The 68,766-nt window shown below is 37.2% G+C and overlaps 1 protein-coding gene across 2 annotated transcripts; it reads right to left on the reverse strand.

The window, feature by feature from the left end:
- Positions 1-27,208: 27,208 nt before the first annotated feature.
- On the reverse strand, positions 27,209-60,210 carry BTLA (B and T lymphocyte associated). 2 transcript variants are annotated; one of them, XM_012787472.3, is made up of 6 exons: positions 59,791-60,210; positions 43,183-43,506; positions 36,978-37,013; positions 35,433-35,591; positions 33,974-34,020; positions 27,209-29,817 (listed from the first exon to the last, which is right to left on the reverse strand). In XM_012787472.3, the coding sequence occupies exons 1-6, from the start codon at positions 59,876-59,878 to the stop codon at positions 29,536-29,538; spliced, it is 936 nt and encodes a 311-aa protein (XP_012642926.1). In that variant the 5' UTR covers positions 59,879-60,210; the 3' UTR covers positions 27,209-29,535. The 2 variants fall into 2 exon arrangements, with proteins under 2 accessions (XP_012642926.1, XP_012642927.1); XM_012787473.3 differs by having other exon boundaries at positions 35,433-35,573; positions 59,791-60,207.
- Between the last annotated feature and the right edge of the window lie 8,556 nt (positions 60,211-68,766).

Raw genomic sequence — 68,766 nt, forward strand, 5'->3', positions numbered from 1 at the left:
TCACAGTTAATGAGTTTGTTTAATAGAAGACTAGAAATAGCTTAGCCTAGATCAATAGCTTTGTTAAGAAGAATGTGTAACTGTAAAATATAAATCTGTATTGTATTCTCTTAAGAGCACATGCCTGACATGTATTCTTCTTTATGGTTTAATGATTTCTTGCTTTTGATTGCTATTAGAATGAAAATTTACACCACCAGCTTTTGTATAAGAAAAATGTCCTAACGTTAAATGTTAACTTGATTGATGAGATTGTTTTGTTAAAAGAAATAAATACAAGTGAGGAACTCAACTCGGGGGTCATAGTCTGGAGAAGACTTGAGTTCCCTGACCTCACTCTTTTAATTACTGTCTGTATTCCTTTATTCCTCCGCGATGCCCTGTCTCCAACCCTGGTTGTCGGGGCTCGAAGTCCGAAAAAAATCAACATTGTTAAAATGCCTATACTACCCAAAGTGATCTATAGATTCAATGCAATCCCTATTAAAATACCAACATCATTTTTGCAGATCTAGAAAAAATAATTCTATAATTCATATGGAATCAGAGAAGACCCCATATAGCAAAAGCCATCTTGAGTAAAGATAAAAAAAAATTGGGAAGCATCAATTTACCAGACTTCAAGCTATATTGCAAGCCTATAGTAACTAAACATCATGGTATTGGCACAGGAACAGAGACATACACCAATGGAACAGGACTGAGAATGCAGATGTAAAACCATCCTCATATAGCCGTTTAATCTTTGTCAAAGCAGACAAAAACATATACTGGAGGAAAGAATCCCTATAAAATAAATGGTGCTGGGAAAACAGGATAGCCACACGTAGAAGACTGAAACAGGATCCACACCTCTCACCTCTCACAAAAATCAACTCACAGTGGATAGCATACTTAAAGCTAAGCCATGAAACTATAAGAATTCTAGAAGAAAATGTTGGAAAAACCCTGACACACATTAGCCTAGGCAAAGAATTTATGAAAAAGACTCCAAAGGCAATCACAGCAACAGCAAAAGTAAATAAATGGGACCTGATCAAATTAAAAAGCTTCTGCATAGCCAAGGAAACTATCATCAGAGCAAACAGGCAACCTACAGAATGGGAGAAAATATTGGTACACATCCGATAAAGGGCTGATAACTAGAATCTATATAGAACTCAGGAAAATCAGCAAGAAAAAATCAAACAACCCTATCAAAAAGTGGGCAAAGGACATGAACAGAAACTTTTCAAAAGAAGATAGACTAATGGCCAACAATCATATGAGAAAATGCTCAACATCTCTAATCATCAGAGAAATGCAAATCAAAACCACAATGAGATATCACTTAAATCGAGTGAGAATGTCCTTTATCAAAAAGTCCCAAAACAATAAATTTTGGCATGGTTGCAGAGAGATACGAACACTCATACACTGCTGGTGGGACTGCAAATTAGTACAATCTTTGTAGAAGGTAATATGGAGATGCCTCAAAGAGATACAAGTAGAACCACCATTTGATCCAGCAATTCCATTAGTGGGCATCTACCCAAAAGAACAAAAGACATTCTATAAAAAAGTAATCTGAACCTGATGTCTTTTTATAGCAGCATAATTCACAATTGCAAAGATGTGGAAACAACACAAGTGCCCACCAATGCAAGTGTGGGTAATAAAATGTGGTATATATATATATATATACACATATATATATACACACACACACACACATACACACATACTTGGAGTTCTACTCAGCCACAAAAACAGTGGTGATATTGCACCTCTTATATTATCCTGCATAGAACTGGAACCCATTCTACTAAGTGAAGTATCCCAAGAATGGATAAATAAGCACCACAGGTACTTGCCATCAAATTGGTATTAAGTGATCAACATTTAAAAGCACATATAGTAATAACATTCATCGGGTGTTAGAAAGATGGGAGGGGGAGGTGGAGATGGGTATATATACATGTATTGGGTGTGGTGTGCACTGTCTGGGGGATGAACATGCTTGAAGCTCTAACTGGGGTAGGGCAAGGGCAATAAACATAATGTAAACATTTGTACCTCCATGATATGCTGAAATAAAAAAAAGTAGATTGAATTATTATTAATTTGTAAGTTTTCATCTTGCTTTTTTACTTTTTAAATAAATTTTCATCTTAATCTAGCCAGATATATCAATGCCTCCTTTATGGCTAGCACTTTGTGTGTCTTTATTTAGAAAGTTTTGTTTATTCCAAAGTCATAGAGATGTTTTCTTATAATTGCCTCTAAAAGCTTTATTGGTTTATCCCTATCCTTTATATTTCACAGTTCTGAAATTTACTTTTGGGAGGAGAGTGTTGATACACACTTTTTTGAGTTGAATATCCAATGGACCCATTCCTCACTGTACTAAAATGTCACATTTTTCATAAATCGGGTGAGTCTGTTTCTGGGCACTCTAATCTGCACCAGTGGTCATTTTATCTACGTTTGAGCCAAGACCACACTGTCTTAACTACATAATACATTATATAAGAATATAATTAATTATAGTTTTTAACAGATCTTGATATGTGGTACTATAAGTCCCCTAGCTTTTTTCTTCTTCTTCCTCAGAATTGCCTTTGCCATTCCTAAACCTTCGCATTTCCATATAAATTTTAGATTCAGCTTGTCAATTACTGAAAAAATAAAAACAGACAAAAACCCCTGCCATTGCCTTACTGAGATTGATATAATAGTTTAAACATATGACAAAATATTTTGTAATTATTAAAAATGTGTATTGTAATAAAAATGTATATTAAAAATGTGTAATTATTAAAAATGTGTAAAAAGTATATTAAATGTAAAAAGTGTATTAAAAATGTGTTATTAAAAATGTGTATTAAATTACACAAAGAATTTATAAAAACTCAAGAAAAACTCTTTTAATATTAATAATGGCAACTAATATTGTCCAAAGCATCATACATGAACATTTCATTGAATTGTCATGATAACTAATTACCCTTGCCATTTGATAGTTGAAGAAATGAGAGCTCAAAAATATGATTTAAATTATGTAAGGTTACACAGTGAATAGCAGAGCTGGAAAACAAATCCTAGTCCGTACTTTAATGAAAAATGAAAATTTTGTCATCTACACTAAAAATAAACCAACACATTTTGAATGAAAATCTCTCTAAAATAAATCACAGACTTCTTTTGCCTTCTTTTCAACCTGAAGAACACAATCATACATTTTCCTTTCAATTTATGGTCATTAATATGAATATTAGTAATTGCTTAAATCAAAATCCAGTGTTGTCTTAGTGCTCTTTTATGGTACCTAGGGTTATTTTCTGTTACATTAAATAGTCTGACAATAACCCACTTATTCTATTTGCAATTTCTCTTTTGGACTTTTCTACCTTGAGTATGTTAACTTACCTTAACTCTTTCTCATTGCTTCTTGCTGTGTGTTTTCAAGAAGCATTTTAATCTGATCTTTGAACCTTTATGATATTTCATGATATTTCATGTCTGGGATAGCTTCTTTAAAAGTATACTTAGAGACAGCCATTATATGAAGTGCAAAGAACATGAAAAAAGAGAAAAAGAGGAGGAGAAAAGAAAATAAAACCAGATTATCTAGCAATGATCAAGAATCAGAAGGCATTAAATTTCTTGTAGATTCTCAGTATTCTTGAAACACTTCAAAGTCAGAGTAGACATGAAGTTCAGAAAATTACAGGTGAGGAAAACAAGAAAAAAGCTAACTGATTAACTACAGAAATAAGTCTTAGAAGATTTCTGTGGAGTCAATGACAGCAATTCCTAAATTTATTTATCTTAACTCAAAATACAGATAATATGTTTATTTTAAATTCTTTAAAAAACATTTTCAGTGATTCCAAGTTGGTACCTTATATTCCCTGACAGAATGTCTAGCTTAGAAGAAGAGTTAAGGCTACTCCTATGGTTTGAATGTGTCCCTCAAAGTTCAGGTGTTGAAAACTTAATCCCTAATACAACAGTGTTGATAGGTGGGACCTTTTACAGGTGACAGATTAATGCCATTGCTGCTATTGTGGGAATTGGTTAGTTATCATGCGAGTGGGTTCCTGATAAAAGGATGAGTTCTGCCCCTCTTCCACTCTTTCTTGAACACTCTCTTGTTCTTTCACCTTTTGCCATGAAATGATGCAGCAAGAAGGGCCTCACCAGATTTCAGCCCCTCAGTTTTGGACTTTCCAGCCTGTAGACCGTGAGAAATACATTTATGCTTATTATAAACCACTCAGTCTTGGGTATCCTGATACAGCAGCACAAAACAGACTGAGAAGTGGGGCTATTGCTACAACAAATATCTGAAAATGTAGAAGTAGCTTTGGAACTTGGTAGTGTTCAGAGGCTGAAAGAATTTGGAGAAATAGGCTAGAAACAGTTTAGATTGCTGTGAATGTAGTGATAAGGACAACTGGTGAGAATACAGAAGACAAGCATAGTAGGGAGACTCTAAATCTTCTTAGGGATTACTTAAGTGATCATAATCAGAATGTTGGTAGAAATATGGAAAATAAAGCTCATTCTTATAAGGTCTCAGATGAAAATGAAGAACAAAGTATTAGAAAGTAAAGACAACCCTTATTATACAGTTGCAAAAAGAACTTGGCAGAATTGTGTTTGTGTTAGCACTTTGTGTAAGGTAGAATTTAAGAGCAATGAACTAGGATATCTGACAGAAGGAGTATCTAAGCAGCAAAGCATTCAAAATGCCATATGACTTCTTTTGACTGCTTACAGTAAAATGAAAGAAGCAAGCAATAATTTAAAGACATAATTTTTAATTAAAAGAGAAGCAAAATAAAAAGATTTGGAAAACTCTCAGCATGGCCATGTAAAGAATAAAAAAGAAAGAATCCTAAGAGTGTGGCCAAGTAGCCATTAGCTAGAGAGACTAAAATGGATAGAAGGAAGCCAGATTCTATTCACCAAGGCAATAGGAGAGTAACCTAAAAGGCATTTCAGAGATCTAGGCAAGCTAGGATCTGGAAGGCAAAGTTTCCAGAGAGGCACCAATAGGAGCTCAGTATTCACCACCCAGAGCCACTTCATAATTTTTCTCCCCACATTCCAGCACAACACTCCTCAGTCTCCGTAGCTGTGGCTCAAGTGGGCTCAAGGGAAGCTTAACCTTGTCACTCTGGATGATGCAAGCTGTGGGCCTTGGCAGCATCCATGTAGTGCTAATTCTGCAAGCTTGCAGAGTGCATGAGCTGCAGGGCCATAGTTTTCTCCACCTAGATTTCAAAGAATATTGTGGACAAGCTGTAAACCCAGGCAGAAACTTGCCATAGGGGCAAAGCTATTAATACGACCAAAACCCCACACTAGTGTAATGTCTAGCGGAGCCATGGGTGGGGGACCATTACCAAGCCCCTAGAACTGTAGATCTACCAGTGTGCAATTCCAGCCTGGTAGAGCTGCAGATATGAGACTCCAACCCATGAGAGCTGCTACATGGGCTGAGCCCAGACTCCAGAACAAAGCCATGGGGGCTAGGCTTTCTGAGGCTTTGGGGGCCCAACATCCACCCTACTGTGTCCTGGAGTCTTAAGATTTAATATCTGCCCTGGTGGGTTTTGGACTTGTTTGGGAACTATTACTCTTTTCTTCTTGCCTATTTCTACCTTTTGGAATAGAAATATCTATCCTGTGCCTGTCCCACCATTGTATCTTGGAAGCATGTACCTTGTTTTGATTTCACTGGCTCACAGATGGAGAGGAATTTTCCTCAGTTTGAATTGTGCCTTGAGTCTTACCTACATCTGGTTCAGATGAGACTCTGGACTTTAGACTTTTGAGTTGGTACTTGAGTAAGCCAAGACTTTGCATCAATTGGGTTGGAGTGAATATATTTTGCATATGAGAAGGACACAAATCTTGGGGGATCGTGGCAGAATGCTGATTTGAATGTGTCCCCTGAAGTTCATGTGTTGGAAACTTAATTCCCAATGCAACAGTGTTGAGAGATGGGACCTTTAGATGTATTAATGCTGTTATCTCAAGAGTGGGTTGGTTATTGTGGAGGTAAGTTCTCAATAAAAGAATGAATTCAGCCCCCTTTCCACTCTCTCTCATTTGTTCTTTTTGCCCTTCCACCTACTGTCATGGGATGGCACAACAAGATGTCCCCCATGAGAAGCCAGCCCCTTGATCTTGGATTTCCCAGATTCCAGAACTATGAAAAATAAAGTTCTGTTCATTATAAATTACCCAGTCTGTGGTTTTCTGTTATAGCAAAACAAGTAGACTAAAATAGTTACCTTTTCAACAAACTGTTATAATTTTAAGTGTCTAAAAACAGAGACAAGAGATATGGGTAGGAGAAGTTATTACACAATTTTTCTCTATTTAAGCTTCATTAATTTGGAAACAAAATGGATCTGTTTTTCTAGTGTCTAGTCCACTCTTTCTTCAACTGTGCAAAAGCCTTTCATAGTCTCTTCATGATTCTCCCCCACATTTATGAATTGTCTGCCGGGGGGATGAGGGGGAAGGTGACATAAAATGTGGTATAGAATAACCTGCTTCTGCAGTGGTCACTGTGTGTCTTAACCTTAGCTGGCTTTAACTGTCCTGTATGCATCATGAGAGGCACGGACTAGATGAGCCAAGTTAGTGCTCCAGTTTCAACATTCCTTCTCTGGACATGATGTCTAAAAGTTCAAAGCCCAGGTCTTCTGTCACAGCAATTTTCACCCTCTGGAAAACATTTATCTTTTCCTATATTCTTAGAATAGTAAGATGTGTTTTTTCTCCATAGTTGCCATGTAGAAACACATTAAAGGGACATTTTTAACAGTATTCATCCTCAAAAATGACTTTCCATGTGGTTGTGGACTGGATTGAATATTCATGCAAAACAGTCAATTTCAGTATGGTTGAAGAATTTCCCCACATATTTATATTGTAAGTGCATCATTTTAATTTAAGAAGCTGTTCTCCTGCCGGGATATTTTACAGATCACTGGCCTTGTCAAATTGCAGAAAAGAGTCATGTTCTCTCCTAGCATATATGAAAACTAAAAAGAAACCCCCTAATTATCAGGGAGCTACATATTGCTACCATTCTCTGGAATTAGTCATGTTGGAGCACCAACTGTTGTGTATGATAACTACCTTTTTCCTTGTCTCTCTTCTAGGGTTGCCAGATAAAATAAAGAACTCTGAGTTCAACTCAAATTTTGGATGAAGAACAGAAAAAAAATTAATTTGTTCCAAATACTACATGGACATCCTTATACTAAAAATTTATTTATTTATCATATCTTTTTATTCTTTAAATTATTTCTGCATATTATGGGGGTACAAATGTTTAGGTTATGTATGTTGCCCTTGCCCACCCCCCCCCGGTCAGAGCTTCAAGCGTGTCCATCCCCCAGATGGTGCACATCACACTCATTATTTATGTATATACCCCTCCCCTCTTCCCCCCTCTCATGTGCCCAACGCCCAATAAATGTTATTGCTATATGTGTACTTAAGTGTTGATCGGTGAAACCAATTTGCTGATGAGTACATGTGGTGCTTATTTTTCCATTCTTGAAATACTTCACTTAGTAGAATGGGTTCCAGCTCTATCCAGGAAAATATAAGAGGTGCTATATCACCATTGTTTCTTATAGCTGAATAGTACTCCATGGTATACATATACCACATTTTATTAATCCACTCATGTATTGATGGGCACTTGGGCTGTTTCCAAATCTTTGCAATTGTGAATTATGCTGCTATAAACATTTGAGTGCTGATGGCTTTTTTATAGAATGTGTTTTGTTCTTTTGGGTAGATGCCCAGTAATGGGATTGCTGGATCAAATGGTAGATCTACTTGTATCCCTTTGAGGTATCTCTACATTGCTTTCCACAGAGGTTTACTAGTGTACTAGTTTGTACTTGTACTAGTACTAGTGTACTAGGTGTACTAGTTTGCAGTCCCACCAGCAGTGTATGAGAGTTCCTATCTCACTGCATCCATGCCAACATTTATTGTTTTGGGGACTTTTTAATAAAGGCCATTCTCACTGGAGATAACTGATATCTCATTGTGGTTTTAATTTGAATTTCCCTGATGATATCATAAATTTAAATTTAACTGGGCATGCTGATTTTTATTTGTTAAATCTGAAAGCCCTATTCTCTTGCCACAAACACAAAATCCTTAAGGAAGGTCCTCTATCTTGTTATTTCTGTTTTCCCAATGCAAGCCCAGTATCTTTACATACTACTCAATTTTTGCTAAAATAATTAATAAAAATACAGACTAAACAAATATAAGATGGGTAGACTTTGCAAAAATTATTTGTAATTTAGTAATTCATGGCAAGAAAGTGAGCAATTCAACTGAGCTAAACTAGTGTAATTAAAGTGGACTTCAGCATAGGGTGATTACACACAAATTTTTATTTTTAATCATATGTGAGAGGAATTATTCTGATGTCTGGTTCAAATTATTTGAGTTCCTTAACTTCTGATCAAGAGTTATGATTAAGAATGGCTCCAATATACTATGTATACCATTTCCAAAAGAGGAAAAATACTGAGTAATGTAAGTAGGAGGGTTATGGAAATTCAATTGAACTGAGAAGAATTTTTATTCCCTCCCGTAATATTTTCCCTTGACATGAGAGACTGGTAGTCAAATATATAATTGGGTTAAAACACCAATAAAATCAAAGCATTTTCCACAGGAAATTTAAAATTAAAAAAATTCCATTAAGTAACAATAACAAAAAATTTTGTAGAGATTTGACCATGAAGTACATACAAGTGGATATGTATATAAAAAACACCAGCAAAAAAATCTAAAATTGCCTCCATGTATCATACTTGATTTTATCCATTTACATTCTCTGAATTCTTTCTCTTTTCTCTGACTCTTATTCTAAAATTCATAAAATTTGGCTCAATTTTTAATAGACTTATTGCTATCTGCCATAGACCAGTGTTTTAAGGACTAAGAAAGCATATATTTACCCTTTTGGAGAAGGTGGTACACTTGTCACCAAAGATCTGTGTCCATCTGTTGCTTTCCAAAATATGCTTATATCAGTCCCCTCTAAGCCTCAGTTGACTCAACTGCAAGATGTGGCCCAGGATTCTTGCTTTTCATTGTTGTTATAAGGACAAAATGAGAATATGTGTGTATCAAAATACAACTATTATGTATGGTTATATTTGTTTCCATATATTATCAATATGGTTCTTGTGTTGGGAAGACAAATGATAAGCATAAGAACAGTAAAGAGTAAATTACTGGGATTCAACTTGGAAGCTACCACTAACACATTTATCTTGCAATTGCCTGATTTCTTATAATAAAAAATGACTGGCCCACTTTATTACCTTTAATTATAAATCTACAACCACCTTTTGAGGATCTACTATGGAAGGAACTAAAAATGCTGAGATAAAAGTGTTGTGGTTCCTTCCCCAAAGCAGGAACCATATGTATATCACCAAGTATGTAAAACTATACTTACATTGAAACATGTTCTTTCTCTCCCCACTTGACCAGAACCAGGAAAAATCCTTAAAAGACAAAAGTCATGGGGATTGAATGGTAAAAAAAAAAAAGCTACAATCCAAAATCTGTGTATGATTAAACCACTAAAAGTATGTGATATGGTACAAAGAAACTCTATACCTGGAGAATGATGGGCAAAGGAGGCAATAACCATGTGATTAGTAGGATCAGCTGAGCTGATCAATCCCTGCCCTATTGACTAGTCACATAATGGCAAGGGTTGCTTACAATAAGGAGTGAGTAAGAGAGAGCAGATCAGAGAGAATGAAGAATGAATAATGTGCCTGTGACTGTGATGGTAAAGAAAAATGAGGAGCATCCACACTCAGAAAGAATATATACTGAGGTGCTATCCTCTCAGCAAGTTATGCTTCCCCTACGCTTTCAGTGAAATAATACCCTGGCAGGCTGCATACGTAAGGCAGACAATCAAAAATAATTTCTCCAATACAAAAAAATAAAAATAAAAAAAGGACAGTCAGGAATAATGAGATGTTACATGGAAGCCAACACATAAAGAATAGTGCAGTGAATCCAAGAACCTACAATGGGAGAAATAGAGTTAATAGAGCAACCCAGAGACTTTTTTTCCTTTTAAAAGCATAATTACTAAGTTGAATAGAAGCAGTGATAGAGGGCAACCTTTTCTGGTTCCAGCTCTAAGCAGGAATGCTTTCAATTTTTCCCCATTCAGTATGATATTGACTGTGGGTTTGTCATATATTGCTTTTATCATATTTAGGTAAGTCTGATCTATACCTATTTTGTTAAGGTTCTTATAATATAAGGGTGATGAATTTTGTTGAATGCTTTTTCTGCATCTATTGAGAGGATCATACAGTCTTTGTTTTTGCTTCTATTTATGAGGTGAATTACATTTAAAGATTTGCATGTGTTGAACCATCCCTGCATCTCTAGGATGAAGCCCACTTGGTCATGATGGATTATTTTTTTTGATAAGCATCTGAATTTGGCTTACTAGAATTTTGGTGAGAATTTTTGGATCTATATTAATAAGGGATCTTGGTCTGCAGTTTGTTTTTTGTTGTTGTTGTTGCATCCTTTCCTGGCTTTGGTATCAGGGTGATGTTGGCTTCATAATACGTGTTGAGGATGATTCCTTCATTCTCGGTGTTGTGGAATAATTTCTGCAATATAGGCACCAATTCTTCTTTATAGCTCTGGTAAAATTCAGGTGTGAAGCCATCTGGTCCGGGACAGCAATCACACAAGAGAAGGAAATGAAGGGCATCCAAATGGGGGCACAAGAGGTCAAACTATTGCTCTTGCTGGCCATATGATCTTCTATCTAGAAAACCCCAAAGATTCTGCCATGAGACTACTGGAATTGATAAACAAATTCAGCAAAGTCTCAGATTACAAAATCAATGTACAAAAATCAGTAGCATTACTATACTCCAACAACAGTCAAACTGAGAACCAAATCAAAGACTCAATACCCTTCACAATAGCAACAAGGAAAATAAAATACATAGGAATATATTTAACTAAGTAAATAAAAGACCTCTACAGGGAGAACTACAAAACACTGAGAAAGGAAACAACAGAGAATGTAAACAGATGGAAAACCATACCATGCTCATGGGTTGGCAGAATGAACATTGTTAAAATGTCTATACTACCCAAAGTGATCTACAGATTCAATGCAATCCTATTAAAATACCAACATCATTTTTTTGCAGATCTAGAAAAAATAATTCAATGCTTCATATGGAACCAGAGAAGACCTCATATAGCAAAAGCATTCTTAAGCTAAATGAATAAATTGGGAGGCTTCAAGTTATACTCCAAGGCTATAGTAACCAAAATAGCAAGGTATTGGCACAAGAACAGAGACATACACCAATGGAACAGAACTGAGAACCCAATATAAAACCATCTTCATATAGCAATCTAATCTTTGGTAAAGCAGACAAAAACATACACTGGGGAAAGGAATCCTTATTCAATAAATGGTGCTGGGGAAATTAGCCTCATGTAGAAGACTGAAACAGGATCCACACCTCTGACCTCTCACAAAAATCAACTCACAGTGGATAACAGACTTAAACCTAAGGCATGAAACTATAAGAATTCTAGAAGAAAATGTTGGAAAATCTCTTATAGACATTGACCTAGGCAAAGAATTTATGAAGAAGACTTCAAAGGCAATCACAGCAACAACAAAAATAAATAAATGGGATCTGATCAAATTTAAAAGCCTCTACATAGCCAAGGAAACTATCGCAGGAGAAAACAGACAACCTACAGAATGAGAGAAAATATCTGCACGCTATACATCCAATAAAGGGCTGATGACTAAAATTTATATATAACTCAGGAAAATCAACAAGAAAAAAAATCAAACAACCCTATCAAAAAGTGGGCAAAGGACATGAATGGAAGGTTTTCAAAAGAAGGTAGACTAATGGCCAACAATCATATGAGACAATGCTCAACATCTTTAATCATCAGAGAAATACAAATAAAATCCACAATGAGATATTACTTAAATTCAGTGAGAAAGGCCTTTATCAAAAAGTCCCTAACCAATAAATGTCATACATGTGGAGAGATAGGAAAACTCATACAACTGCTGGTGGGACTGCAAACTAGTACAACCTCTGTAGAAGGTACTATGGAGATACCCCAAAGAGATATAAGTAGAACTACCATTTGATCCAGCAATCCCATTACTGGGCATCTACCCAAAGGAAAAAAAAAACTACATTCTATAAAAAAGACATCTGTACTCGAATCTTTATAGCAGCATGATTCACAATTGCAAAGATGTGGAAACAACCCAAGTGTCCATTAATGCATGAGTGGATTAATAAAATGTGATATATGTATACCATGGAGTTCTACTCAGCCACAAAAAGAATGGTGATCTAGCACCTCTTGCATTATCCTTGATAGAGCTGGGTCCCATTCTATTGAGTGAAGTATCACAAGAATGGAAAAACAAGCACCACATGTACTCACCATCAAATTGGTATTAGCTGATCAACACTTATGTGCACATATGGAAGTAACATTCAATGTGTGTCAGGCAAGTGGGAGGGGGCAGGAGAGGATGGGTATGTTCACATCTAATGGGTACAGTGTGCACCATCTAGGGGATAGACACACTTGAAGCTCTGACTTGGGTGGGGCAAAGGCAATATACATAAGTTAAACATTTGTACCCCTGTAATATGCTGAAATAAATAAAACTAAAAATATGAAAAAGATAATTAGTACCCTCAGAAGTTAAAAAATTAACAAATTGTAGATCATGAAAATTAAAAATTTGGTTGTTGAAATGAAAAACTTAAGAGATGGTCTGAAAAATGGAGCACACACAGCTGAAGATTGATGTAGGAAGCTAGAAGAGTGAGACAAAGAATCGCCCAGAACTCATACAAAAAAATAAAGAAGGGAAATGTATGAAAGAAAGCTTAAAAGACTTTGCAGAATAGATCCAGAATTTCAATGGCTATTTCAGAAGAGTTCCCAGAAGTAAGAATAGAATAAATGGAGAAGAGATTATATTTAAAGAAATGATAGAAGAGAATTACCCTAAATAGAGAAAGACATAAATTCTGAGATTAAAAGGTCCTACTAAAAGCTAAACAAGAAAAAAAAAATTAAACACACTATCTTAGTATTATTTTAGAACATACAAAATTATGGGAGAAAATTTTAAGAGCTTATATAGAACAAAAAATTACCTTACAATTGAATAAGAATCTTATTAGAAGACTACTATCTTCCGGAGGCTACTCTGGAGGCAATAAGATAATGAAAAAATATCTTCAAAGTTTCAAGATAAAGTTATTTTGACCCTAGAATTCCAATAATAGCCAAATTATGAGTTGAAATAAAAATATTTTATATGTGCAAGGACTCAGAATATTTATCATCTAAACCCTTCTGTAACAATTTGGAGATAGCTCAAACAGCTAGATATAGAAATACCATTTGACCCAGCAATAGCATTGTTGGGCATCTACCCCAAAGAGCATAAGTCATTCTACTATAAAGACATCTGCACCCGAATGTTTATGGCAGCACAATTCACTATTGCAAGATCATGGAAACAACCCAAGTGTCCATCAATTCATGAGTGGATAATTAAAATTTGGTATATGCTCACAATGGAATACTACTCAATTCTAAGAAATGACAGTGAGCTAGTACCGTTTATGCTATCCTGGATTAAGCTTAAGCCTGCTCTCCAAAGTGAGGCGACACAAGATCAGGAAAGTGGGCTCCACATGTACTCACCATCAAATTGGTATTGACCGATTAAAACTAGGGTGCTCAAATGGTGATAGTGCTCACCAGGGTTTGGGGGAGGGGGAGATACACATCTTAGGGTTGTGGCGAGCATTGTGGGGGGGGGAGGGAATACCTCTAACCCTTTGTAGGGAAAGGCAAAAATATACAATGTAACCCAAAGGTAAAAAACAAAACAAAACAAAACTTTTATTGGGTGGTGGGCAGATGGGAGGGGAGAGAAGGAGAAGGATATATACTTACAAAATAGATGCAGTGCACACCACCTGGGGTTGGGACACGCTTGATATTTTGGTAAGGTAGGGGCCGGAGGGAGGAATGGCAGGGGCAATATATGTAACCCTAACAATATTTGTACCCCCATAATATGATAAAATAAATAAATAAATAAATAAAAATCCATATATATATATATATATATATGGAATTTCCTGAAGATTTATAGCAGAAAGAAAAATTTCTAGAAGAAGATGTGGGATTTTAGAAGCAAAGAAAATGATAACCAAAGAAATTACTGAAACTTACTGTGAAATCTGCAAATGTATTCATTAACTAGATTGAAACTTTCATATGATAATATTAAAGGATACATAGAGAGGCTTAAAGGGAAAGAGCAGAGAGATTTTTTAAATGCATCAACTTCCTTGTCTAATTGGAGGATATATTAAATAGCTAGTAATTAAACTTAGACATTGTTAGAAAAAATATTTAATTGTATAGGACAAAAAATTAACCTTTATGGAATATAATGAGAATATAAAACATTTACATAAGTTGAAAGGAAAAGAAAAAAAGCAGAAAATGGAAACAACAAAGCATGCCCAATATGAAATATGAGGTAAAGAATAATTTTCATGAAATAAATGCATCAAAAGTGAATGAGTTAAATAACTTTATTAAGATAGAAACTTATTTTTTCAAAACGTAGATATGTACTAGTTAACATCTCTGGTAGAAAAAATCAAAACAATAAGTTTTTCTGGGGGTGTAGAATATTGGCTGGGAGAGGACATAGGGAACTTTCCAGGATGATAGTAATGATCCACACTTCCATAGAAGATTGGGTTACACAGGTATATGCATTTTTCAACTCACCAAATGTACATTTTATTGCATGCAAATCTTACATAAAAAGCAAAAGCTCTAGACAAATATTGAAATCAAGTTAATGATATACAAATTAAAGTATTTAACTAGAAGAATATTTTTTCGGCATATTATGGGGGTACAGATTTTAAGGTTTCAATAAATGCCCTTTGCCCCCCTCCCCCCGCAAGTCTGAGTTTCCAGCATGACCATCCCCCAGATGATGCACATCTCACTCATTATGTATGTATATACCCGCCCCTCTCCCCCCTGCCTAATACCCTATTACTATAGTACCTATGTGTCCACTTAGGTGCTGCTCAGTTAATACAAGTTTGCTGGTGAGTTTATGTGGTGCTTGTTTTTCCATTCTTGGGAAACTTCACTTAGTAGTATGAGTTCCAGCTCTAACCAGGAAAATATAAGATGTGCTATGTCACCGTTGTTTCTTAGAGCTGAATAGTACTCCATGGTATACATATACCACATTTTATTAATCCATTCTTGGATTGATGGGCACTTGGGCTGTTTCCACAGCCTTGCAATTATGAATTGTGCTGCTATAAACATTCGAGTGCAGGTGTCTTTTTTGTAGAGTGTCATTGGATCTTTTGAGTAGATGCCCAGTAATGGGATTGCTGGATCAAATGGTAGATTCACTTGTATCGCTTTAAGATATCTCCATATTGCTTTCCACAGAGGTTGAACTAGTTTGCAGTCCCACCAGCAGTGTAGGAGTGTTCCTCTCTCTCCGCATCCACACTAGCATTTATTGTTTGGAGACTTTTTGATAAAGGCCATTCTCACTGGAGTTAAGTGATATCTCATTGTGGTTTTGATTTGCATTTCCCTGATGATTAGAGATGTTGAGCATTTTTTCATATGTTTGTTGGCCATTCTTCTGTCTTCTTTAGAAAAGTTTCTGTTCAAGTCCTTTGTCTACTTTTTAATAGGGTTATTTGACTTTTTCTTGCTGAATTTCATGAGTTCTAACGAGATTGTAGTTATCAGCCCCTTATCTATGTGTAGGATGCAAAAATTTTCTCCCATTCTGTAGGTTGTTTACTTTCATGACTGTTTCTTTGGCTGTACAGAAGCTTTTTAGTTTGATCATGTCCCATTTATTTATTTTTGTTGCTGCTGTGATTGCCTTTGGGGACTTCTTCATAAACTCTTTGCCTAGGCCGATGTCTAGGAGAGTGTTTCCAACATTTTCCTCTAGAATTCTAATAGTTTCATACCTTAGGTTTAAGTCTGTTATCCAGTGTGAGTTGATTTTTGTGAGAGATGAAAGAATATTTTTGATGGATAAATTGATATCTACAAATATTGGATGGATAGTTATATGATAATGCAAGTATAGTGCAAAATTAATTGCAATATATGTCAATAAAAGCATTATTATTATAGCCTAAAACAACTCCATTGTTCATCTATTAATGAATGGATAAACAAAATATGATATACCCATACTATGAAATATTATTCATACATAAAAAGGAATGAATATTGGTACATGATACAATGTAAATAAATCTTGAAAGCATTATGCTTAATGAAAGAAGCCAGACGTAAAAGGCCACATATTACATGATTCCATTTATATGAAATGTCCAGAATAGGCTAATCTCTAAAGGCAAAAATAGATTGTACTTGAAGCAAATTTTTGGCTGAGGTTTTTAGAATTTCCATGTAGATGTTTTTAATGGATAGTGTTGGGATCTGAGGTTGCCCTTTTCTTTTCCCTTTGGAATTTCCCTTTTTAAGTTCCCTTTTACTTTACTATAGAATTAAACTGAGACCATCCTCTTTCTCTCTTTCTCTCTTTCTCTCCCCCTCTCCCTCTCTCTCTCTCTCTCTCTCTCTCTCTCTCTCTCTCTCTCTCTCTCTCTCTCTCTCTCTCTCTCTCTCACACACACACACACACACACACACGCCAGTCCTGTTCCACCACCACCAGGAGAACAGACCCGAGCAAGCCTGTCTGCAGCCAGGCAAATCCAGTGAGAGCCAACCTAGAAGTGAGAGTGAGACAAAAAGTGAGAGCAAACCCAGAAGATCAGTTCTGTTTCACAAATTTGCCAGGCAGTGTTACCACTTCTCTTCCCCTTTTGTGAGGAAGGGGTGGAGAATTAGAATCTTTCTCACATAGTATTTGCTGTTGAATGGAAGGGAGTAAAAATTCATTTCCATTTTCAGAAGCGTAAGATCAGAGATTAAGTGCTTTTCCCATAGATATCTATCTGTACAAAATTCTTTCTTATAATCGTGTATATGTGCACAGCATTTTACGGTTTGTAAAGAGTTTTCTCAATATTATCTCATGTGGCCCTCAAAGGGTCCTTGCGCGATGTACCAAGTTGGGGAGCTCAAAACAGGAATTTTGCAATTAACTGTGAACCTTGAAATTCTGAAATCTACATAGTGATTCCCATGGCCCTGCTGTTATAGGATTTTGGATTAAAAGACATGTTTCATTTGTCACAACATCTCAACCCATTTTACTTTATGTCATGACAATATGATAAATAAACAGAGACATTAAAAAGCTGAGAATAAAAAATTAGTGGAATCAGATAGGCATAAATAACCACAAGAATCATCCCTATCCTCAACATTCTCCTCTTCCATTAGCATCAACACTTACCTTGGTCAGAACCTTGGACGTCACTCTCCATTTCTCCCTCTTTCTAATCCCACATATCTAGTGACCAAGTTTTGACAAGTACACTCCTTGATATACTGTGTTTTCCCGAAAATAAGACCTACCCATAAAATAACCCCTAGCAGGATTTCTAAGCATTTGCTCAATATAAGCCCTACCCTGAAAATAAGACCTAGTGATGGGCGTGGGTACGCAGCATATCTGCACAACCCACGCATTTCACATTTCGCATTTTGTCATGGAGAGGTAAAGAGGACAAGCAGCCCTTCTCATCTGTCCCATCATGACAGCTACTGTCCCAGAGGTGACTGGAAAGATGCGGCAGCCCCACCAACAAGGTCGGCTCCCCCTGTCAGGTCCCGGCCTTCCTGTGAGTGCTGCAAGCTGAGGCTTTGAGAGAAAAATAACATATGCCCTGAAAATAAGCCCTGGGGTGTCTTCTTGAGGAAAAATAAATATAAGACCCTGTCTTATTTTCGGGGAAACATGGTATTACCTCCTTTGGATATCTAACAATGCCTCCCTCTCCTCTCACAGGTCTGTTAACTGCTTTCCCTAGCTCCACTTCTGCCTTTTCACTGTCCATCTTCTACTATACGGATAAATGATCTTTCAAAACTATAAATCTCGATACCACTCTTTCCCACCCTTGGTGGAAGATGCTGCTGATGGCTTAAAACTACAGCTATTTTCAACTTCCTTTTTCTTTAACACTCCCAACTAAAGAATGTAGTTGTGTTCCCTCAACTCCCTTGTACCGAGTAATGGCCATGGTGCTAATTTTGGGCCATGAGCTAATAAGGAATTCTGTTGGGTGGCTTCCAAGAAACTTTTACTTTTTAAAAAAACCGATTTGTGCATTAAACTCCCCCAACACTAGGCAGTGTATTATTCTCTGGCTCTGAAATGCTCTTATGGAAATAGCATGATGGCACTTCCCCCTCAGGTAGGGATTGTGACTCATTTGCAAGAGCTCTTTCCTTCTGCTACAATCTCTCACTGTTTCCAATAATTATCTTTTTTTTTTTTTTTGTCTGGGGACAGGGTCTCTCTCTGTCCCCCAGGCTAGAGTGCATTGGTGCGGTCATAGATCACTGTAACCTTGAATTCCTGGGCTTAATCAATCCCCCTGCCTCAGCCTCCTGAGTAGCTGGGACTATTCAGGCACATGCTACTGCACCTGGCTATTTTTTATTTTTTGTAGAAATGAGGGAAGGGGTATCGCTGTGTTGCCCAGACTGGTTTCAAATTCTTGAGCACAGGCAATCCTCCAGCCTCAGCTTCCCAAAGCCCTGGAATTATAGGTGTGAGCCATGACACTCAACCTCAATTATTACCTTTTTAACACACACACTTACCCCACAGTTAATTTTTTTGGCTCAGCAGATGTAACCATTTACCCACAAAGCTGCTAGTAACAGCAGCTCTGCCAAGGTTTGGCTCACTTTCAGGAAAACTTCATAGTATTTGAAAGGTAAACAAACAGGATTATCCCTGCCTCTTGGAAATGAAATCGCATTTGCGGTTACTCCACATTTACGCTACATGGGATAAAGTTATGACTCACCCAAAAGTACCTTCAGGAATACACACTGTCAAATTTAATATTTTGCCTTGTTCATTAATAGCACCTTTCTTGGACACATGTAAATTTTAACGCAGCCCTGATATCACTAGATCAGATAAAATGGAAAAACTTTGCAAAGCGATAAATGTATAAAGTTGTATGATTGTATTCTTTCCTACCCTTCGTTCTCATTTCCAGATCTTAAACATAGTTCCAGTGACATTATCACGTTACTTTCCCTCATATTCAATCATTTGAATAAATAATTGAACCCTTAAAAATCTTTTTTTCTCAACACCTGATGAGGAAAAAAAGTTTTTAAATCCCATTACAGTTTTTCAATGAAACCACTGCTCTGAGAATTAAAAGGAATGTGGTACAACTTGTTATATTATTGTTTGTTCATTTCTATACATTGGTAGAAAACATACCATAATCAAAAGACATATAACCAAGTGGGCCAAATTGATGGACAGTTTGCTCTTCAAGACCTTTCATTCACTAAGGTTGCTGCTCTTAGATGATAAGCAAAACCCACTGTAGTATTGTGTCAATTTCAGTTAAATCCAATTTTTGGTCCCCTGGGACTACAGGTAGAATGCGATCCACCTGTCAGCTATGCACCAGCCCTTGCCTACAAGCAATCCTACCAAAGCCATTTTAAGAAATTTCTTTTCTGTAGAGAAAGGTGCAGTTTCTTATCACATTAGTCATCATGTACAAGGGGAATATGTCATGTCTGAATCCATCAATGCATGGGGTGAGTTCATTTATGCCTATTCATTTTAGGAAACCAGTAGCTGCTAGCTAGAGATATGAGTTAAGGCAACTGCCTTAGTCTTCCATACTCCTTCAGAGCTTGCAACTGCAGTTTTTCATGGTATCTACATGATCTACTTGAATTTTTTCTCTAAATTTCTGGAGGACATTATGAAATTGAGTGCTTCATAAAAGGATAGTTTTTAAGTCCATTCATCTCATTTGTCTAGCCATATAGCAAGGCTACTAGCTATAGCCTAACATTTATAAGTATCCAAACAACTGCCTGAGGATAAGAGTCTTACTCCACTTCCTATATTAGACAACCCTTAGCTGTGCCCATTACACAGATTTGTGTTGACTTCTTTCCTTAAGGCTTCCCCTCTTCAATGTGCTGCACATTTCTGCACAGCAATGTGGTCCTCGATCCAGGAACTCTGATCAGTGAACAACTGAACAAGGTCTTGCCTCAGCTGGGAGAAAAAGTATAAGGTTCAGACAGTGATGGGGTCAGGGAGGCCCTCAGAGGCCTATAACTTTATCCCTATAGGCAATAAAGCAACCTGCTCCTGTGTGGGATAGACAGCCCTCTGGACTTTCCCCTGGACTGTGCTCTTGGGTATACTGCTCTTGCTTTATGAGTGAATCTGCTGGGCTTCTTCCTCCTTCCCTATTCAACTGTCTCTCTGGCATCACCCAAGACACAATTGATATTACGAGCTTCAAATTACTTGATGGATTTTAAAGGTAAGGCTAGTTTTAATCAAGGCTAAGTGATAATCTATCTATCCATTGTTTCATAAATGGGAAGCTTTTTAGTCCCAAACTGGAGAAGTATCATCGGGTAATGTATTTGATTTCTTCCAAAAGCTCCAATCTACTATATATATTGTAACTGTAGATATTTTTAATATTATCTGAGGAGTTGGTTCATAACAACTGAGACTACCCATATCACTGCCTTTTTAAAGTTTTTAAACATTTGTTTATGCTCAAAGATCCATTATAATTCAAATTTATTTCTCATGATTTGTGAGCCAGGTTCAACAAAATGTAAAGATGAGAAATATGATCTTTGCCAAAATTAAGTAGCCAATCCTGCTTGCTGTTGAGATTCTTGATTATTGGCAAGGCCTCTGGGAGATAATTTATATCTCAAAGTTTGAGAAGTGTTGCTTGTAGCTGCAGTTATCAGCTACCATCTACTTATCATGAAGGTGATCATTGCTCTTAGGGCCCCCGTGGCATCCTCTAAGGCTGCTGTCCCCAACCCCCCGGTCGCAGGCTGGTACTGGTCCATGGCTTGTTAGGAAGCAGGCCACACAGCAGGAGGTGAGCAGCAGGCCAGTGAGTGAAGCCTCACCTGTACTTACAGCTACTCCCCATTGCTCGCATCACCACCTGAGCTCCGCCTCCTATCAGATCAGCAGCGGCATTAGATTCTGATAGGAGCACAAACACTACTGTAAACTACACATGTGAAGGATCTAGGTTGCACACTCCTTATGAGAATCTAATGCCTGATGATCTGAGGTGGAGCTTAGGCAGTGATGCCAGCGCTAGGGAGTGGCTGCAAATACAGATCTCTGCAAATAGCAGAGAGATTTGACTGCACAATAAATGTAATGAAATTGAATCATCCTGAAAACATTCTCACCTCCCAGTCTGTGGAAAAATTGTCTTCCATGAAACTGGCCCCTGGTGCCGAAAGGTTGAGGACTGTTGCTATAAGGAGGCAGGAGTACAGTGCACTACTTTGTCCTTAATGGTTATCAAGTCTAATCTCATCTCATTAGCTTTTGATAATATCTGAGAAACAGGGAGAGCTGGTGCAGGCGTGGCAGTGGCAACCAGTGACATGGAAACTGAAGGGCTGATGCTCCCTGGAGAGGACATTGCACAATGGGTGGAGAAGCAGTATGTTGCCTGACAGCTCATCTTGGGTCTGTGGTGAAGGTGAGCAACCCCAAGGCGGCTGGCGCGCAGTGCTTTGTTTTGAAGAAGCTCCCAATTCACTGGCTGCAGCAGCTTTGGGGCTCATGAGGGCAGAGAAGCTTTCCAGCAGCACAGGAGCCTGCTGACTACCAGAGGTATGCGGGGAGGAAAAACAAACACTCCCGCCTACCCTTTCCACAGGACTCCAAGACTCGCAGGGGTTGACCTCAGCTGAAATCTTGCTCCTTCTTGTTCTGCTGTACAACTTTTTCCTGTGGAATCTTTGGTAGGTTCTGGCACTTTTCCCTCAGAATTATGCCCGAGTTATATTTATTTTTCATTGAAAACTTCTCCTTTTTTACTGAGACAATCTGGTGACCAATGTCTCTAGTCAACCATCTTGCCTCCCTCCTTGACTATGTTTTTAGAACCAGTGTTTTAATCCTCTGTAGTCTACTGTTAACCTCCAGGAACTATCTGCCCTGTGAACTGGAGCCAGACAGGATTGTCAAGTGAGCTATTAAGAACCAAAAATTCCCTCGTCCATTATTTTCTCTATCAAAGTAGTTACATGTTAATGCCTTCTCGGAATTCCACATTGCTTAATGTTTACTAGGAGGGCTAAAATAATGTCAAAGGTTTTTATGCAGCATAGCCAACTAAAACTAGGCAAAGGGTGAGAGCGCCACACCTCATTTATATATAATTGTATACCAATTATACACTCAGTTTAAGGTGATAACCACCAAGGCACCTCTCTAGTCACTCTGGTGGAGGATGTTTGTAATGAAGGGGGCTATCTGGGAGTAGGTAGTGAGTGGGTATATGGGAAATCTCTACACCTTCTGCTCAATTTTTCTGTGAACCTAAAACTGTTCTATCACAAACTTCCACCTGGCCATGTGAAACTTCAATTATGATTTAAGTGAAAGTAGATCAATTAATTCAATAAAAATATAATATTTATACTAATTTTAGATGACCTAATGAAAAGGAAATATATTCATAAGAATTATATTTAAATCATCAAAACAAGCATGCCTTGGATATATTGTGGGTTCAGTTCCAGACCACCACCATAAAGCAAGCCACATGAACGGTTTGGCTTCCCAGTGCATATAAAAGTTATATTTACACTATACTGTAGCTGATTAAGTATGAAATAGCATTGTGTTTAAAAAATGCACATTCCTTAATTAAAAAAATATTTTGTTGCTCAAAATGCTGGTGATCATTGGAGCCTTCAATGGTAACAATCTTTTTGACAGTGAAGGGTCTTACCTCAATGTTGATGGTTGCTGACTGGTCAGGATGGTGGTTGCTGGAGGTTGGAGTGGTAATTTCTTAAAACAGACAACAATGAAGTTTGCCGCATTGGTTGACTCTTCCTTTCATGAAAGATTTCTCTGTAGTATGCAGTGCTGTTTGATAGCATTTTATTCACAGTAGAACTTTTTTCAAAATTGGACTCAATCCTCTCGAACCCTGCTGCTGTTTTATCAACTAAGTTATGTAATATTCTAAGTCCTTTGTTATTTCAACAATGCTCACAGCATCTTCACCAGGAGTAGATTCCATATCAAGAAACCACTTTCTTTGCTCATCCATAAGAAGCAACTATGCATGTGTTATCATAAAATTACATCAATTCAGTCACATGTTCAGGCTCACCTTCTAATTCTAGTAGTTTTGTTACTTCTACTACATCTGCAGTTATTTTCTCCATGGAAGTCTTCAACCTCTCAAAGTCACTCATGAAGGTCGGAATCAACTTCTTCTAAACACTTGATAATGTTGATGTTTTGACCTTGTCCCATGAATCACAAATGTTCTTAACCCCATCTAGTGCTGAGTCCTTTCCAAAAGGGTTACAATTTACTTTGCCAAGATCCATCAGAGGAGTCACTATCTATGGAAGCTATAGCCTTACAAAATGTGCTTCTTAAATAATAATACTTGAAAGTCAAAATTAATCCTTGATCCATGGACTACAGAATGGATGCTGTATTAGCAGACATGAAAACATTCTCAGTACCTTAGCAAAGGTACTGAGAATCTGCAATCAAACCCAAACCGATATGAAACAAATATCACCCAGACCTGGAAGATATATTTACCCAAGCAATGCCCTGTCTGGACAAAAAGAATGGGGCTGTGGCTTTACATATCCAAATTAGAGACTGAAAAAAAATTTCCCAAAACAACTAGGAACAGAGACCAGCTCCAGGAAATGGGCTGACCAGAATAAGAAAAGGAAACAGCCCACAGAGAGCTAACCAAAATAACAGGGCAAGGCCTCTTCCCACTTCTTACTAAGGGTAGAATGAGAGAGGGTGAAAGGAGAAATGTACTGTAATTGAGACGTAGGCAGATTGGCTTTTCAGACCCTGGTATTTTGGTGAACCACTGCCTGTTATTGCTGAGTGCTCACAAATTTAACTCTCAGTGAGGAACTGTTCACAGATAAAGCAATTGCAATGGAATGTTTACACTAACTCATGCATAGGGTCTGATTTTAAAGATTAACCCTCAGTACTTGCTTTTGAACCTGTAAATTGATTTTTAGCACAGGACTTTCAGTTCCCATGTTTTCAAATTTAGCACAAACCTCTGTTAGATAAAATAGTAATTTTTTTCCTCACTTAACATTTTTACTTTCTGGGTTGGGTGCCAAAACCCTAAAATAGAACTTTCTAAATTAGTCTGTCTTGGGAAATGCAAATCAAAACCATAATGAGATATCACTTAAATCCAGTGAGAATGGCCTTTATCAAAAAGTCCCAAAACAGGCTGGGCCTGGTGGCTCATGCCTATAATCCTAGCACTCTGGGAGGCCGAGGCGGGTGGATCATTTGAGCTCAGGAATTAGAGACCAGCCTGAGCAAGAGCAAGACCCCATCTCTACTAAAAACCAGAAAGAAATTATCTGGAAAACTAAAAATATATAGAAAAAAAAAATTAGCTGGGCATGGTGGCACATGCCTGTAGTCCCAGCTACTCGAGAGGCTGAAGCAGGAGGATCACTTCAGCCCAGGAGTTTGAAGTTGCTGTGTGATAGGCTGATGCCACAGCACTCTAGCCCAGGCAACAGAGTAAGACTCTGTCTCGGAAAAAAAAAAAAAAAAAAAAAAATCCCAAAACAAAAATGTGAGCATGGATGCAGAGAGATAGGAACACTCATACATTTCTGGTGGGACTGCAAACTAGTACAACCTCTGTGGAAAGCAATGTGGAGATACCTCAAAGAGATACAAGTAGATCTACCATTTGATCTAGCAATCCCATTATTGGGCATCTACCCAAAAGAACAAAAGACATTCTATAATAACGATATCTGCATTCAAATGTTTATAGCACCACAATTCACAATTGCAAAGATGTGAAAACAACCCAAGTGCCCATCAATATATGAGTGGATTAAGAAAATGTGGTTTATGTATACCATGGAGTTCTATTCAGCTACAAAAAACAATGGTGATATAGCACCTCTTGTATTATCCCGGATAGAGCTGGAACCTATTCTACTAAGTGAAGTATCCCATGAATGAAAAAATAAGCACCACATGTACTCACCATCAAATTGGTTTTAACTGATCAACACTTAAGTTTACATATAGCAATAACATTCATCAGGTGTCAGGCATATGGGAGGGGGGTAGGAGGGGATGGATGTATACACACATAATGGGTGCAATGCCCACCATCTGGGGGATGGACATGTTTGAAGCTCAGACTTGGGGGGTCAAGGGCAATATATATAACCTAAACATTTGTGCCCCCATAATATGCTGAAATAAAAAAGAAAAGAAGAAAATAAATAAATAAATAAATTAGTTTGTCTTATAAATGTGACTTGGCTCCTCACCACACACAAAGGCTAAGTGGATAAAGTATTCACAAATGGCTACACAAAGAATGAGGGCCATTCTTTGAGTAGCAGGGGAGTAGATGACCACTTCACAAACACGATCCATTCATTAGGTAAACATTATTTAATTCTAATATGTGCAAAACCCTAGGCTAAGAAACTAAAGAGTACTGTGACATAATCCTTGCCTATAAGAAGCCCACAGTCTAATGTAGCAGCAAACATAATAACAAGTAAGTGCTATGATCACAAAGAGAATGAGAAGACAAGCCATAGACTGAAATTATTTGCAAAAGGCACATTTGATAAAGGATTGTTATCCAAACTATACAAAAAACCCTTAAAATTCAACAGGACAATGAACAACACAATTGAAAAATGAGCAAAAGACCTGAACATACACCTTACTAAAGAAGATACACAGATGCAAATAATGCAAATAGGTGTATGAAAAGAATATCAACACTATACATCATTTGAGAATTGCAAATTAAAACAACAATGAGATACCACTATGTACCTATCAGAACAGCAAAATTCCAAAACACAGACATCACCAAATGCTGGCTAAAATGTGAAGTAACAGGAACTCTCATTTATTGCTGGTGAGAATGCAGAATGGTAGTCACCTTGGAAGAAAGTTTGGCAGTTTCAGACAAAACTAAACATACTGTTATGTGATCCAGCAATCATCCTCCTTGGTATTTGCCCAAATGAGTTGAAAACTTATGTCCACAAAAAACCCCCGCATATAAATGTTTACAGCAGCTTTATTCATAATTGTTCAAACTTGCAAGCAAGCAAGATGTCCTTTAGTAGATGAATGGATAAATAAATTGTGGTACATTCAGACAATGAAATATCATTCACCACTAAAAAGAAATGAGCTATAAGCCATTAAAAGACACAGGAGAAACTTAAATGCATATTACTAAGTGAAAAAGCCAATTGGAAAAGGCTACATGGGATATGATTCCAACTATATGACATTCTGGAAAAGGCAAAACTATGGAGACAATAAGTAATTTCCAGGTGTTGGGAGGGAAGTAGGGATGAATAGGAGCAGCACAGATTTTAGGGCAGTGAAACTATTCTGTAAGTCACTCTAATGGCGGATATGTGTCCACTTAGCTTTGCTGAATCTGAAATTGCTCTGAAAAAAAGTCTCTATGTATAAAAAAATAAATATGATCAAGCAAGAGGTAGTCTTGATTGGTACACAAAACTGATCAAATAAACCACATGTAGCAAACCTACCTTCTACTTCAGCATTTCTCAAATTGTGATCACTGGGGCACTTACATCAAAATCATCTGGGATGTCTTTTAAAGATGAAGACTAAAGAGCCATACCTACTGGATCAGAATTTCTTAATGCTGGGAGTTGATAATCTGCAGTTCAGCAAGTTAATTCAGGTTGTTTTTATGTACCATGGGGTTTAAGAATCACTCTTCTATTCATGCTCATACATTTTTTTGGTACAAAGGCAAATGCCAAATGGATTTTAAATAAGTTTAATAAATTTATCTTCTTATTTATAACACTCAACAAAATTAAAGTACATGCAAAATCATTAAATTATCCACATATAATTTTTCTCAAACCACCTATAAATTAATAAAATAAGCCATGTAAATAATACTGAAATAGACTTATTTGGGGAAATACATATATATCTTTGACACCTTTTATTAAGAAGGAATAAAAACATAAATGATTTGTGATTTTAGCAAGGGTGATACACATACAACAAAAAAAATCACTTACAGAAGTGAAATCACTATAACATTATCTTTACTATAGGTTATACTAAGAAGACCCTAAAATGACAATAGACAAAATATTCTGTTTTTGAATTGGAGAGAATAATGAAGGAACTGTTCGTTCAGCTTTGTGCGTTCATCTGATAAATGTATCCTCCCTTTCCTTCCTGTTTCTATTTTTAAGATTACCACAAGCACCCATTCTAATATGTATTTTACATAAGTCATCCACAAATGCAGTTTGGCTGAAAGAGCCTATTTAGAATTTGTTGCTTAAAATTCTAGCTGTAATAATGTTATATTGATAGATGGATATCAAAAAATAAATAAATTAGCTATCAAAACAATATGTGACTCAAAACAATATCTGCAGCTCCAAATCTAAGGAGCTAAAACTTAACGTCAGTATTACATAAGAAAAGCGCCACTATAAAACCTCAATTTTATCTTTGTGTGTGTGCACTACACTCATACTTCCATCCCCATAATTTTATACATTATTTTCTTTAATGAGCCATTTACTCTGGTATTTTGTGCTCCATAAACAAATAGAAAACAGAATGCAATTTAATCCATTCCTTTTGTACCATTTCTTTAAGTCACCCATACCGTCTATACACTAACACACACACGCAAACATAGAGATCACACTCACTTGTGCAGCAGCTCATATATTTGTTCAAAATGGATCCTACCTTTGCTATTCACTTTGTATGAGGATTATTGCATTATTTAGTAGCAGCACCTGGGAATTCTAATAGCCTCAAACTGTTAAATAGAATTGTAAACTATTTTGGAAATAATTAACCTCAAGTACTCTGGATATTTAGAAAAATCTGAAACCATCTCTTGCTATACTCTTTTTTTTTCTTTTTTTTGAAATAGAATCTTGCTCTGTCACCTGGGCTAGAGTGTAGTGGTGGCCTCATAGCTCACTGCAAACTTCAATTCCTCGGCTCAAGTGATCCTCCTGCCTCAGCCTCCTAAGATCTGGGCCACATGCCTGGCCCCCTCTTGCTATACTCTTAAGTGGCTGCAACCTCAGTTTTTTAAAACAAATGATTATCAAACTATAATACATCACTACATATGATTTGCCTCTATTCCTTAGTAAGAAGAAAAGCAATACAGATGTGGTGGATGAAAGTATGTTGACCCCAACCTACTAAATATTCTGGCCTTTTCTTTATTCCATTAATTATGCTTTTAATTTGCTATCAAGTCAAGCATGAAGTAATTGAAGCCATTAATCTTCATTTGCCTAATAATTCATATTTTTACTAATTTGTTTATTTAGATATCCACAATTATATTAATCCAGCAGCATTATGTCACATTCATATGCATTTGTCTATAAAACCCAAATACTGAATCACCACTTTGCTCAAAAATGCTCCATTAATATCTGTATTTGCTTAGCAATCTAACAGGGTAGATATAAGCATTTGTTTGCCAGGTATAGGAAACATCCAATCCATATCTGAATGATATATCCTATATCTTTATTGTGCCATTTATCCTTTCTATTCTTTTCTACATCAAGTCTAAAATGATTTCTCCTTTACCTTTAAGAAACACCAGTCTTAGCTTGACATGGGAAAATTTCTTATTGTGGAAGATTGACTGGAAATGTACAATCATTTCTGTATTTATGGTTAGTCAAATTAGGACTTTTTTTCTTTCTGTATTGAACTGATCCAGATAACACAAATCTCTCTTTCCTGCAAGTCTTTCTGATTGCTCCAAAAGAAAGATTGAGTTTATATATTGAATAAAATGCAGCTATGTTTAAATATGTATTATTCTGCTACTCATGATATCAATCAATTTTGCAGATAAATCTTTGTTGTTAAAGATTATAATATAAAAGTCTCCCACAGGAGTTTCCAGAGGAAATTTTAATCATTTGTACTGTGGACTCATAAGGCCCAAGCACTAACATGAACCTTTTTAAAGTGAAAATTGTCAGGTCAACAAATATTATTTGACATCCTTTTGGGCTCAGACAATGGTGTTGACACACTGATCATGGAATGATCACTGGTTGGAGTCAGGACCAGATTTAATTCCTCACACATATGGATGCATATTCTGTCGGTGTTTCTTGCACATTTCTTGCCTGTCTCGGGTTTATTCCAATGATGGAATGGTTCAGGGACGCATAAACAATGTCGTGTTTGTTTTCCTCCAGGTGTGGTTGAGAATAAACTTCAGATCCTTCCTGCATCCTGGACCAAATTTCAGGGTCATTATCATAAATTCCAGTTTCTGATGGCAGTGTTTGGGAATTTTGTCCAGTGCCCTCTTCCGTTTGCTCACTCTTAAAGGGCTGGGGAACATCAACCTATAAGAGAAAGGTGATTTTAAGTGCCACTTAAGGCATGACAGTGCATGTGGATTAGTAAACTACGAGTGAAAAGCTAAATGGACTCATGTACCTTCGGAGAAACAATCTTCTGCTCCTCACATATGCTGGTGACAACTACATTTTTAACACACTCAATTATTAAAGGCTGAAAGGCATGAGAACCACTATGTTCCCCCCACATAGTTATTTTGTGCTTTATTGTTGGTCATTTTTGAGGTCACGGAACACTTTTCAATCCCCATTCAAGATGAAAAGCACAACTCAGATTACGGAAAACACACAAAATATCCCATGAAAACACAGTGGACAGAATTAATGCAGTTTAGAATAAAAGACTAAAGATAAAGCAGAACAGATAACCACTAAGGGCTCAGAAAGAATATGTACTGTGAGTTATCCAAGATATCTTATTGTAATAGAGGACCCGGAATTGGACAATTGATATCCAGTTGTTATTTTTATCACAAAAAATTTTTTTACACTTTCAAATAGTGCCAAATATCTTAGATCTTCTGAGAAAGAGGTAAATTCATGGATACTAAAAATAAAGTGAGTCCTGATGTTTTCTCACTCTTAACAGTTATTTGTTAGCCATTCCTAGCTACACAAGGATCCACTTGGTAAGAATGAAGATATTGTGTTAATTCTAGGGATTATTTCAATTTTTTAAATCCTAATGTTGCCAATTTATGTTCTTGAAGTTTGGCCTAACTCCTTTAAGGCATCAGGTACATAGTATTTGGTAGTTTACATACAGTATTAGGTCCTTTGTCATCCTCAATGTGACGTGTGCAGTAGGATGTCTACATCATCCCCTTGGCAGACTTCTACTATGCAAGCATATCTGGCTTTGTCCTGAGAAACTATGTAATAACTGCTGGTACATTGGCTCCCTCTCCTGAGGTGGCTGCCCAGAAATAACACAAAGGCTAGATGATTGAAAGAGGCAGGAATTTCTTGGCTAAGATGAAAAGTGCCCCCCACCTCTGTTAAAGGAGCCTGGTGAAAGTCAGGTGACCTGGAAAATAGCCACAAGTCTCAATCTGTCAACAAGGTCCCTGTCATACTTTTCAAGTCTGTCAGTTCAGTTACCTGGTTGACTTCCCAAAAGATGGCTCATTTCCAAATTTGTTAGGATGAATGAGGTACAAGAACACATGGTGCTCTACAGGTGAACCTCTCCAACGGCACCCCATCAAAGCAACTGGATGCCACAAGGCTGGTGCGCCAGCATGTGGTGGGTAGTGAGGATAAAGACAGAAGCAGCAATCCCACATTATACTCCTATGACACATTATAAAGTCATATATATATATATATATATATATATATATATATATAGAGAGAGAGAGAGAGAGAGAGAGAGAGAGAGAGAGAGAATTCATATACTTTAGAATTCACCCTTGTGTACCATTCAGTGGTTTTTAGCATACAAGAACTTTTATCCTCTCAAAGGACCATTTTGGATTAAGATCAGAATTTTGGCTTTTACATGTACCTGCCATGTTTTTGCCAATTCCTTTCCCTACTTTGGTTTTTCCCACTGGCTCCCATACAAGTTTCTATTTAAGAAATTTTTAGCCCCAGGGTCCTTTTTCTTTTCTTAGGCTGGAATCTTAGTCCAGACCTGTTTCCTTCTACTGTTGCTCAGCTCTCCCATCCAGCTGATGCCATGGGTTACCAAGACTTGAAAAGCCCCACTAGCCTCCAGGTGTTCATGGATTACCTGGAGGACAAGAGCTACATCAAGGGCTCTGGGCCATCATAAACATACCTCATCACTCTGAAGCAGTCTCCTGCCCACTGCCTGCAGACGTTATTTCATGCCCTGAGTTGGAATAATCACATCAAGTCTTATGAAAAGGAAAAGGTCAGCCTTCCAGAAGTGAAGGTGACTTTGAGCAAGGCTGGCTCTGCTAATATGGAAGACACTACAGGAAGTGGAGCTACAGATAGTAGAGATGACGATGGCATTGATCTCTTTGGATCTGATGAGGAGGAGGAGAGCAAAGAATCGAAGAGGATAAGGGAAGAGCACCTTGCACAGTATGAATCAAAGGAAGCCAAAACCCCTCCCTTGTTGCCATGTCTTCCATCTTACTAGCCGTGAAACCTTGAGATGGTAAGACAGATCTGGCAACATTAGAGGAGTGCACCAGAAGCATTCGAGCAGACAGCTTTGTCTGGAACTCCTCTAAAAAACAGTTAAAGTGGGATGAGGCATTAAAAACACCTCAAACACAGTGCGTAGTTGAAAATGATACAATTGGGACAGATCTGCTGGCGTTGCAGATCACTGCTTTTGAGGGCTCCGTGCAGTCCATGGATGTGGCTGCTTTCGACAAGATCTAAAGTCCATCCTGGATTATTGAATTTAAAAAAGCTTGAAAGATTAAAAAAAAAAAAAACAAGAATGAATGAATGAATGTATGAGAAAAGAAAAGAAAGAAATAATACTGGGCCCCAGGGACCTAATATGGCATCTCTTTGATTATTTTATGAAATGCTAGACAACTCAGATGGGGCAAAAACTTCAAATTCCTGTGAATAACAAGAACACCTTAAAACAAACTTCCCAGATAATTGCACACACAGAAAAACCCCTTTCGAAGTCAATTTGAAATCACAATCTATCTAGTTTATATAGAAAGAAAAATGACCACAGTTTAATCAACCCGGACTTTACTTACACAGCCAGTTATTTAGATTTTTGTTTTAAATAGTTTTATAGCTCTCAGGACTGATTATAACTGAATATAGTTTTGTTGTTATTCACTATAGGCAGAAAGGAAGTAATATTCAAGAAAATTTCCCTATTTGAGGAAACAGAGCCTTAGCACTTAACACAGTGCCTACTGATGCTCACTAAAAACTTAACAGAAATTTATCAAGTTGAATTTATTTGGTTTGGTTTAAAATTAGGGAGCCAGGTGGGGAATACTGAATGCCATTTAATATATGCAGAATTATTGGCTATATCTACCTCTGGCATTTCTGGAATGTTTAAGAGAGGGTTACCACCTCTTTATCATTTCTCTTTCTTATTGAAATATAAACACACACACATACACAAGTTCTTTTGCAGAACCTCATTTATAACAATTTATTTTTAATTAAAGAGCTTCAGATATTGTTTTTGCAAATTGTATATAGCCCCATTTTTATTTATTTCCAATATTTACACAACATTGGATTGAGAAGGAAAAGGAAGGCCTAACTTTATATCCCAAACCTTGGAGGAAAAATTGCCTCCAAAATTCCCCTTTCCTTCATCTGATGGTCCCTTTTTTTTTTTTTTTTTTTTTTTTTTTGAGACAGAGTCTCACTTTGTTGCCCAGGCTAGAGTGAGTGCCGTGGCATCAGCCTAGTTCACAGCAACCTCAAACTCCTGGGCTCAGGCAATCCTCCTGCCTCAGCCTCCCAAGTAGCTGGGACTACAGGCATGTGCCACCATGCCTGGCTTATTTTTTCTATATATATTAGTTGGCTTGCTCTTGCTCAGGCTGGTTTTGAACTCCTGACCTCGAGCAATCCGCCCACCTCGGCCTCCCAGAGTGCTAGGATTACAGGCGTGAGCCACCGCGCCTGGCCTGATGGTCCCTTCTTAATGAGCCCACACATATTACCAGGAATTTTCGTGTAGTAACTAAGCCTGAGATCCTGCTTCTTTATCTTTTGGTGTGATTTATGAAATTGTCTTTTCATTATATGAGGCTGTTTATGGGTTTATTCTTTCATTAACTCCCTACTCTCTTCCAGAATTACTTTAAGGTGTTGTGTCTGTGATAATAAATGCATAAGCTGAAGCCACATAACAGACAAGAGCAGAGCTGACATTATATGGTTCAGTCTCTGACTTTTCTGCTTCAGGTCTAGACTGCTTCCTGTGCCCTTCCAAAAACCCATTTATTATGAGACCTGTTAATGCTGAAGAATCTTTGATGCAGAGAGGGGTGAATATAAAATAAAGACATTTTAAAAAATGAGTCTGTATATGTAGTATTTAGAATAGTACCTGGCATATGGTAAGTGCTATATAAATTCATTGATTTAATTAATTTATTAAATGGATAAATAAATACACACGGTATAACACAAATTCCATTTGTTTCAACAAATACATCAAACATACCATGTTAATGTCCCTTTTCGCTGTATCAGAGAGCTTCTTTTGTTCCCCTAGAAGACCAAAAGAACAATAGTAATCAAAGGAGTAAAGAAAGTAAACAAAGGTAAACGACCTTCCCACCTATGTCCACCCTGTTGTACACCAGTGATCATGTTATTAGTTTTGGCCTAGTCGTTTCCTTTGGCTACCATGCCACACACACCTGTTAGTGAGCATTCATGCTGCCCATTTCCCTCACTCATCACTTCTCACTCTACATAGCCCCACCGCATAGCTAAGAGGAAGAGACAGGGCCCAGGACATCACTTGGGAAAGGCTGGAAGTCCTTGCTCTGAGGACATTCCATACTCAATGCCAGAAATGCTGCTGCCCTGTCACCTACCTTGCCAGGATCTCCTACTGCCTAGTGCACTTTGGATGTGTTAATCAAAAAAATGTACCCCTGACTCTTTTTCTGAGGTTCTGAGAGAAGTTCTTCTAGCAGCCTCGAGAAAGATGAGGAAATCTACAAAGGAACCACAGAAAGAGCTGTGCGGCTGCAGACACAGAGTTTGGGTTATAGGAAATTCTTCAGAATTCTGAGAAGATTCTGGGTTCACTCCAAAATACCGGAAGCACTTTTGCCTAGACAAAGCTTTCTCTTGTGTAGACAAAATAAGGGTTGTTCTGTCTAGCTCAGTTTCTACAGCTACACTGTGGTTGATGTTGTGGGAAAAGGGATGAAAGGGAAGGAGGAAAGGAAAAGAAAACCGAAGTGGTTCAGATCAGAGCTAAATCGGAATTATCTATGCATCTTTCTCTTACTTAAACATGTTTGGCCATGGCATTGAGGGAATTCTTAACAAGAGTAGAAAGGAATTGTTTTCAGAATATCACACCTTTCCTGTCCTAGCCAAAGCCATGTATTTCAAATGCATTATTGTTGGGTGAGGATTGTGTTCAAGCATGTTTTTGTAATGGCAATAGAAAGTAGGGACATAGTGAATTCCCTCTAGGGACATTGGATCTTCATTTAGATAAGGGTATGTGTGTGCTTGGCATGATGTGGCGTGGCTGGGAAAAGAGGATAAGACAAAATAACTCAAATCAGACATATCCATCCAATCCAAGAGACTATTTTCATCTCCCTTTCAATCCTGTTAAGGTTTAGAAGAACCCTTCTCATACAAACCTAAGACCAATGCAAATAGAATGAGAAGGTCCCAGCAATGTGCCCACCTAGCCACAGCCCTGGGCTGGAGCACGGTGTCCTGGTGAGCATGCCTCCTTGTGACTGGGGGGAGCCCAGATCAACCCATTTGGCTTTTTAGTGGAAGTATGAGTTGTCCCCCAGGAAATCATTATCCATGGTTTACCACAGGATTGGGAAAGAAAACAACAGGAATAAACCAAAAATTGATTAGCCCCAGGAATAAGAACCCAGATGTGTGGTACAGAAGGACGGAGGGAAAATGGAACCCACCTTGTTGCCTTCTCAGGCAGTAGAACAGGCAGAAACAGGAAATGAGTAGAAGCAATCCCCCCAAAGGAGGCAAACTATAAAGAAGCCATGGTGTGTTTGCCACCTCTTCCTTGAAGGGTCTTCCTGAGGCACTGGTTGAATCTGGAATGTTAGTCAATGCTAAATACAATTAGGAAATCTGAGGCACATTAGGATCAGCAAGAACTTTTCACATCATCAGAACTTGAATGCCTCCATTCCCCCTTCAGAGGCATTCCTCAGGAATCCGAGGCCTCAGTTCCCTCTGCCACCTTTTGCTTTATTGCTGAAGACATGTGGCTCTGTAATAATTTATCTTTTGGAAAAATCCTTTATTTTGCTAGGGTTATTCTTCCATAGAACAATCTCCATAACAGTTCTCAGAAAGCACTTCACCAAGCCCTTCCATTTGCAGTATCTATTTTAACTCTCTTGTTAGTCACTTACAGGGAAGTCATTGCCTTTGTCCAGTCTCATGACTTGAGAATAGTGTTATTGTTCCAATAATTTTGCCCAAATTCAGACAGCTAATGAGTAGCAGTTGGAACTCAATTCAACATGTTTCTGACACTAAATTCAAGTTTCTTCAACACAATGATCTTTCCTTGTATCATAACTCATTGATATTTCCAAATACCAAATACTTTCAGTATCCCCAAATATGTTCTTCCTAGCATACAGCAAATGCTCATTATAATTGATTCATATTAATGTGCATTAAGGCCCTGTTTGTCCACAGTTGGTAGCAATTTATTAGTTATATTGTAAAACAATTTAGTAGACCACAAATACCATTTTTAAAAAATGAAATAGAACAGAATAGAAAATATCAGAATGCATCACACACATTAGTGCAGTGGTTCTCAACCATGACAGTTTTATCCTCCAAGGAACATGTGGCAATGTCTGAAGACAGTTTTGGTTGAGAGGAGGGAAGATAGCATCTAGTGAATAGAGGCCAGAAATTCTGCTAAACATCCTACATTATGCAGGATACCACCCCTCTCAGTGAAGCCAAGAAGTGTCCACCCCAAAATGTCAATGGAGGAATCCTGTCTTTAAGTTAAGCATGGCTTTGGGAAACTTCTTTTCAGATATGTGTGTATTATGGGTTATTATATAAGATCTATTTTTTTATTCTGGGTTGCTATTAACATAGTATGAAAAATACTGAAGTAAGACATTCTATTATAATGTGTTTGATTTGTTTCCCTAGAGACTTGGTTTTGGAGTCAAAATGATCAATGGCAATGGAAGCAGGGCATAAAGCAGTTTGGTAATTGAGAGCGGTAACAAAGATTTTATTGTTCATGCTGCAGCTGCTGTTTAGGCTGGGCCCTCAGCTAGATCATTGCCAAGAGTGACAGGCACAGCTGTCTGGGGGAGGGTGTTAGATAGTAATGAGGACCAAGGTTCCCACAACAGATAACCTAATATAAACAAATCTGCTTGATTAAGAAGATCCAATTTCTATTATTTTTCTAAGCACAAAACAAACTAGTTTTCTTAATTTTATTTGATACTTACTTATTAGAGGGAGTTCTGAATTATTTTGAATTTGTTCTGAAATAGAGAAATGGGATAAAGAATTGAAATTGGTTGAGAAAACAATAAAAGCATACACTTGGGTATGTCCCAAATCAGAGCTAGTCTTGGAAAGAACTCCAGCATTTGCACACTAACAGAGAATCTGATAGTCTAGCTCAAGGTCAGTTTGCATAGTTTGTGGATCATCACCTTAAGGTCATGAACACAAAGTAAATTCCTGGGTTTATTCTGAAGATCACAGAAAGACTTTGTAAATATCACATAACCTTCATCTGTTCTCTTTGATCTCCTCTTCCCCATTCCTTAAATATAAGGCCACAATACAGCCTGAGTGACACCTCTGGCACCTGGAATAACAAGATGCACATTCAGCAGGTGCTCCAGGAAGGGATGCTTTTGATGATGTTCTGGATGCTCATTCTGAAACAAAGATTATACCTCTCACTTCCTGCCCTCCCACTCTACACATGTTTTCCTGCACAGATAATGACCATCCCACTTTTGTGAAGCTCCTGATCATACCAAGGGAAGGTTGGGAAGGATGGAGTTTCAGGCCAATGTGTCTTCTAGTGACTTTTCCCAGCTCTGTCAACTTTTCCCCTGGGGATTTGCTTTATTTTGCAAAGTGCTTTTCTTCATTCTGGGAAAATATTGCTTTCTCAAGAGCATGCAAGCCCCCACTCTGTCACAGACCTGGTATTTCAAGAACCAATTCTTAACTTGAACATAAACAGCAAAGAAGAGTCAGATACAAAAAATGAGAAAATTCCCAATATCCCTTTGGAAGAATATTTCAAGGGAAGAAAATATAATATTTTTTATCATACCTTCCAAAATTTATATTAAAAACATGGTCCTTAAACATAATTCTGAGGATATTTTCCTCATACTTAGTTCATATTTAGTTTACTGAGCACTTCTTATGCTTAGTTCACTGAGCCCTTTCAGGTTCAGAAGAAAAAGGAATTTTTCTTTGACCCTTTCCCTGTTATTTTTGTTTTTACCATTTCACTAAAGGAAAATACACATCCAGTTTAAATTAAAGCTAATTCCTAAATAATTTATTTGACTTTTGGGAAGGAAGTAGAAATAATGCAAAGAAATATGACACAATTTGTGCCTCCCAGGGCATTATAATCTTTCATGGGACTTAAAAGACATTACCATACATTACTACAGTGAAACGACATGTGTGATAAATGAGAGATACAGACCTCAAATGCCATAAAAATTGACAGAAAAGAGAAATCACTACCCCTAAGGTGATCCTGGAAGGCTTCCTGGAGAACTTGGGAAATGAGCTGGGGTTGAAAGGAGGGTTAGAGTGTTGATAAGTGGAGACAAATGAAGGGATTCCCTACAAGTGGCAAGAATGGCATAGAAGGGCCATGGTGAAGACATGGCAATAGCAAGTAGGGATGTTAGGCTGGAGTTGAGAGGCTCTGTATAGAATCCAGAAAGGTAGGTGTGAGGAAACTGTGGAAGATCTTGAATGCTGGTTAACAAACATGAGCCTGGCATTGTGAGCACCAGGGATGCTTTGCAGGCAAGTGGCCTTATGAAAGAAGTGTATTATGCAGATTAAGAACATTAGTAAGGTATTTGGCTGAAAAGGACCAAAATGAGAAAGCACTAAAGACAGAATTCAATCATAGAATTAATTAATTAGAATCATTTAGAAGGAAGATAATGAAGGTCTGAGATGTTCATAGAAGCTATTGAAGGGAACGCATATAAAGTAGAAGGTTGTTGACAAACAAGAGTAAAAAGCCAAAGCAAAGGTTCTAGGATTTTTCAATGTGGATCAAGGGCATTAATTAACAAAGTGATAAGAAAGGGAATGATAAGAGTGGTAGGTGAGCAGGAAACTGGGAGCACAGAAATCTTCAAAAGGACACAAGATCTTCATGTCTCCTATTTGGCTCTTAGACTTTTCTCTTTCACCACTTCATCCTTCATACTCTTTGTCCCAATTGGACACTAATAAAAACCCCTCAGGGCATTTAAAAGGGTTTAAGAGGGAATGCTGTTTCCCCTGTCCTAAAGTAGGGCTTCCTCCTCCACAAAATAGATTGATTGTGGATCTTAATCTCAGCCCTCACTTGGTCCCTAGAGCAAGCACCTTTATGCACTTTAAAAACTATAAGCCATCTTCAGTGGTTGTGGAATGATCCAAATATGGGAAAGAGGACAATCCATAATATTGCTTCTGTGTAATAGAAATTTCTGTTACAAGTAATTATTAGCTTGCCTCTGACCCTGCCTAATTCCTCCCTCTTGCATGGAAGTAGACCAGTGCCCACAAAGAAAGACTGAATTACACAAGAGGGCTTCTCTTCTGAGGAAGATGGACTCAATCCCTTGAAATGTTATTTTATTATATTTATTATATAAATTTTTCATTTAGCACTTATTTGTTCAATAGTATAATTAACATCATTCCAGAACTAACGTTTTATAAATTTTCCTTATTTTTCCAGTTTAAAAAGTAACACTTTTTAGAAATTTAATATTTTTATATCATTAATGTGAATTAATTTGCAATTCTTTCCAGAAAGCATTCATTCCATACATCCTCAATATAGGTTTCTCCAGGTTGGTAAAGGCAATTTTTGTACTTTGCATAGATTATATTCTTTAATTCATTTACAAAGAAATATTTATTGATCCCCCTACCATCTATTGTAGAGAAGCAAACATGTTTAAGACACAGCCTCCATACTGAAGAGGTATATAAGTCAGTGCAGAAATAGTCACCTGCAATTAGCACTGAGCTTGACCCCAAATTGCCCAGGCAGAGTCTCTAACTCTGCTGTAAATTTCTTCCACACCTCTATGCTTCATAGTTGAGGGTTGTAGCTAGCATTAAAGTGCCATGCATTCTTTCGTTGGGGTGCTGTAAGGGATTCAAAGCATTTTAAAGGAATTTCAATGGATTCCTTCACTGGAGTACTTTAAGGAAGTTTAAACACTGACTCCAAAGTAAGCATATAAGGTAATAAATTAATTTTTAAAAGAACAGACACAAAATGTATGCATTCAAGTGAATCGTATCTATAAAATAAGTAACCTTATGTGGCTGCATCTAGAGTTTAGTCATGCTACTACTACACCAAACCTCTTTGAAATTTCTCCTTCACAATAAGCTTCAGGTTTATGGGCAACAAAAGGAACTTCATCCTATTTTTTATAATTAAAGGGTGCTCTTCTTTGATCAAAATATACTTTTTATTGTGGCAAAATGCATGTAATATGAAAATTACCATTATGCAATACAATGGCATTTAAGACAGTTGCAATGTTGTACAAACATCACCACCATCTAGATTCAAAACATTTTCATAACCCCAAAAGCGAACTCTGTATCCATTAAGTAGACCCTCTACATTCCTTATTTCCCTAGGCCCTGGCAACCTCCAGTCTACTTTCTGTCTCTATGGATTTGGCTTTTCTTAATATTTTATATGCATGGAATCATACAATACATGACCTCTGTGTCTTGCTTCTTTTACTTAGCATAATGTTTTTGAGGTTCATGCACGTTGTAACATACATTAGTACTTCATTTCTTTTTATTACAGCATAATTTTCCATTGTATGAATACGCTACATTTCCTTTATTCAGTCATCAGTTGATGAACATTTAGGTTGTTTCCACCTTTTGGCTGCTGTGCATAATGCTGGTATAAGCATTCATGTGCAAGTTTTAAATTTCACTTCAGTATTTACTTAGGAATGGAATTGTTGGGTTCTGTGACAACTAGGTTTAACCTTTTGAGGAACTGCCAGGCTGTTTTCCAAAGCAGCTACACTACTTTACATTCTCACCAGCAATGTAGAGTGTCAATTTTCTCCACATCATTTCTAACATTTGTTATTTTCTGGGTTTTGCTTTTGTTTTTTTAATTCTAGTTATCCTAGTGGATGTGAAATGGAATCTTATTGTAGTTTTCATTTGCATTTCTGTAATAACTTATAGCATTGAGCATTTTTGTGTGCTTATTGGCCATTTGTATATCTTCTTTGATGAAATGTTTATTCAAGGTTTTTTTTGCTCATTTTTAAATTAGGTTACCAGTCTATTTGTCATTGAACTGTAGTTGTTCTCTAATATTCTAGGTAATAATCCTTTATAAGATACATGATTTATAAATATTTTATCACATTCTGTGACTTGTCTTTTCACTCTCTTGATAGTGCCTGTTGATGCACAAAAGTGTTTAATTTTTATGAAGTCTAATTATCTATTTTTGGTGTTTTTGCTTATGCTTTGTAATCACATCAAAGAAACCATTGCCAAATCCAAGATCAGAAAGATTTACCTCTATGTTTTCTTCTAAGAAAACATAGTTTTATATAAATGTAGTTTTTATAGTTTTAGCTCTTATATTTAAATCTCTGATCCACTTTGACTTTTTTCTAATATGATGTGAGGGAGGTGCTCAAATTCATTCTTTTGCATGTAGATATCCAATTGTCCCAGCACTATTTGTTAAAGAAACTATTTTTTTCCCATTGAATGGTCTTCACATCCTTGTCAAAAATCAATTGCCTATGGATGTATGGGTTTATTCTGGGCTCTCAATTCTATTGCATTGATCTCTATATCTGTCCATATGCTAGTACCATTCTGTTTTGATCACTGCCATTTTTTAGTTAGTTTTGAAATAGGGAAGTGTTAGTCCTTCAAATTTGATCTTCTTTTTCAAGACTGTTTTGCCAATTCTGAGTTTATTGCAATTCCATGTGAATTTGAGGATCAACTTTTCCATTTCTGCAACAACAACAACAAAAAGCTGTTTGGATTTTAAAGGAAATTACATTGAACCTGTAGATCACTTTGGAGAATATTGCCATCTTTACAATATTACATCTTCCAATCCATGAACATGATATGTCTTTACATTTATTTACATCTTCTTGAATTTCTTTCAGCCATACTTTCTTTCATCTTCATGGTTAAATTTACTTCTAAATATTTTATTCTTTTTAATGCTATTATAAATGGAATTGTTTTTCTTAATTTTGCACGGGGGTGGTTGTTCATTGCTAGTGCACAGAAATGTCACTGATTTTTGTATGGTGATCCTGCAGCCTGCAACTTTACTGAATTCAAATATCTGCTCTAGCAGTTTAGTTTTTACATTTTTATTTTATTTCAAGATAGTATGAAAGTACGAATATTTTGGTTGCATTTTATATCTTTGCCTCTCCCTAGCAAGGGTTAGAGAGGATCTAGTATTTTTTAATGAATTTTTAAGAATTTTTCAACATATAAGGTCATGCCATCTGTGAATGAAGATAGTTTTACTTCTTCCTTTTCAATTTTGATGCCTTTTATTTCTTGTTCTTGCCTAATTGCTCTGGCTAGAACTTCCAGTTTTATTGCAAATGGAAGTATCAAAAGTAGGCATCTTTTTTTTTCTTCCTGTTCACATGGGAAAGCTTTCAGTCTCTCACTGTTGAAGATGATATTGGCTGTGGAATTTTCATAAATCAAATATTTTTACTCTTCCCTCTTCCTCTCTCTCTCTTTGTATTTTTTCATGTTTTATTCAACTTGGTTTCTCCTAGCTTAACCTCTACCTGTCTTTCTTCAGATGTTAGATCCTATTAAAGGCCTCTCTGGGCAGGAGGGGGAGACAGCTGAAGCTATGAATGTTCCTAGAAACTCATTAGGGTGTGAGGTTCTTTGTGTGCTGTTTGTCCTCTAAGAAAATTATAATCTATTAACAAGTGTATAATTGTCCAAGCACCATAAACATAACCTCAAGGAATTATATGTAACAAAAGTCAAGGACAAATATGTAAAAGAAAAAATAAAAGAAAAACAGGATAAAAAACACAGAACTATTTACAACTAGAGGTATTCACTTTGTTATAGTTTTTTCAATATATAGCGATCTACTTTTAGACTTATCAAATAAATTTTATAACCCCTAAAGGCAAGATCAATAAATTTTATTATATTTTTCTCTATTCTTCTCTGCCTCACTTAACCCCTAAAACACACACACATGCACACACATGTGTACACACATGAACATAATAATCGGTGAAGTACGGCAGACTTCTAGTGTGCCATAGGAGTTCAGCCTCTAGCACCCTCACTTGAGAGTGGATCACCTTCTTCCTGGAAGCATGATGAGAAACACATTACACAGTCTAGGTGTTGAGAACTCACCTGTCACATAAATGGTTGTTGAGTGGCTTGTAATGAGTTTAGACGAAAGATTCGCAGAACAGCGGTATGACCCATTGTCACTAGGAGACACTGGTTCGAAATGTAGAATAAAAACTGAAATATTCTTGTCTTCCTTCCAACTTGTGTGTGGTTGAAATCTATCTCCAAGATCTAAACAGGCTGATCCTTTGATCTTGCACCAAGTCACATTAGGCCTCTCCTCACAGTATTTCACAGGGCATTGCAGTTCAAAGGGATCTCCCGCTGAGACAGAGTGTATGGACTGTCTCTTAATGTAAAGTTGTACATCACATGATTCTTCCCCTAAAAGATGGAAACAAAACTAAAATCAAAGATGTTCTTCTGGAATGACCATATATATGTGGCTTCAACAGTTTCTGCCAACTATTTCTCAAGCATTATTCTATAATTTTCCTAGATAACCATTTCTAGCAATTAATCCTCACTAGCAGAGTTTCTGGTACATAATAAATATTTGTTTAAAAAATAAAATAAAACATTTAATCCTCTGTCTTAGTTCATTTTCTCAGAATACCTGAGATTGGGTAATTTGTAAATGATAGAACTTTATTTGGCTTGTTGTTCTGGTATAAGAACCCGGTGCTTGTATTTGGCAAAGGCTTTTGTGCTGCATTATCCCATGGTGGAAAGCAGAAGGTGGAAGAGAGAACATGAGTCAAAGAGAAAGATGGGGACCAAACTTTATTCTTTTATCAGTAGCCCACTTTTGCGATAGCTAACCCACTCTCACAATAAGGGCATTAATAAGTATTCATGACCTAATCACCTCTAAAGGTCCCACCACTTAATACAATCACAATGGCAATTAAATTTCAACATGAGCTTTGGAGGGGACATTCAAACATAGCATTCTGCTGCTGCCCCCCACCCCAACAAACTCATGTCCTTTTCACATACAAAATACATTCATTCCCTCCCAATAGCCCCAAAAGTCTTAACTCATTCCAGCATCAACTCAAAAGTGCAAAGTCCAGCAGCTCATCTAAATCAGATATGGGTGAGACTCTGGGCATGAGTTATCCAGAGGCAAATTGCCCCTAACCGTGAGCCTGTGAAAGCAAAATAAAGTTTCTACAATGCAATGGTGGGACAGACATAAGATAGACATTCCGATTCCCAAAGGGAGAAACAGGCAAAAAGAGAGGAGTAACAGTCCCCAAGTAAGTCCAAAACCCAACAGAGAAAACAACATTAAGTCTTAAAGCTGGAGAACACTCTACTTGGACTCCATTTTCCACATCCTGGGCACACTGCGGTAGGGGTTGCCCCCCAAGGCCTCAGGCAGCCCAGCACTTAAAGCTTTGCTGGTCTCAGTCCAGGCTTCGGCTTTCATAAATTAAAGACTCATAGCTGCAGCTCTTCCAAGCTAATAATGCTGCAGGCTGGTAGCTGTATAGTTCTGGGAACTTGGTGGCAGTCTTATTCCCATGGCTCCACTAGGCATAGCCCCAGTAGGGACTCTCTGTGGTAGCTCTGACATCACATTTTTGCTCAGCATTGCTTTACCAGGAGCTCTTTGTGGTGGCTTTGCCCCTGCAACAAGTTTCTTCCTAGGTCCTCAGGCTGTTAGCAACATCCTTTGAAATCTAGGTGGAGGTAGCTATGTCCCCACAGCTCTTGCATTCTGCAAGCCTGCAGAGTTAACAAGTGGGTGCTGCCAAGGCTTTCAAACTGTGCCTTTTGGATCAGTGGGTCAAGCTGCACCTGGGCTTGCTAGAGCTGTGGCTAGGATGGCCAAGGAGCACTGTGACAGAATGTAGGGAGCATGAACATAGCTTTGGGCTGTGAGCCTATGTAGGGCACTGCGGTTTCCCCTCAAACCAGCCTGCTGTCCTAGAGCTCTGAGCTTGTGATGGGAGGGGCAATCTCAGAGATATTTAAAATGCTTTAGGGCAGCAGTTCCCAACCTTTTTTGCACCAAGGACCCATTTCATGGAAGACAATATTTCTACAGACAGTGGGGGAGGCGGGGGTGCAGAACTCAAGCAGTGATGCAAGCAATGGGGAGTGGCTGTAAATACAGATGAGGCTTCACTTGCTCACTGTTCACCTGCTATGAGCACTCCCCCACTCTCCCAACTCCTGCCCAAGTTTCATGAAAGACATTTTTTCTGAGATAAACTGAACCCTTTGTTTCTCTAAGTGAAAGGAGGAACAGTGATCTGCTTCTTTTGGAAGTTCTGTCTACTGGGCCAACATGCTAGAAATTTGCCTCCCTTTGTTTTGGGGGAAAAGAGGTTTTCTTGGAAATAGGTCTTTCTATTATTTTCTTTGAAACTCCAGTTAGCAATTGTCAAATGTGTATAAAATCTGTAGCACAGAAGACTTTTAAAAAATTTCCTATGTCATTGAATCAGTTATTGTTAACTGATCATTATTTACCTTGTAATCTCAGCATCGGAACTATAACTGAGAACAAAGATACATGAGATAGAAATCTTCTATAGGCAGATGAAATAGATATTGCAAGATTGAAAATTTATCTCATTTTATACACAATTATTAAAATTTCATTATCAATTCCTAATTATTCCAGAGGGCATAATTGTATTATGTAACACAGACTAATTATGATGTTCACAATAATGTAACAGTAGTTGCCCCTCCTCCCATAGATATAAAAGTGTAAAATTGAGAGTGGGGAATATGTAACAGAGGAATGGGCTGAGAAAAAAAAATATTTTCTCTTTTTGGAGAACTGAAACCTCATCCTGCCTCAGGCCAAAGTGGTAGGGAGGAGCAGGGAAAAGGCCTTTTATTCTTATTTGTTTGTTTGTTTTGTTTTGTTTATTTTTTATTTCAGCATATTACAGGGGTATAAATGTTTAGGTTACATATATTGTGTTTGCCCCACCTGAGTCAGATCTTCAAGCATGTCGTTGCCCCAGATGGTGTGCACACCCATTAGGTGTGAATATACCCAGCATCCCCTACCCTCTCCAATCTGCCCAACACTCGATGAATGTTACTACTATATGTGCACATAAGTGTTGATCAGTTAATACCAATTTGATGGTGAGCATATGTGGAGTATCACAAGAATGGAAAAAAAAGGCCTTTTATTCTTATCCCAGGTGGCACCAACTGCCCACTTAGGTGGCCGGCAGAGTTCACAGGCTTTCTCTTTAGCGAAGATGGGATGATTAGAATAGTTAACATAGTCATTGCTTCAAGCTGAGAACACTCCTTTTAAAAACTCTGTATTTCTGCCTATGTTCAGGAAAAATTTGGGTTTGGGGATGATCGTCTGCTTTTTCCTGCCATTGCTGGCAAAGATAATAAATCTCTTTCCTTCTCCCCAAAGACACTTGTCCTCATTCTTCTGATTCAGCCTCATGGACAAGTGCCAAGTTTCAGTAACAATAAGATTAACAATAAAACTTTTAATTATGTTTAATTTCATCCATTTTTTCAAAACAAAGAATTGTGCAGTCTGTTTTACAAAGAATTTCACCAGAATGGTTACTTCAAAAAATGTTTTGGTCTTGAAAGAGCCAAACTTTAATTACTTAGAATGCACATTTATATGGAACTATTTATTCTCTGATAATTCCTGGACTAATATTTTCCCTTTTGAGACTCATGCATAAAAAGAGCATGAAAAATGGCATGTATTTACAACAACCACTTAAAAGCCTTTTTGCATCAGTTACATCATATGATTGATGTATAGAAGATATATATATATAAGTTGCAGAATATTCTACTATAGATTTGACTCCTTAAGAGCTGGTGAAACAAAATAGACAAAGATTACCTTTAGTTAGACACTTTGTGGTGATTTGTGTTTTTTTATTTTTCTAGTAAAGTTAAAGCTAAACACATTGTCTTAAGAATAATTTCTCTTTAAGTTCTTTTTTCTTCATCCTTTAGTTCTTTCTTAGCCTTTCTATGTTTTCAACTACTATTTCTCTCAGCAATATATCTAATCTATCTATTTCATTAGTTCTTTCATTCACCTTCAAGCATTCTTCTGAATAAAGTCACAGTTTTCATAGGTCATAATGACATAAGCATGCCTGAGATTATAGCCAAAACTCTCTTTTATAGACAGAGACAGCTAAAAGCCTTGCCTATGATCATATAGCTAATCAGATGTTGAACTAGTGGGCAACTTTGGGCCTTGAGTTTCACATATCTGTCTACCTAGGACATTGTTTATGTCTACACTCCTGCCAGCATGAATATTCTCATTTTAAGGTATTTCCTAACACCCAATAAACCTTTCACTATAATTTCTTCTCACATCTCATCAACCTGTACTCAAAATAATTGAAACCTGATTGGTTTTTCCAGGAATCAGATTGAGAAAAAGGACCTGCAGAGAACTTTTAGAACCTCTGAATATTTACTTATTTACAACTGCTTTGAGACCTCAAACAAGTTCACTTTAAGACTTCCTAATTCAGTTTCTTCCAAAAATTCAGAACCAAAATGAAAGCAAACTGAAAGGTAAGTTATGAGGATGAGGTTTTCAAAAAATTGAAGAGAAAGGGTAAGATAATTTACGAAAAGGAAGTACCTAACAATACAACACCTGAATGTGATTAGACTTATGACAAAAATACAACGCCAGAGGCAGAAAGTACAAGTGAAACCCTTGTTTCCAGAAGTCCATTCCTCTCCGTGAAGTTAATAAACTCAGCCTCTTAACTTCCCTTTTCATTTTCTTGGATAAGTCAATAATAGTTTATGGAGCCTATAAGTCTGTGCTAGAATTGTGAAAAACTATAAGACGGTTATAGACCAAGATCTTTTGCCCACAAGGGGCTTACCATTTAATTGGTAAGCCAAGAGTAACTAACCATTAGGGCACTTTTCTAGACTAAATTTACTATCTACCACTCTTTTTCTTTAAGTTTACCTGAGCAAACTCAGGGGTCTTTGTAAGCTGGTTGTTAGAGGGCATAGGAATAAATAAGACAGAATGCCTGCCTTTGTGGAGCTTGTTTTCTAATGGGAAATAAAGATGCATGACAAATGGGAGAATGGAATAACACTGTAAAGAAGTGCAAACCACTCTGCCTGGATATGCAAAGGATTAACTTCAGCTGGGGATACTGGGGCAAAGCTTAATGAAAAGGTTATATTTGAGCTGAATCTCAGTGAAGGAGTACCCCTTTGACAATCAGAGCAAATGATGGAGTATGAGGGTGTTTTAAAACTGAGGAAATGCATGGGCAAAGGCTTAGACTCCAGGAATCTCATGGCAGATTTAGGGAATTGATAAACAGCTGGATCATGGTTTTCTGAAATAGTGATATGGAGACCACTGGTTGTTTCAGAATAAATGGAATAAACATTAGATGGGATAAATTGAAACTTTGCTTTCCACCATGATAAAATATAGTGCCTAATTTTGGGGAGATATTTATAAAGGGCTTGGAAATAAAAGTGATAAAATTCATTTGAACATGGTTGTTTCAAATCCTAACACACTGTATGAACTTGAGATAAACACCCAGTCTTGCCAGCCTTCAACTTCTTCCAAATAAGATAAAAGGATTAAACTATAAAAATAGGAAAGTCTTTACTCAACATCCCCCATCACACAAACACACACAACTTCACCTCCCTCAATGTATCACTGAAACTGTGAAACCACTTATAGCCTGAAATCTATTTCTATTATTAATACAATATGTTAACTTTCCAGTTAGCCATAGGGCTGTCATGTCATGCTAGTACCACATTAAATATCCCTTCAAGTTCCAGCATTCTGTGACTATATGCTTGGGCAAAGTGCATAAAGAGGGTTAGGGGTAGAGAAAAGACCTAGCTATTTGTCCTGGCCACATCACCGACTTGCAGTAGGATTACAGAAACATCATTATGGTTCCTGAATATTCTCTCATCATATGGTTCCAGAAAATTCTTTCATTCATGATCACATTGGCTGCCTCTTGAATGGAGGAATGAATAGCTGGCGAATGTAGGTTTGCAGGCTGACATTGAAAATCATCAAGAGTACTCCTTCTGTGAGCAAACCAGGTATTATCATTCCTATCTCTTAGAGACTAAAAGTGACACTTGTAGTGTAAGAATGACCCACTGAGCCAAATGGCACAATTCTCATTTTCCATCTGACAAGCATGTTAACACTTCTTTTCTGCCTGTCCTGAATTACACATATCCATCTTTTGGCACTCAGGAGACACACAAAAAAAGCTGTCCCCAAGGGGTTTGTCTTATCAAACAAGTATTTTCTAAAGAGGAATGACAATCATAGCTGTTTTGGGGTGTGACTTATCAGCCAACTATCAATTATTTTTGTTCCTGCTGTTTTTCTCAAACATTCATATCTGATGGCAGGGGATTTTTAAAGTTAAAAATAATTTCAATAAGTATATGCAGTAAAAGCCTGAAAACCTCTACCACCCTCAGGTTCTTATATAATGATATATTCCTTTTTAAGTCACTCTAGATTTAGAAAGCCTCTCAATTTCAAAATTCTTATGAAAACCACTTGTGAGTTATTATGGTATGTACATTCTGTGACCAGGTGGTACCTAGTATATTTTATGTCCAGAGTACATCATCTTTAAAAACCCATTGCTCTATGTGGAAAAATATTTAATATTTTCAGAAATAATCAAGAACTGAAACAACCAATAAAATGGCCAGAAAAGAAATATAGACAGTGAATATTTTCTTGTAATGTACTTCATATATAAAACCATGCAAGTTAAACAAATATTTGAAAAATAATGTAAGAATACAACATTAAACAAATATTTGAAAAATAATATAATACAAAAATGGAAAAATGCACAGGTATGTATTAATAATTTTTATATCTCCCTAAACAATATAAACTTTGAACATTTAGTTACAGTCCGATAGTTTATGTAAATAATTGTCTAGTGCTAATAAGTGACTTGTATTAAAACTGAAATGCTGCAAATATACAATTTAGGCAACTACTAAATTGTAACACTTATGTAAAGTTTTATTTTCTTGATTCATTCTTTAGTTTTAAAACACTTTAAAGAGAATACATTTCAATGAGAAAGATATGAATCAATAAAACATGTCATGTATGAAATTAAGTTACCAAACAAAAACATTACACCTTATAGTTTATACTCTGTTTCATTGTCCTAAATTTTAAACACAAATAAAAATTAAAAATGGTTGTATAGAATGACAGAAATGAAACAGTTCTTGTTCTGCTTCTTTGTCTCTACAAACTTTGTAGTGTTATTGTTTATTTAAAAATTGGCTGTTGAAAGGCAGGAATATGTAGTGCCATAGAGACTGGGCATAATGTACTTGCAGCAAACTCAAGTGATTCTGAACATTATGAATTTACTCTGAAAATGAACACAAGTAGCCAGGACCAACTCTATAACCAGGAAGTTTCTGAGTTAACTTGCATATAGAATGTAAGTTATGTCAAAGGATAAGTACTACAAACATGCTAATTTGAAACATACATACATATTATTAAAACTCACCAGTAATCATAGTAATTATTTAGAACTTAGGCCAATAATATTTTTAGGGGGAGAATATTTTACCACTGACATTGTTCAGAGTTGCTAGTACATAGTGATAATTAAAAGTAGACCAACTTATAGTTGTTTTTAAATTAAGTACAGACAATGTAGCCCCTTATGGTCCACATCTAGAGGGTGCAAACATCCCACTGTCTATGACAAATTAATAACATGATAGTTTCTAGTGCAAAGAAGAGGCAAAAAGATGCTTACATCACTCTTCAATTTTGCCATTATATTTTTATTTGATTATCTTACACATGATATAACTTCTCAGGGCTTTCAAATTCCCAACAGGAAAAGAGTCTTTCTGGCTAGGTCAATCAGGAAAGGTTTCATGGAGAAGGAATCTCTTCTTACGTCCAACCTCATCTTCAGACAAACATGGTCCTCTTCCCATTATCACAGTATAATACCATCATCTGCCCAGTCACTCTGGCCAGAAGCTGGAGGCCATTTTGGTCTCCTTCCTGTTCAGCACCCCATTCAAGTTAACTTGATTTGGCATCCAAAATACCTTTCAAATTTGTTTCCATGACACTGTCTTAATTTTGTTCTCATTCTATTCCATGTGGATTATTGTCACAGCCTACCAACTGTTCTCCTACATTCATTCCAGACTTGGCTTTGCTTCACTCTCTTGACCTCAATCCATTCTCTACATAACTGTCGCAGTTTGCATTCATAAAATGAAAATCTAATTGCAAGACTTTGAAATCTAAAACCCTGAATGACTGCAGGAATATGTCCAGACTTCATGAAATGGCATTTATCCCCCGCTTCCTTATGTAAGCTCACCCCACCCACACACTCCAGCAACCCAAGACCACTTGACATTCCACCATCTCCACTCCCTAGCAAATGTCCCATGCTATTTTGTGTGACATGCATCATTCTATTATAACTACATTTGTGTTATGTATCTGTCTTCTATCTGGTCTTCCACCTTCTTGATGGCATGGTACCTGTCTCTGTAGGAGGAGATGGCCTTAGGAAAGTATGAAGGTGAGATGGCATGTGGCCTGAAACCAAATGGAAAGAGGTTCATGAAGTGAAGAATCCTTATGACTAATTGTCTCTGTGCAGTATGGACTGCAAAACAGAAATAGCTAAGCCCTTAGGGCTGTGAACTAAAAGGCATTGAAGTGAGAACTTATGCCGACCAACATACCCTGCAGTGGTTAAGTTGTAACCACTAAAGAAAAACTAGACCTCATAAGTATTCAGTGTGGGAAGGCATGATTTATTAATATGTCCATTCAGGGGTGATTTTAGAAATATTTAACAAGTGATGTTTTGTGGTCATCCAGCTACCCAGACCAGCCAATCAGAAAGGAATACCAGTCACAAACAACTGCACATTCTAGTATCTTCCAGCTGAACAAATGTAGTTGCTGTATAAATACCATTAGGAGCTGAAGAGGGTAGGTAATTTGTGAAATCTATTAGCTATTTTTTAAAAAGGAAAGGTTGTGATTTTGAAACTTTTGTAAAATATTATTTCTTATTTTTAAAGACCACATGCCTAGATTATAACTATTATTGTGAGGAAAATCTCAACTGAGTTTCACTATTTCTCCATTGAAAAACTCTTACAAATTTGTGGAAAGTTAAAAATGGTTACATTCATTGAAAGAAATGAATGACTGTGATGAATATAAATTGCCTTCATTTGACCTAAGACAGCTTTACAGTGGAACACAGAAATCAAACAAATGTTTTTTTGAGAAACTAAAATGATTGCTAGAGGTATAACATGCCAATAACTTTCTGTAACATCAACCAGGATTTTAGCTTCTATCAGAAGATACTATATGATAGACAAACAACAAATAAAAATTTCAGACACATGCTGGGAAGCTGCAGAAGGAAAGAAGTCTTTGCACTCAGGAGGAAAAAAGGCTTCTAGAGGAGACTAATGGTATGTTCTGCCTTACTTTAGAGGATTGGAATAGTGGAGAGGAAGGGAGAGCTCATGGTTACGAGGAAAGGGAAATAATTTGTCTTGCAAATCCCCCCTTACAAATCAGAGTTTAGGATCCCATGAGGCAGTGGCTTGAGCACAGTCAAGGCAAATCCACACATAGCAATAGCAGCTACATCAAAAGACGTCAACCTGTACACCTTGGGAAATCACACACACAGCAGCAGAAAGCCCAATGGCATGCTTCCCATCATAAACTAGCTGATACATACTCGCAAAATCACAAATGTGATACATGAGATTAGGGTGGGGAGTTCCACCTCATACAGAAACCACTAATTTGATGTTGTATTGCACAGTGTCTCTTAAACTTATTGCTGTGACTCTGTGGTAAACAAACCCATTCCATTAGTCAGATAATCCCAGAAGTACTAGGAATACCTAGGGAAATTTAAATAAGAACAATGTGTGTGCAAACACGTTAAAATCGGAGCTTCTATCATAAAAGGCAACCATTGTTATTAATAGCTTAAGGAAAACAGTGTGACTTGTTCTTGTACAGTGAAAACAACTGAGCTTCAGTTTCTACTGTGAAATGAAAATATATTCATATACATCAACCTAGCAAATAACACTTAATGTAACACAGATCACAGAAAAAGACATAGTATGTAATAGTAGTTTTAAGTTCTTCTTCTGTGTGGACATTGTCTAATACTGATCTTTCAACAAGCAGAGCACTTCCTCCTTATCTAAACACAGACACACACACACATATACACAAAGTTCCCTTAGCAAAAATGGAACTGGAAAGAATTAACTTCATGTCAAGAAGACACACCTTATAAATCTATATTTATTCCCATTATTTGAAAAATCAAGACCGCGAAACAAGAAATTGAGAGAATTTTCACAATCATCTTTTATTACTATTTCTTCTTAAAACTCCCCATCTTAAAAAACTATATCTTCTTCTATTTATGTGTGAAACTGTTTTTCCATGTTTGCTTCCATATGGTATTTACTTAGCATACTTTGAAGCAAATTCTTCTAGAGTTAGAATTTCTCATAGTTAGCATAATATGACCATTTTGGAATAAAATTTGAAGATTTATCTCTTCATTCTAGTTGTATTAAGCAATTTAACATGTCAAGCCACATATTCTTTTATTTTTATCTAGTTTAGGATAATTATTACATGTTTTATCTAAAATGAGTCATTCCAGTACTTGCCATCACTTTTTCTAACATTTACCAAGGTTTACAAAGTGTCTGTGACATTTCCTCTCCTTGATATATTTAAGAATAGAACCAAGCAGATATCTTCAGAGCTATCAGGACCCATGGGGACTTAAGTAGTTAAATAGTTTAAGTCAGGGGTCCCCAACCTATGGTGAGTTGTATAATTATTTCATTATATATTACAATGTAATGATAATAGAAATAAAGTTCACAATAAATGTAATGCGTTTGAATCATCCCCAAACCATTCCCCCATCCTCAGTCCATGGAAAAATGTTCTTCCATGAAAATGGTCTCTGCTGCCAAAAAGGTTGGGGACCACTGGTTTAAGTTACATTCGGGAGGTTACCTCCAGCACCACTACTACACATTCATTGCCACTTGCCCACAAGCATACCATACCTCACATTATCAATGTGCTGTAGACCCATCCTAGATCCCTCCTAACAGGAGAAAAACAGGAATCCAACTAATATTTTTTGAGTGCCCAATATATGCTAGGCACTTTTAGGTACCATACATGTATTGTTTCCTTCAACCCTCACAATGATTTTACAAGGTAGTTACTATTATTGTCTTCATTTTTAAGTTGAGGAAACTAGGTATTAAAGACAAGCCACGTGCCTGAGGTTAGCAGGTGGTGTGAAGCAGAATCAGGAGCAGGACTTTAATCCAGGCCTGGTTAATTCCAAAGCACAAACCCTTATGCAGCAGGATTGTTATGAAAGTATTAATAAATGAGAACATACAGGAAAAGTTCTCAGCACTATGCTTGGCTCATAACAACAACAATAAATGACAGATATTATTATAATTTCTGATAGAATGGATTTAGGAAAGTGGCACAGAAGTTGAGTCATTGCCCAAAACCCTAAAGCCTATGAATGGTAGAGCCAAGATGGAAACCCTGAAGGTCTTCCCCAAGGGGCTGTGCTCTGAAAAATTACTCCCAACTGCAGTCATAGGAATCAGCAGTGATGCCAACGACTGGTATTTACATCAGGCAAACAAATATAACAGGAATAGAAAAGGCAGTACATTCCACATAAAGATGTTCTCTTTTCATATGAGAGAAGAGGCAGTTCAGAATTATACTAACCAGTAAGGCTGGTCTGGTCAAAACTAGACAGTAAAACAATTTTGTCTTTGGAAAATTTTCCAAGCTTGCACTAGGGACTTTTTCTCTACAACTCTACCCAGTAACAGATGTCCCCTGTGGTTCTACCCTATTGGTCACTGACTTTGCCTCTACAGGCCAGAGGATTCACATGCATTCTACTGGTGGAGGGTTAGTTGGTCAATGTGTAATTATACCTCTTGAGTAGCAAAAGTTTTCACTCAACTTAATGAGTCCTAAAGAACAATAATTCCTGTGGACAATCTGGAGACTAGCCCTGGTCAGGGGAGACTTTGATTGTCTGGTATGGGTGGGCCCTGTCTTTCAGAGAGGCTACGATCTCCACTTTGCTCACAGGGCCTTCAGGAAGAAAAGCAGGGCAGCGAAAGCACACTGCATACTGTAGAAGCTATTGACAGTGGTTTCAGTGAGAGCCTTTGGCATTTATCAGAAACCAACATGAGTATTTCTAAATATTGCCTTGAGTAGAAGGGTGGTTATCTGTGATGCTCAGAGTAAGTGTGGGTTATGTGTTATGGCTGGAAAGGGAAAGTCCACCTCAACTTTCTTCCCAGATATTTCCCCACATCTCTAATATATTCTATTACAGAGATTACACTGAGATTCATTGGCATTTTCAAAGCCCTTGAAAATACTCAGCAACACTCGTGTGGACATAAACTGCTGATTGTCCCCCAATATTTATTGTCCTTTTATAATACGACAGAGGAAAATAAAATGGGGTCAAACCCCCTGCCCCAACTAAAATCTAAACACCCTGCCTCCCTTGCAGCCAGCTTTTGGACGATGGGTTGTTTGTGATGTGTGAATTCCGGGTAGTGTTCAAAGGCGAACATAGTTATCAGAAAGAAGGAAAAGAGGAGTTAAAGAGTTCTGTCAGCTAAACCTAATGGTTTCCTGTGACTAGCCTAGATGGTCTTCTCACCCTATGCTGGACTCTGTTCAAGGTGAATGCCAAATGGTATATGCTTAGATTCCGAGCACACTAACACAGACTAGCACACAGACACATGCATATCAGCTCCTTCTTCCACAGAGGTAAACATGTAAATCAAGGACCATAACCGTGAGAGTATACCGGAGAGATGCCTAATATTGAGCTTATTTTGAGGTAATGGAATTGAGAATATTTAAAAAGTGAAGCAAATTGCATAGGATACAATTCACTGACGCAATGTAACTCAAGTTGCATAGCTCTCAAACAATGTTATCATTTCTTGGTGACTGGGGATAATAGTAAATAATAATATCAAAAGTTATTTATGGGTGACTTTTGCCAATCCCAAATGAAAGATTGTCTCCTGATGCTACTTTAAGAGGTCTCTTAAGCTAATTAAATTTTGGACTAAAAGCAAAAAAGACATTATTAGCTAAACTTACACAGCACTTATGGCATACCAGGCACTGTTCAAAGTGCTTTGAAGAATTAATTCATTTAATACTCACATCTAATTTATAAGGTTGGTATTATTTTCCCATTTCTTAGATGAGGAAACTGAGAATAAGAGACTTTGTCACAGAACCATTAAATGACAGGCCTGGAGTGCTAATTCAGGCAGTCTGGCTCTAGAATCCCTGATCTGAACCATGAAACCATGTTACTTTTTCAGGAACACAGCAAAAGGTTGATTTCAGTTTTTCGAGCTGATTACAAAAGCCTGTGAACATTTTTTTTCAACAATTAGAAACTCTAAAGAAAAGTGAAACTTAACAAATAATGGAAATTAAGTAGGAAAGTCTTAGAGAGGCAAGATAAACAGCTTTTGACTTCAACATTACAATTGAGCATATTTTGATAGTGGGACAGAGGCACTAAATTAAAGAGCTTCTCAGTGACACGGAAGTCTATTCAAGGCCGTAATCAACACCGGGGTTAATCTTTTCATGCCTTAATTCAAGAAATCCTGTAGCTGCAGAATGCGTTTCTAAACCTTTATGTAATATGTGGTGGGCATTTTTGTTTTAACAATACACGGGCATTTGGTAGCAGACAGAGCTTTATCTCTGGTGTTCTTCCCTGTGCACATTTCCATAGAAACGAAGAGCTGGAGCTGGAGCCAGATGGAAACACTATGCCATGAAACCTGAACTTTAGGAAATGACAGACAGAAGCAGAGCACCTTCTGTCCTTGTGCATCTGCTTCAACCCAAAGATGTGGCCAGTTTGTGATGGAGCAACTCAATTTGTGTATGATGTGGAGTATAGTGTTTAAAAGCTGATCCATCGACCATATTGAACGACCACAATAAAGCAGAAAGAGGACACAGGCAAGACCCAAATGGAGACATGGCCCTCACCATGTTCTCAAAAGAGCCAAACTATAGATGTCCTCTCCTTACTGGATCAGATTGGAATTTTTTTTATTACAATAACCAGTATCAATCACAGATTTCCTACTACTTTTATTCTGGATCACACATAATGCTAAGCGACATCTGGACATTAACTACAGCCCTCCTGCCTGTCTGAAGGTGAAATTCTCAGTTGATCCTCACCTGAACAAGTGTTTCTAGGCCTCAGACAAATGGTCCAGGGCAATAGGACAGACAACTGATAGAGACACTTGCCCCTGCAGCATGAAGAGAAGGTATTGACACTTTTATTATGTTCATCAGGACAGAAATCATATGCCAGACACTGAGAGGCAGATTTCCCTCTATTTTTTTTTTTTTTGAGAAACACAAAAAGCAAGCAAGCATATTTTTGTTATAAAGAAGGACCTTAAACAGGAAGTTTGCAGAGAACATGATATTTTTTTCCAACCTTATTATAGATGCAGCCTTACTCCTATGAAGAAGCACGCAGATCTCACATTGCTTTGAAGTAGGGGGAAAATCTTCAAAAATTATCTTTAAACACTTTGAAAATAAGCTACTGTAAAGAATTCAGCAATTTAGTAAATCACAGGAAATCCCCAAATATAAAGGATATAATGAATGTGGTTTTAAGAAATGAATCTGTCAGCTCTGTCTGGGAGAACAAATTATACCAAATGTTCCTTAGCTCAACTCATATCCTTACTTTAATGCAATTAATGCTACAATCCATTACATCAACTGCTATATAAGATATCTGGCCAGTACTTTGTACAAGTCTTCCCATTTCATTTTCCAAATAATTTGATTCATTATATTTTGGGCTAAATATATTGCATAATATATTCATTCATTTATTTCATTTAACTTTAAAAACTTAACTATCTTAAATAATAATGTTAAAACTTACTTCTCATTTAATTGAATTTTGTGGGGGTTGGCTTAATGAAAATAATATTATCAAAAATACCATTAACATTTATTGAGCTTTTGTTATGTATGCTTAGTATATTAACCACTTTACCCATATCATTGCACTTATAGTCTTCACAATAGCCCCATAATTTAGGTACAATTGTTATCTCTATTTTCTAAATGAGGAAACTAAAGAGAAGAGAGGATAAAAAAAACATAATCAAGGTCACACAGTAAGTGGCAGAGCCAGTCAATGAACCCAATTCTAACACTCCAGTCCATTTTTTTGTAAACTCTATGTCAGAGCACATTGGGAGGAGGAATAGAAGTCACACACCCGCTGCAATGTGGCATAACACTGAAAATGTTTTGTCTCCATTTCACAGAGAGTAGTTTATATACTCTTCAAATTGGGATGAATTCTGTTCAATAATATTTGACTCTAGTTGTAGTTGCATAACTATAGGCTTCTCATGGAAGGCGAAAGTCACTCAACCATCTAAGCACCTAGTCGACTTAATACCAAATACTTACAAACATAAAAATGTTTGGTTGACTGAGCATATTTTTACTCCATGCCTGGTTTTGTGGCATCCTGCCACCATAGAGACAATTTCTAAACCACACAGTTCTAGAATTGAAGATGGGCTTCCCATAAGACCTCAGTGATCATATTTTCTAATATAAAACCGCAGCACACAAACTGATAAATGTGCGCTTATGAGGGATAATAAAACAGAATATTTGAAGCTAGACTAACTGAGAAATCAGAATTTTCTACTAGCCATTCATAAGCCTTTCCCCTTTATAATATATGGGTCCCTGTGTAAACATAAGGGAGCAAGTGACTTCACAATAAAGAAGGAATTGTCTTCTTTTGCCTGCATGAAGTCTTTGCAGAAGAGGACAAATGTAATCTATGTAGAACTCAACTTGTTTTTGATGTTCAATTGGTAGTCAAGTAGAAAATAGATGCAATGACAGAATGCTTAGCTCTTATATTTCTCAGTACTTTCTCATTCAGTATTCTCAAGGCACATACCCTACTGAAGCAAGTATAGAGATTTCATTTAAAGAAAACATTGTTCAAGAGTAATCATGGAGACAGGTATAACCCCAGTTATCCAATACTTTTCCTACACAACTGAACACTACAACATTCTGCTAGACTCAGTATGGAAAGAACAAGCTATCTATTCACCATCAGCCAGAGCATTTTTTCTGGTAGTAGTAATAACTTTGTATTTATTTATAACATCTACTTAGTTCTCTTTCCTTACCTTCAGTATGTGTTTTTAAGAAGTTGGCCAGGCTATGGATCCAACGCCTACTATTTAGACATGTGAATACCACATTCTAATATGCTTCATGTCCTATAAATGTCTTCAGTGAAGAAATCTAACTGCTTGGTTTCGTCTACCATTACCCACTTAGCATAAATCACATCCTACTAAGTTCAGCAAGGGGACAACACGTTGCCTCCAAGACTCTCTGAGAAATAAAACCATAAATAAAGTAAGTAGGTGCCTTACCATGGATGCTCCAAATGTCGGGGCGTGGTCTTAGGAAGAGGACCCAAAACAATTTTCCAATTCCAAGCATGTCTGGCAGTGTCTTCATTGCCTATGCATATCAGGGATGGAAAAATTGCTCAAGTAGGTTTTCTTTCCTTCTCTGACTTCTTCAGCGTTGGATCATGTTACCTACCCCAGTGGCATTTGTGAAATAATAAAAAGAGAAGACAGAGGAGGTGGAAGAGGACAATAGAAAGAGCCTGAGCGATTTTGTGAAACAAAGTGAGCAGAAAGACTATGAGGTATTTTGTTGTGTGGTTTTTGCTTCTTGTCAAATCATCTGCTCACTTTCAAATACTGTGATCTGCAAAGCAGCTCCGTCCTTAACTTCTCCTTCCGTTCTACCACCCTTTTGCCTGCCCCACCTTGAGGTTTTGTTTCCATTCAACGTTCAGCGAAATGAACAATTAAACTTTAAAGAAATCTATATTGTTGCAATCTTTAGGTTGAGATTTTAATCAAATTGAGGTCAGGAAATTCATCATAAAAGTACCTACGGTAAGTATATATTTTCCCCTTTTTTATAGCTTGTGATTATGAAACTTCTTTTATGTAAAAGCTTTTTAGAATTTTTTTCCCTGAACATCATGTCTCAGTAAGATGAGAAGGCTTATTGTCATTAAACCAAGTGAAAACTTATCTGAGGTTATGGAGAAAATGAGTGACAGGAAGCACTTCCTTAACAGAAGAGGGAAGAACAGCACTTTTAAGTCTGTAGGTACATATCAATGGAACAGATCGTCACTGATATTGGCTACATGTTCTCTGTAAATAATAAAGTTCTGAGCTAAAGGACAACTTGAATATTAATTAAAGGAAACTTCCATTTAAGACATTGTTCATGCAGTTGTTGTCTGGATATTGTACAATAGAAACAATATTCACAACAGTGAATCAAATTCACCCACCTTTTAAGATTTCAAATGAGAAATCTAGATTTGTGATATTTGTGGTCATTATTGGAAGTTGATTTTGTAAGTCTTTCTCTTAGAGGTTGATGATTTTCTTACAAGGTCAATGGTTTTAAATAATAAAGTTTAAAAAACACAGTTATGTATTCATTGATTCAAATAGATAATGTGCTGTGGTTGGAGATAAAAGATGAATAAGTAACTGGTGCTGATTTTAAAGAACTCAGTCAATCAGATTTGTAACTTCCTCACATCAGCCTTTAGTGTTGGCATTTAAATATTCATCTTTTCAACCACACATAGTATAATATAGAGCAACTATACATAGCCTCTTAGAACTTCCATTGCTGATCAAGTAAACACCCCGGGGAAATAGCATTTACACAACTCCTTCTTTTCCTGTGTTCAAGGTGGAGTACAAATCTTCTATGGCAGCTGAAGCAAGTCTTGTTGTCCCTTTCAAATGACCCTATTGGGCAAAAGCCATAAACCATAAGCCATGGAGCTCAGGATATCATTCCCAAACAGAAAGTAATCATATTGACTTTGTTCATCTCAGCTTAAAACCTTTATGATTCATTATTTTAAGTATTATTTTCTTATTTTAAAAAGTCCATGCTAACTAGATAAAATTTGGAAAAGTCTTATGTAGCATCTAATGCATTTTTTTCAAAGCTACATATTTTGTTACTTTTATCAGTGTGCCTGGCTCTTTAGCCCTCCACAGCTGGAGTCCTGAGACCTTTACTGCAGACAAAACCTTGCCTCAGAATCTGACTCCTGTCTTTAGTGTAGTAAAGAGGAACTGAAAGAAGCCAGATTCAGAAGGTTGCTAGCTCAGTAACAAGTCAATCTTGCTCTAAGTTTATACCTCATTCAGTAATGAAGCTTCTACCTTGACCCCATCCCATCAGAGTCATGTACTATTTGATCAGAAAATTATAATCTTCATTAAAATGTTCAAATATAAAGAGTTTACTACATACTTACTACATTCTTAAAAGTGATTGCAATGTATACCAGAACCAATTTTAAAAATGTGAATCTATTGCTAATTTTATGTTAAAAGACAAAAAGCAACATGAAATTTGGTACCTTCAAATTCTCTTTGCAAACATCTCAGGTGCTACTTGGAGGACAAATTTCTCAGTTCAATTACACACTCAGCTGCTTTCACAGATTGTGAAGCAGCTACAGTTTCTGCAATATTTTCTGCCATGTGATTAGAGAACCATCAATCAAGGTAGAGGTCCCTGAAGGTCTTACCACTGATGTTACACAACATCAACCCCAGAGAGATGAAGCTTGGTTCTGATATGCCTCCAAAAAAACATTCCGTAGTTTCTACCAAAAATGTAGTATAGCATTAAAATCTTTGACATTCTTCTACTTATATCCTCTCACCAATGTTATTGTTAGTAATGGTTTCTATACATGACTACTTTAGAATCAGCCTGAGTACTTTTTATAAAATGGATGAAATTTCTGGATCCTATTCCCATTGAATCAGAATCTCTCAGGTTTGATGCCAGTATCGCTATTTTTCAGCTCCAAAGATGACTTTGATAGAGTTGTTTGAATGAATATTTGGAAAACAATTGTGAGCCAGCAGGGCATATGAACTTTTGAGTCACAAAAGACACGGTATCAAATCTTTGTCACTGAATAGCTACAAAACCTTTAACAGATTTCCTAAATTCTTAGAGTCTGTAGAAGACATAGAGATGCACCTCTCAGCTCTCCCTTCAGTGGTGTATTTGCTGTTAGCTGTGGGGAACACAGTAGGCAGACTGCCTCCAGGAGTCAACTCCTTCAAGGTCAGGTCAGCTGAGAACCCACTTTGACCAAGGTCATGCTCTCCCATGATGGCCTGCATCCAATGATAGAGCAAGGAAAGTTACATAAAGTGCTGGCCATTTTGTCCTGAAATGGGATGCTGATGGGCAATACTTGATCCAGAGCTCTCACTTCAGTTGACCACAGGTATATCAGGCCTGTGTCACAGTTTACTTTCTTCTTCTGCTCCCTTCCTTTTACAGGCATTGATTCCTAATCTATCTCAGTGTCTGCTTCCAGAGAACAAAACTTGCTACATATCTCAGTTTCCTGTTATGTAAAACACAGACAGTAATCCCTATCTGTTATGTTGATTAACTGAGATGTATATGCAAGGTGATCAGTAAATTGCATCTGTAATTATTTTCAAACTAATGATGGGCTTTTATTTGAAGAAGACGAATATCAAAATGTCCTGTATTAATAAGCCATAAAGTAATGATGGTGGAACAAGTTGAAAAGATCTACTTGCTAATAGATTCATTGTTGCGTAGAGATTGAGACTTTGAAGTAAATATCATAATAAAGCTTTGATTAGCAGAGGAATGGGACAAATTAAAGATGATCTGAATTATGAAAACCTATACAAGGATGGATCAGCCTTGCAGAGAGGCCTCAGGTTTGTATATAGCTTCTCATGGTTCCATGACCTATGACCTAAAAATCAAGATATATGCTCCCAACTTTCCCATAGAAGTGTTCTAAAAAATTTCATAGGCAATTGCTGATTGTTGAGTGAAGTGTCCTTTGCAATAATAAAGCATAATATAAAAGAATCTTACTTTTAGAACAACTGGTCTCCAAAAATAAAAAAAGAATATAGTATCCATATTTCAAATTCTTATATGGCAGTAATCAATTCTAACTGTATAATGTTTGGTCTATTTCAATAAAAATAACTGCTATGGTTTGAATGTTGGTGTCCTCCCAAAATTCATATGTTGGAATTTAACCCCTAAGGTGATGGTATTAAAAAGTGGGTGTTTTTGGAACATGATTAGGTCATGAAGGCTCTATTCTCATTAAAGAGATTAATACCCTTATAAAAGAGGGTTCAGAGAGCTGCCTGGCCCTTCCATCTCTTTTGCCATGTGAGGACACAGTGTTCATCCTTTTTTGTCCCCCTCTGCCATGTGAGGCAGCAAAAAGGCACCATCTTGGGAGCAGAGCCCTCCCCACACACTCGATCTACTGGTACCCTGATCTTGGACTTCCAAGCCTATAGAACTGTAAGAAAGAAATATATGTTTTTTATAAGATACCCAGTTTAAAGTATATTGTTATAGCAGCACAATTGGATGAACACAGTAACATAAGTTTCTGCATAGCTTTTCTCAATGCTTCATATTACTTAGAAAGCTACTTTAAGCCAAGGGGAAAAAGTATCAATATGACTTATTTTCAGGGTTGATTTTTTTTTTTTGAAAAGATGCATACACACACACATACACACTTCTGTTTAGAAAAGGGAATAAGGGAAACATAGGTAGCCACTGGTCAATAGTCAAGGTGCCCTGCTGCAGCAGTGGCTGAAGTTTCTTAATCAGCCCGTATAACAGCCCTAGCCTCTGCCCTCTGGAAGATCTTTCCAGTTTTTGAAAATAAAGTTCACTGGGAAGCAGACTCTGAGACAGAGATTAGCATGCAGGAAGTTTATTAAGGAGTGTACTGAGGACCACTGTGTATGGAGGCAGAGAGCAGGCTTGAATAAAGGCCAAAGGGAGAAATCAGATGTGATGCAGTCTCAGCAGAGGCCTCAGCAAAGCATAAGTTCTTGCAGCTGGCTTGACCCTGTAGAGTAGTTTTGAGTTTGGCCAAAGAGGTCGAGACCTTAATCTGATCTTTATGTACCTGCATTGACCAGTCATTCATTGGTTATAGGATGTGTCCAGGAGAGGGGGTGTGTAGTTGGGCAAGGTAGCTCTCTTCAGCAGTGGGAAATTCCCAGACGTGACTGACAGCTGAGGGCTCTCAGGCAGGAACATTCCCAGCACTTGGGGAAATAAATTATTCAGTCCTGAAGAGGGTCTGGATGGTGCACTGTAGCCTCCACCACACTCGTCCTCTCTCCTTTATGATCACAGCTGAGGTAGGCATTAGAGAAGACAGCTTTGGGGGAGCCACAGCTTTATCATTCTACTTCCTGTTTTTGCAAGCTGAGGTCCAAGTAGAGTTTGGGTGTTTAACAGTCACAAGCTATTATATGCTAGTCTTAACGTTCTCCAAAAAATCTGGTAGGATTTCTTTTATCTTTTATTATGTTTCATGCACAGACAACTACAGTTAAAGAGGTTATACAGTCATGGATTTTTTTAGCCAAAATCGACTTATTTACGAGGCACTATGCTCTGCCCATCCTCAAATTCTCATCTTAATGACAGCTACCTTGAGTCCATTTGAAATAGGATTAGGTGGGAAGGTAACTCTTAATCTGATCTTTATCAGAGAGCTAGCTCTCATTGTCAGGCAAATAACTCTCATAAGGCTTCTTTGAACTTGGGGTTCAAACTTGGGGTCAGAAACTTGTCTCCTTCAAAGGCTACAGTATTATAGCTGAGGTTAAGCAGCAGTTGATTTTTTTAAAAAACAAACTTTATTTTTAGAGCAGTTTTAGGGTTCACAGCAAAATCGAGTGGAAAGTACAGATAGTTCCCATATAGTCCTTCTCCTCACATGTACCACCTCTTCCACCATCAACATTGGCACCAGAGTGGTACCTTTATTACAACTGATGAATCTATATTGACATATCATCATCATCCAAAGTCCATATTTTACATTAGGGTACTCTTTTGGTGTTGTACATTCTATGGGTTTTGACAAATGTATAATGACATTTATCCCCTATTATAGTGTCATAAAAAATAGTTTCACTGACCTAAAAATTCCCTATATTCTGCCTATTCATTTCTATCCTAATCCCTAGTAACCGCAGGTACTTGGATATTGTTCATTGGTATTGTCTCCACAGCTTTGCTTTTCGCAGAATGTCATATAGTTGAAATCATATGAGGCCTTTTCAAATTGGCCTCTTTCCCTTAGTATTATGCATTTAAATTTCCTTCATGTCTTTTCATGGCTTGAGAGCTCATTTCTTTTTAGCGCTGAAAAATATTCTGCTGTCTGGCAGTACCATAGTTTATCAATTCACCTAGTAAAGGAAATCTTGCTTGCTTCCAGATTTTGGCAATTATGTATACAATTCCATAAATATTTGTGTGCAGGTTTGGGGGAGACATAAGTTTTCAATTCATTTGGGTAAATACCACAGTTTATTTATTTATTTATTTATTTTTTGACTCTGCAAGATTTCAAATTACTGAAGGCTCAGTCTACTTAGATTGCAGGCCACAGATCCATAGCCTCTCTTAGCCAAGTGCTATTCCTTCTACCACCAGTTTTAATTGATCTGTATCGAAAGCAGCAGGAATCAGTCTGTACACACTACCATGCTGAATCTTTCCTAACATTTTGGCTAATGTCACCGGCTTAGTCAGCATGAATTCTGCCACATAAGAATTGTTAAACATCATATAACTATTCAATAGGTTCGCCAGCTTCCCAGTCTGAAAAATCTGAACTCGTTAGTATCTTTCTCCCTACTTTCTTCATGAAAACAAAGCCACAATTTATATTGTGATGTTAATGTCTTTGTAAAAATGACTGTATTTCAGATACCAGAATCATCTCTAGCTAGTTTAATCAGAAAGGATTCTTTTCACATTTCTTGAAGTGCCAGAAAATAAGCTTAGATAATACATCAGAAGTAATACAGTGAAGAGAAATGTCCAACAGGTTGCATTAGCAAAAATCACACTGCTGCCACTGTGCTCAATATGTGTAAAGTCAGAGATCAAATCTTCACCACTATTACTCTAAGAAAAAAAAAAATACCTCCATGACATTGCTGTCAGAAAAGTCACGTGCCTCATGATGTTCACTTCCATGTTCTAAATCTCACCCAGGTTTGTCTTTGGAAGCTGTCACATGCAATATCCTAATTGTAAGGGAGTCTGGGGAACGTTGTCTTTAACTTGCCTACCTCCAGAGGTGCAGGAGATTTAAGGATAAAAAGGAGTTGGAGTTATACAGAGGAGTGGCTCTCAAATAGCAGTGATTTTGACCCTCAGGGACATTTGGCAATGTCTAGAGACATTTTTGCTTATCACGACTGGGACAGGGATAGGGGTAATAACAGTATCTATTAATAGTAGGTAGAGGCCAGGAATGCTATTCAATATCCCACCATGCACAGGGAGACCTCAAACCAAAGAATTATCCAGATCAAAATGTCATCGTGCAAGGTTGAGAAATTCTGGTGTATCAGGGACCAATCTACTGTTTTTACCTTAAACTCCCTCCTCAGGTTGACAGTCCCTGGTGGAAGTGGGGGCCCTATAATTCATTTCCGGAGACTCATGAAGCAGACCTCTGGACTCTATTGAGTCTTACTTTAAGTACTAAAGAAGCACACACACAAAACAAAAACAAAAGCTTTGCAACAAAGAGACTATGTCTTATGACCATGTGAGTTTCAGGCTTCCACCCACTTCCTACCTGTCAGTTGTGTCACTGCATCTTGAAACTGATAAAGATTTATGATAAATATAACATTCCTTTCTCCTTAAATTCAAACTTGAAGAGATCGAGCCAATTCCTACATCAATCTCTCCCCAAACCTATCTCAAGTTCTATTTCAGATTGTGTTCTCCCAGAAGCAAACCCCATTTCAAGGACCTGAGTGGAAGTGGTTTATTTGGAGGTACTCTGACACAGTAGATGTGTGGAAAAGTTAGGAAAGAGAGGAAGCTACCGATTGGTTCGTTTTCTAGTTGTGGATTATCACTCATGGATAAGGCACTTAATCCCCATCTCCAAGACTAAGAGCCAATACTGAGCACATGCTTCATCTATCCCACTCAAGAGCTGAGGAAGGTGGAACATTTATACATTTTATTAGTTTCCTGGTGCTCCTGTAACAAACTACCACAAATATGGTGGTTTAAAATAGGACAAATTTATAATCCTACAGTTCTGGAGGTCAGAAGTCCAAAATGGGTCACACTGGGCTAAAATCAAGGTGACAGCAGAGCTGCACCTGGAGGCTGTATGAGAAAGTCCGTTTCCTTTCCTTTTCAGTTTCTAGAGGTCATCTGCATTCCTTTGCTGCTGTCTCCTTACTATTTCTTCAAAGCCAGCAGCAAAGCATCTTCAAATTTCTCTCTGACTGTGATTTCCTTCTTCCACTTATAAGGTCCCAGGGCGTAAGATTGAGCCCATCTGAATAATGCAGAGCAGTTTTCCGTCTCAAGATCATCACTTAATCACAACTGCAAAGTATCTTTTGCCATGTAAGGCAACTTATTTAGATTTTGGGGATTAGGTTGTGGACATCTTTGGGAAGGCCATTATTCTGTCTACTGCATACATGCACTCTCATCAGTTACTAGTTGCAGACTGATTCCAAGGGGAACATTAGCACTTCAGCCTGCTACTTAGGTAAGCCAAACAGGCTCTGGTAGCCAGGGAAAGCTCATAGGCAAAGCAATGTGGTGCCAGCAATTGGAAATTGGGAGATGTATAGCAAAGTGGTGAGGGTGAGGGATATAGGTGAGCATCAGACACCACCTGCTGCAAAAGACACAGACAACCCTTTTTTAACCTTTTGTTTTGTTTTAAGAGAGGAAGGGAGGGAGGGAGAGAGAATAAAAATCACAGGACCTATGCAAAGATAATATTTATATATGAGAGAATGTTTATATAAATGTGGAAGAGTGGCTACTATATTTTTGAACTCTATAAAAAAGAGAAATACAACTCTGAAGAATCAAAGAAACATTCTCCATTTGAAAGAGATTTATTGAAAGAAACAGAATATATCATAGAAAACTTTATGTTCTTATGATTCAAGAGTTCCTTGTTCATTTGGGGAAGACAGTGGTGGCAGCAGCATGGTTTTTCAGTCTTTCCAAATCCCCACATCCAAATAAACAGGTCATCTATGTGGCAAAATAAAAAACTCATAAATAACACACACACACACACACACAAAAACAAGCAATAGTGTCTCACAGAGCACAAAATACATGCAGGTGAGGAAATGAACAACAGACATAAACCTGCATGTATCACCCTCTGTGTAAAAGGAAGTAGAGGGATGCAATGGGGCATTTAAAAGACCTGAAAA

This window comes from Microcebus murinus, chromosome 1, assembly GCF_040939455.1.
Source record: "Microcebus murinus isolate Inina chromosome 1, M.murinus_Inina_mat1.0, whole genome shotgun sequence".
Lineage (NCBI taxonomy): Eukaryota > Metazoa > Chordata > Mammalia > Primates > Cheirogaleidae > Microcebus > Microcebus murinus.

What these genes read in the sequence shown, in the direction of transcription:
- BTLA (XM_012787472.3), bottom strand. Translation starts at nt 59,878, where the DNA reads ATGAAGACACTGCCAGACATGCTTGGAATTGGAAAATTGTTTTGGGTC. An exon ending in AACAACCATTTATGTGACAG is followed by an intron (nt 37,014 to 43,182) that starts GTGAGTTCTCAA and finishes TCTCTATTTCAG; the next exon opens with AACAAATTCAAAATAATTCA. An exon ending in CTGCCTGAGAAGGCAACAAG is followed by an intron (nt 34,021 to 35,432) that starts GTGGGTTCCATT and finishes TTGGTCTTCTAG; the next exon opens with GGGAACAAAAGAAGCTCTCT.